We start from the raw sequence: 70,723 nt of genomic DNA, 5'->3' as shown, positions 1-70,723 counted from the left end.
CAACAGGGCTTTGCCCACATTGCCTTGGATAACAAGATTACAGATTATGCTTGGTGCTGCTCAAGGATTGGCTTATCTGCACATGGGACTCGAAGTCCAGGTCCATATACATTCTCTTCGTTTTATCTGATTTGACTATAACTTCGACATTGTTTGGACATAGGGTTCCTCTTTGTCAACTTTTTGGTTTCGACTATGTTAATTTAATCGATCAGGGATTTGGACTGTGTTTTGATGTTCCAATTATTTGATGTTAAGCGATATTTTTTGTTTCTTCTTCTTTTCTACTTACAAGCTGTTGTCTCTGCTTCCGAAACTTAAAAAAGGGTATGTGCCACTCCTGTGATTGCCACAAGTTTGGTAGAGTTATAGAAAATATGAAACTAGTCCTTGTAAATTAAAACCAATAAATGTGCTGTTAGATTCAAGTTGTTTTAGAGGAAATGAAAATGACCATCGCTATAAAAATGTGTCGAAAACATGTAGTGTGGACTATTGCTGTTAAATGAAAACCAAGAAAATTTACTGCTAGATTTGAGTCGTTTCAGGGGAAACAAAAAAGTGTCACCACTAGAAAGTGTGCAGATGTTTTCTATTCTTTGATGATGGTGGTGTTACAGTGTTACAGAGGTAAGTTCAGCTTCACTTGTAAGCTTGAAGAAATAAAAATCCTCGTCTTCTGATTTTACTTGTGGCAATCCAAATGCTGCAGAATTTGTGTGTAGATTCATAGGATACACTTGCTGACCGGTCACACGGTGATTTTGTACTTTTTAGAAGATAAGTTCTTATTCATATATGTATTGAACCATGCTGTATTGCATTATATGGACAGGTAATATTTCGAGATTTCAAATCCTCAAATGTGCTATTGGATGAAGAATTTAGGCCAAAGCTCTCAGACTTCGGGCTTGCTAGAGAAGGACCAACGGATGACCGTAGTCATGTATCAACCTCGGTAAGTAGAGTAGTCATAGACAATTTATTCGTGTGTGCTTCCCTTTTTGTGTAAAATGAGGGGCTAGAGTCCCAAAACTGACCCTCTTAATTCTGGGCCATGCTATACCAGCTACATATATAGTGGCATATTTATAGGTTGCATTAGCAGCTTATCCTGTCACTCGTATGACATATAAGGTCAAAAACATCGCTAGTTCCACCCAAGTTAGCCGTCTCAGTACATTTCATAGTATAGTCCCATTTTTTTTCAAGACATGACACAAGTTATTTGCACCTTAGTTTCATTTGAATTTTGGTCTTGAACTTACTGATGGAATTCTCTTGTGCCTCGTTTGGAACATCAGACAGGATTGGGACGGAGTTATTTCTAGTCTCATGGGGACCGACCCCTGTAGAGGGGACTTGTTGTCTATGATTATATTCGACAGGCATTCAATTTGGTAGTCTAGTCCCATTATTATTAAGTTCACACATGCGACGTGACTGTGTCCGTCCATTTTAAATGAATTCCCCCTCTACAGTCCCATTGTCCACACGCTGTCTTGGTTTCCCCTTCAAAGGTTGGCCACTATCTTCTTTGAAGTGCGCTGTGTGCTCGGAAGAAACATTGGGATTCGCTGTTGAAATTTAATTGTCTGTATCTGTTCAAGATTTATCACTTACGCATATTGTATTTGATATTGTATCCATCAGGTGGTGGGGACTTACGGATACGCAGCCCCAGAATATATTGAAACGGGCCATCTCTCAACTAGTAGTGACTTGTGGAGTTTTGGTGTGGTGCTGTACGAGATCCTAACAGGCAGGCGTGTCTTAGACAAGAACCGCCCTACAGCAGAACAGAAGCTTCTTTACTGGGTTAGACAGTTCCCTGCTGACAGTAAAAGGTTCAGCATGATAATAGATCCCCTACTGAGAGACCAGTACTCTCTTACTGCAGCTCGGAATGTTGCCAAGTTGGCCGATAGCTGTCTGAACAAGAACGCAAAGGAACGGCCAACAATGAGTCAGGTGGTAGAGGTGTTGGAGCAAGCTCTACAAGATTCGCAAGGGAGCACCAGTTCTTCAAAGACAAGTTCTGAGGCATCTACGTCCAAATCGGCGAAGCGGAGACCCAAGTAGGATTGATATAAAGAGAGTGCACTATATATAAATACTAGTGGTGTGTCGTGACTAAGTTCTCTATAAATATTCTCTACAGATTCAAATGGTTGCATATTATAACATTCTTTTTCAGGGACTTCCAGGTACAAGTCTCAAATTCATCATCCTTAGGTATCGAATGCGGAAACTATGTAAATCTCTTAGGTCCTGATGCACATTATTGCTATAAGAGAACAAACGTTATTTTTTTTTCCTATTGTAATAATTTGGATGGAGGAAGGCAATTAAACAAGGACAGACACAGTAGATTGGTCTGTAATTCCGTTCAATCTCCATTCCGATACCTAGCCCTTTTTCTTTCCTCGGTTTTGTTTCTTCAGAAAAAAGTGTGCGGAAGTCATTTCTGATTATAAAATGCATGTCAAACCAAGAAGTAAAACACAAGCATCTTTCAAGTCTCCTCATCATATTTTCTTGTACGCTGCTGCTGCTGCTGCTGCTGTTGTGGCATAAATCCAATCTCCTGTATCAGTTGGGAATTTGAAAAGAATCCCGGCCCTAGACTGGTTACTAATAGTTTAAAACATTTATCTGAACTGAACCGAAAAAACCGCCAAGATGAAACCTTAATTAAACACTAGTTACTAATAAAAATGCCAAAAATAAAATGATTAGCCCAATGACCACGAAATTTACAGCGTATACGTACACGCATACAAGATGAAATATCCAAATTTCAACTCATTTGAAAAACAAATGTGTCAGTCATATCATGTCATACTTTAGTCAGAATAGGTAAAGGGTTTGGAAAAACTTTTGTGCATATATGTGTCAACGGATAAATTCACCATAAAATAATTCTTTAATGTATGCTTTTTATTTTTGGTGTGTAAAGAAAGTTTAGGAAATGTAATTTATCATATAGCTTTTGTGTCGGACAACCAGGGAGCATAACAAATAAATATTATGGCGATGATTAAATTGGAGATAAATAGCCATTAAAAATAACATGTACATTGAGCAATTGTGATTATCCTTTATGTGTGCACGACTCCATGTTATTATTGGTGAGAGAAAATAGCACTCAACAAACACCGTAAAATGTGTGCTTAATGATTAATCCTGAACTTATAGTAACTGTAAGTGTGCATGATATTTAAACAAGTCACCAAAGATGATCATATGTCTCCCCTAATTAACCTGATGAGGCCGTACCTTCCCTTGAGTCAATTTATGCAATGGTACATATTCATGATATCAACACAACACTAGCAAACATGCTTATATATGATATCCAACAACACAAAATAATGTGTACTAAAACATGTTATTTGCCTCCGAAAACATATAGACATGGGTTGAATCATATGAGACAGAAAAACATGTATATGTATACTTAACCCAAAACTTATTCATGTCGTTACCTGAAGATGAGACAAAGGCCGATCCTGAGAATTTGGGAGTCCTAGGTGAGCCTTCAAAGTGAAGCCCCAAAATTCTTTGATCCTTGATTCTTTGTGCATTGATATGTATAAAAAAAATCGCTAAATACATAAAAAATTTACTTCTACATCAAATATCATTAAAAATTAATATTAAAAGAAGATAGATATACAAGCATTTTGCAGTTAAAACTATAAGATTGAGAGTGAAGTATAAAACTTGATGAACAAGGGAGTAAAGAACAATAAATAAATTCAACAACGCCAATTGTTTCTCTTGTGTTTTTTTCTAAAATCAGCATCACACTAACGAATCGAATATTAAAATAATAAATTATTGAAAAGCAAATTCAAAGTTTTGATTACCTTAAAATACAATCTTCAAGACCATATGATAGTTGATTTAAACATTTGATAGAAATTGAGAGATTGGGAAGTTGAAAGAAAAAAAGATTGCAAAGGGACTTGAGTTTTATAACTTTATATGCATTTGGACAAATGAATTGGGAGTAAATTTGAAAAAAAAAGAAGAAAAAACTAGTGACCAACAAATAAATTATGATATTTCTTACTTTTTATGTATTTATGTGTTGTTTTTGGGCCCCCTCCGAGGTGGGGGTTCTAAACGGACGCCTACATGAACTACCCTGAGGGCCGATCCTACAAGTGAATTATTGCATATAGTAGTGCCAAAATATTTAGTTTCAAATGGCTAAAATATGGATTAAATAGTGAATGAACAACTGCAAGATACATGGTTGAATCTTTGCCTGATACATGTGTTTGGGTTAAAAACTTAAACTTTGGGCTCAGAAGGGAGTTGGCCCAACAAAGAGGAGGAAAGCCCGAAGTCCAGCCCAAGTCCAGAAGGCAGAAAAGGGCTTTCCCGATTAGATGCAGATCATTTGCACCACTTGCTCACCTACCCAAGGGCCAAGTGGTATAGACCTGCCAGCTAATCAGCCCAAAGTACTTTACAGTGGCAGTACAAGTAAATAGATGATGAGTCACTATCCTTCAGATTGCATTCGGGCAAGATTGCTGCTACAGGGGGTCAAGCCAAAGTGTCTATAAAAGAAGAAAGAAAAATTGAAGTTAAAGACACTCAAACAACCAAACAAATACAAGCACAAACTCTGCTCAAAACCAGATTTGCCTTCAAAACGAAGTTGTAGTCAGCCCAAGCCTTCATCCTTTTCGGAATAAACCTTTGTAATAGCTCTGCTACTTGGTCAAGAACCTGCTGTAGTATCGATTTCTTTTTGTAAACTCATCTCCCTACCCCTTTTTCTAAAAAGTTCTCAACCCCCTGATAAACCACAAAGATAGGAAGTTGCAAGACGATCAGCCTTACCCGACAAGGTTAAACCTTGCCCGACCCTCTTTGTTTTCATCTTTTTATTCATTAGCCTAGCAATATGTTGTATACTACAAGTTGTATTCAAGTTATTTCTAGTAATATGGCTATTAAAATACTCTATCAGCGCTTGAATCCGATTTGAATATGTCTTCATAGTTCAAACCAGATCTAAGTTCTAAACCCTCGGACATGTAAGATTTGATTATCCAAAAGTCCTTGGCCTCAAGGCATAAAAAAGAACCTTATGTGGACTTAATCCATCCACGACAAGCTTTGATAAACAAGAAGTCCGAAGTTACTTGGGGCGCAAGTAATCAACCTATCACCTAGTTTTATTTCCATTATATTACGATCACCATAGAACGTTGAGTATAGAATGAATTTTGATGGGAAGCCTCAAGGCCTATATCTAAGGCCCCACAAAGGCACCTATTTGGATTCATTCTGTCTTTCGGGCTAGGGCGACGAGTATAGAATGAATTCTGATGGGAAGCCTCAAGGCCTATCTAAGGCCCTACAAAGGCACCTATTTGAGTTCATTCTGTCATTCGGGCTCAGGTAATTTGAAGTATAATGGTTATAAGATTTATATAACCAAGGAAACGAACCATATGTATATATTCAAATACTAAGTTAGTTATTAACGGGAAGCCTCAAGGCCTACACCTAAGGCCCTACAAAGGCACCTGTCATAACTAAAATAGTCTCTTGGATATATATACAATTAACATTCAACATCTGTTTTACATCTGCCATATTGAAGATGGCAGTGGCACGCCTGAGCACTTAAAAGTTAATCTTGATTGTGAGCCTCAAGGCCTACACTTAAGGCCCCACAAAGGCACCTTTCAAAGTTAACTCTGTCCTTCTCTTTCAGCCTTGCCCGACAAGCCCGTCAGTGAAGCAGAAGCCTGATAGAAAGTATTAACCAGCACCAATCTCTCGGGGAACTGTGTGCTCGTCGGCCAGGAAACGTCCCCAACGGAAATTCCCGCCACGAACAATATGTGCATACACAATTTTCAGGATCAAATAATTACAGACATGATATATAAACCATTTGATGCAACATTCGAAAACAGACTTATAACAAGCGATTGCAGATACGTTATAACAAACATGAATATAATCGCGATATAACAAAAAATCATTAACCATAACATTTATAAACGATTTGTAATAACATCTATATGGTTATATCAGAGCAGTCGAAAACAACAGCAACAACAAATTATAATTCCAGGATTCGATATTTAAGCTTTAGTTCTGCATGCATATTTTAAACTGGAAGAACTATTAGATAAACATGTAGAGTTCAGCAGTGTTTCTTATTGGTCTTGATAGCACAAAACTATGCTCTGATACCAATGGTAAACTTTATCAGTTCATGCTAATCAAAACACATAACCTTACTTACCTGGAGAAGACAACATGATGAATTATTGGATGATCAAACACAAGGGCGGAATAGTTTGAAGTGCTTCTTATACAAGGAACTAATGGGTATTTGATAGGAGCATATTTATGTGACTTAGTTAGCTTGTTTTCTTGCATTTTCATAGTTAGTTTCTGTTTATTATAGTGATTTAAGTTATTTTCATGTGTTTGTAGGTCCAAATGAGCCTAAGATTGTGGTGTGTTAGCAGCATGCATAAGGATCTCAAACTTATATAGGCCTCACGTCCCTCAAATCCTACCCACTAACGGATTCTAGCAACCATAATAAGCCTATAACTACAATACTAAAGCCCACATAATTGTATTCCACGCAAGAACCCAGATCCAGAGCCTCTTCTCCGGCTTCAACTTTCAGCCGTTGCACCTTACTCTTGCTCGGGGTAGGTAGTAACCCGCTACTTCCTCTTTTTTTCCAGTCTCTTTCTTCCCCCCTCCTTCCCTCCTTCCCTCCTTCCCTCATTTGCCTGTTTCATCTTTTTCCTCCCCTTTCACTTCCTCTGCTCCATCCCCCTCACTGCATCCATCTTTCATCTCCTTTTTTCCAGTCTTCTTCTTTCGTTTTATTCCTGGTTCTCTATGAGTTTATCTCAGTTTTCCCTGAGCTAGGTCTCAACTATCCCCTAAACTTGTCTTAGATCTGGGCTTCATGCCCCTTATCAGGCATCTTTTGCCTACTGTTACTGCTTTCTGTCTTTTAACTTTCTATCATCCGTCCTTCTTAGCTGTGATACTCCATCCCTATCCCACCATGTACTCGGATAGGCGGCCTCCGATCAGGAATAGGATACCAAATCTACTACCCTCATTCACTTCCCTTCCCCCAACTGGCATGCCAATGTTGGATCCCCATCGAGGCCAAGTGTTGGGTATTTTACATACCCCCTTAGCCTCACTCTCTACCCATATGATATTTTATTTGTATATATTTGCAGGGGTTAGTGAAAGGGATTTGGATCTGGTGTCTACTTTCTCGGTTCGTAGTTTGGCTACCTCCAAGGATGTGACCGCGGCAATGATGTGGTCTTTGCTACTGGAGATTAGGGTTTTTTATTGTCTATTTTATGCTCCCTTTAAGCCTAAGTTTGTGTGGTTGTATTTTGAGTTGCTACTCTCATTTTGCTTGGGCCTTTTACTTTTCCTGTAGTTGTTTATCCCCTTTTTTTAGACGTTGTACTAGTTTTATCATAATAAAAATTGACTATGTGATAAATAAAATAAAATAAAATAAAATTTAGGAAAGATTTGAAAAATTCTCTCCATGTTGTAGGCATGATTTAATGAACGATTGTGGAGGCCATAGAGAGAGAGAAAGGTGCGGCAATAGTAGAGAGAAAAGAGAGATGTGTAATTGTGGGTGTGTTCTATTCCACCCTATTGTGCCTTTATTTATAGTAAAAGGGAAGATTAATTCCTTACCCTTTTAGGATTACAACTCTAATAGGATATTAACTACCAAAGGGAATATAAAAGATATCCCTAGATATGTTGGGATTACACAATCACATTCATATTCCAATAGGACTGCAACACTCCTCCTTGAGTGTGTAAATACTGAAACAGATGGTGCATCAGGTCTTCAGCGATGAAGTAAGTACAATTGATGAAGTCGTCAGCACAATGAGCGAATGCGAGTCTCAGATCAACAAAAGAATGCATAAAAAGGAAAACTCACAAAACCTTGCTGTGGTAAAACCCAAGGTGGGACAAAACCCATAGACTAAGGAGAAAAGTGAAAAGTTGCATTAAGTCAAAACTACATGTTTTTTGGAAGCAAGTAGAAGAGCTCACAAAGGTATGATCAGCCAAGATGGGTGCCTCGTTAAAACCTAGTTAGGTAGCAAAAACCTAGTGAGAAAAATACTCCTAATCGTAGGGAAAAAGAGTACATTAAGATCAAGTGAGTATACTTCTAGATACTCCCCCTGAGTTTGACATAACTTACAAATGAGAACTACAAGCATTGCATAGGATAGTTAGGCATACCAATTCATTGGACAAGCTTCTGGAAGGTTCACTTTGGAAGTGACGTCGTGTAGAGGTCGGCAAGGTTGTCTAGGATCGGCTTGCATGAGTTCAATCTCCTGATGCTTTGCAGATGTAGATGTAGACCCAATATGTCTTGGTGTTGACTTCATTGATGTATCATGGCTTGGTCGGGTGGATACATGTGGCATAATCTTCATGGATCGTCGTCGGGACTCAACGATGGATGAAAACACAACAAGTATTTCGAATATGCTCAACAAGAACTCCTAACCATGTCTCACTTGTGGCGTAGTGAAGTGAGGTGAGTCTTGGAACGATTCGAAGATTTCATAACTAAGGTCATATCGTGGACCTCCAAGATATTGCAATATCCTTAACGATAAAGACATAACCATTTAGGGATTTTTCCTTGTGCGGGTTTGATAAGTAATCAGCGTCAGCGTAACAAACAAGGCAAGCATCATTTCGAGGATCAGAGGATTGGATCCGCTCGACATGCATTAGGATTTTCCCTCGTAATACCTTCAAGGTACGTCTTTAATACCAATTTAGTGGTTGTGTGTAGGCACGATGCTGCATCTTTACCAAGATCAACAGCGAAGGAGATGTCCTGTCTAAATACAATGAGCTAAGTACAACGAAGCGCAAAGTTGAACTTTAGATATGGAATTTCAGATTCCATAACCTCTTCAAGGGTCTTATTTTCATATAACGTATGGACGATCATAGGTATACTCAAAAGTAACACCTTCGGGGTGTAGTTCAAGTGGTAGACCATAATACCGTCAGAACAACGTTTGAACTTCAGGTCAAGGCATAAACGAGTTTTCCTAAGATCATTCATCTCAAATTCCATATTCAGGTGCGAGGCAGTTTTCTCAAGCTTTTCCAGAGTCTTAGTGAGATTTGTGTTAACGACATAAACTGTAACTCTAGCAATTTGGAATAAGACTTCATAGTTTAACACGCAAGGGCATAATTCATCCCTGACTGATCAAATAATCACTTAGACGGGTATACCACATCCGTCGGATTGTAAGTGAAAGCCTCAAACAAGTTAAGAGGGTGTTCTGTGGTTTTGGAACTATTTGAACCAGTCCATGTAATTCTTCGGGAACTTACATGTAAATCTTCATATTTATATCCCTATGGAGAAAACACTAACCACATTTCATTATGCTGCTATCAATCACATGACTTTTAAGAGAAACCTTGCACCGTAAGGCATGCATTATATCGCACTATTTCATTCATCTCATAACGTTTCACTTCCCACTTGTAACACAACACGGTTACCTTGGGCAGTGTAGGAATGACAGGTCCAATACACACTTTGGTAAGGAATTTGACCTGGATTGTAACTTTAGTTGTCCAATCAATTCTACGTTGTCACTTAATCAACGGAACACTGTTCAATATCGTCACTTTTCATTTATGTCGGTAGCTATCATATAAGTGAAAACATCATCGATGGTAATCTCATTTCAATTCCATTTAGCTCATCAAAACTAGTATACTGGACTAAGAATTTTAAGTCTCGGGAGTAATCCGGATTAATCTCATGAGATGGAAATGATTTGAGACAGCGATCGAGTTTAGATTCATTGTTGTGCTGTATCTTTCACTTCCAGGGAAGTGAATCCTACGAACCAAGTGATCTATTATGCTCCAGGCCAAGACAGATTGATTGGCTATCCGCCAGTGTACTGGACCGTCCAACAAGGGTGTCCAAACCGTCCAACAAGGGCGGCACAACTTCCAATGATGTTGACTCGACGTCCGTTAAGTACGTCTATCTAGGCATGTTTACAGCTGGTATATGATCTTGCCACTTTAGCTAGATCAGAGGAATGTGTCTGGAGCAACATTCTGAAATCTAGAATTCATCGCACTTGCTTATCATACTTATGCGGTATGAGGATCGAGCTGAGACATAGTGGGCAACGTCCACGTAAATTTGCGCCATTCTATAGGAACGTTGACGTTCTTATCTCCCCCTAACGGTGGGAAGACTGTCTCATTAAAGTGACAACTCGTAAATGAGCGGTAAAGATATCACATGCAAGGGCTCGAAGAAAGCTAGTGTGAAGGAGAATCATAATCGACAAAGATTCACATCCTTCTTTGAGGACCTATGTTGGTACGTTGCGGCGATGCAACTTAGCACATGGAATGCACACCCAAATGTGTAAATATGAAAATTGTCAGGTTCGTACCCAGTAACTAACTGTAACGTCATATAGGTTGGGAGACAATAAGCCTCAAGGCGGACTAACATAACTGCGTACAAGTTTGCATAGCCCTAGGCAGAAACCGAAAACTTGGTACGTTTACCAAAATCCGGGTGATCATTTAAATTGCGCTCTATGATCACTAGGTGAGGCTATTTAGGGTAAACATGGGAATTCGACGTTCAATTATAAACCCAAAATACATGCAATACTTTATAAAAAAACCGTCAATGTAAACTTTTCGGCATTATCCAGTCTCTTGGACTTTAAGGGATAAGTAGGATGGTGAGCTCTTAATCGGCCAGGAGGTTTAGCAGCAATGTGTGTAGACAAACATGTGACCAGTTTGTCGATTCATCAACCAAAACCATAAGTATTTATATGGTCCGCATTTTGATTGGATTAGTCCACATATATATTCCCTTGAATCCACTGTGAAAAGAGAGTCGTTTCGTATCTTTGCAAGGAATGATATAGAAAATCAATTTCCCTAATGAGCAGGCTTGGCAAAGTGTGCTTGTTAGCATAAGATCCTTACTTCGGGTAAGGAGATGTGCCGTAGCATCATTGTTCGACCTAAGTGTCCTAAATGGTCGTGCCAAAGCAAGTAAACTGCTCAATCACCCATCTCCAGGCTGGCCACATGCGGCGTGTGCCTCAATTGGGAGACATCTCATTCGCCCCAAATTAAAGCTTCAGGCTCATTTTTGGAGGTGGTGCAAAGATATTTCACTCTATTTTCATTAGTGGTTTCATTTATGATCATTGTTCTCTCGAATATCCTTAAAAACTCAACGACAGGGAGAATTTAAGGTCCCTTAAATGGAAATTTAGTACCATTCATACAACGAGGTGCGTTCCAAATGCTCTTAATTAGGTTGGATAGACCTAAAGTCGTTGTTAGATATGTGATTTAGGTGTAAAGTTAGTGTGCGTAGTATGCATTCATACAAACAACTAACTTTCCCACATTCCTACCTAATCACGTGTTTAATTAAATTGGTCACATGTATTAAGAAACATGATTCAAACTCATATTCGAGGACAATATCAATAAGATTATCCATAAGTAAAACATACACCAAACTTGAATCCAAGAACATGGAAAAGTGTCCACAAAGTAAATGGTTTACTAAAGGGATTCGGCCAACAAGGTCATCCATGTCAAAATTCTGCTCTTCTAACGATGTTTGGTGGAGCAAAATCAATCTCACATATTGACTATGAGAATAGTACTCCTCAACAACATTGGTAGGGACATGTGCATAACCAATGATCTATTCCATCAAGACGGAAATAGATTCTGCAGGGTTGAGGTTCAGGAATATTAACCCTTATTCTTGAAGTTTTAGGTCTTAGGTGCCAAGGATCACGCTTTGGGCATAATGCCACACCTTGGTAGACCTTGATTCTACCATATATTTGTGGTAGTAATCAGATCCGAGAATTTGGTAAACTTCCGCTTTCTACATTGCTACTTCAAAGGCGAGTTAGAAACATGGAAGGACAAGAAAAGTATTCTCCAGTCATAACTCGATTGGATTTATAAACTTCATAATTGTACTCATTCATGGACGTAATCATGGTGTGCTTCATGCAATGTTTTTCATAATTAGACGGTCTGTAGAAGCGAGCCAAAGAGCCATGGAATCCTTGTTAGGGAGGTAATTTCGTTTGTAATGTTTCGGGCATAAGTCTAGATCATGGCGGAGGCTTATTGAGCTCTTCCATGCCATTGTTGGCGTCAATGGTTTCTCAGCTTCTTGATAGTCAAGTGAAGATTCACGTCTTGTACCCCATATAAAGTGGTTTCTCTTAGAAACGTCCAAATTAGGAAAATCGAATTTGTGACGGTTTGACAATTCACTAAATTAGAGGGAACATGATTGTGATTGGTGCTATGAGAATGAATCATCCATAAGCATCAAAGTTAGAACATTCGAGTTCTAAGACATGGTTTTCATGAAAAACGTTGGGTTTTCATGGGTGTATTGTTTTATGAAAACTTCGGGTTTCAAAGACACTAAATTTCAAACTACAGGTTCAATTTAGTTTATAAACGTTTAGTTCATAAAAGAGAGGTTCCTGCAAGAACACAGAATATAATATGCTGATTTAAGTGTAGTGGATTTGGGTTGCTTCATGAACTCAAGTGTAAGAGCTTCGTTACTATGAAAGTATGTCAACGGTTCAAAGTATAAAAATAAATTATTGAATCGTTAATGTCCAAAAGTGACATTCAGGTCAATAGTTTTGGATTCATTATCAGATTAATGGACTGCATGTCACTTTTAATTAATTCAATAGATCAGGACCATTCAAGGTCGATCGTAGAAGCAAAATAATGACTTCGGGTCATATTCACTTTAGATGGCTTCAGGCCTAATAATTAAAAAATTTAACCTAGTGCGGCTTCAACCAAAAACGTCCAAAAAATATTCGGGTATGGTTAAGAAGTGGGGATGTCAAAATGTGGCATCGGGTTGAGAAAAAAAATGATGCAACCTAGCACGTGTGGGCTGGCTGCAACACATAGCCTTGCAACGAAAATTGAAAGCCATTGGGCTTGGGGACACGGCTGCCAAGCAGTCCAGTCTACTGCAAGGTAAGCTGCAGCATTTGGGCCGAATGTATGGGGGAAAAAAAGAGCAGCGCATAGGCTTTTGGAGGCGGGCCTAAAGCACAGGAAGGCCGAGTTGACAAGCTCAGCAATGCTGGCTTGGTGGGCCAAGTGGGTGTGACAAGTTCAGCAGCTCAGGCTTGTGAGAAAAGGGGCCATCGATGTTATTATACGTCTTGGAGGGGTTGCTGGCCCATGCAAATGTCAAACCCAAGCGCATGCCTGGTTCTCACGCACATGCAGCAAGCCTAAAGGCTGCTGCCTCACGGGTCCAATGCCCAAGCCTTAAGATGCAGGCTCGGTTAGGTTGGCGTGGCTACAGGCCGCGACTAAAATAAAATTTCCTAAAATTTAATTGTTTTTGTCTCTTCGAAATTCCTAGGGTTTGAAAAACCCTAATTACTTCTAATTTCTTTCAATTCTTTGACTCACAAATTCCACATAGAATAAATTGTGTAATGCATGAAACAAATATATATATATATATATATTGATAAATATATAAACAAATACAATATATATATATAGATATATATATAGATATCTATAGATATCTATATATAGATATATATATAGATATATATATATATATATAGATATCTATATATATCTATATATAGATATCTATATATATCTATATATATCGTAAGGAAAATATAAACATAGAGGGGTTCATGCATCATGTGGAATGTTTTCATGCTTCAAGGTCGTTTCAAATATCTTCCTTTATTTTAAGCGTACCTGATTGGCAGAAAACTACAAAAGCCTTTAAATTTGTAGAAGATCCTTCTCATAAAGCCAGAATTGCATCTCCAATGCGTCGTATCACGTTCAACATAGAAAAATTAAATTGAATCAATAGCATGTAGATCAATTCAAAATAATAAATTAATCACAAAAAGAATGATTAAAACGTAATACTTCTCTAATTGAAGAATAAACTCTATTTAGCGCAACGTCAATAGCTTGCTGATAACGTGTTGTAGGCATAATTTACTGAACGATTATGGAGGCCATAGAGAGAGAAAGGTGCGGCAATAGTAGAGAGAAGAGACAGATGTGTAATTGTGGGTGTGTTCTATTCTATCCCGTTGTGCCTTTATTTATAGTAAAAATGAAGGTTAATTCCTTACCCTTTTAGGATTACAACTCTAATAAGATATTAACTACTAAAAGGAATATAAAAGATATCCCTAGATATATTAGGATATACACAATTACATTCATATTCCAATAGGACTGCAACACTCCAATCATACTCACTATCATATCATGTTATTACTATTGCACATTGGCTAGGAGCTCATAAATTTGGAGAGTAATAAAGGAGCTCACAAGGCTACTAGCATTAATTACTATTTTTAATAGATTTTTCAAATAAAAGAATTATATTTCAATCCATTCACATTTAGTATGACTCATTAAATTCTTAGCGATCTCTTATATTAGGTTTCCAGTATCTTTTGCTAAAATTAACTAAAATAGAAATAAAATATAAGTTACTTTAATCCATCGTGCTTACTTTGAATCTTTTCATACTTAGTAAAAAATCTCCAATGTTATCATAATCTAACCACGTAAGATGCAAGTGTAGAAGTTCAATACCTTATAAATTCGAGGGTCGAAGTTATGTGATATTTTTATTTTCAATATTTAAATTGAAGGTTTTAAAAGATGTTAGGCTAGGCGGACGGCGATTTAGGGCCTAACGTTTAGGTAGATTTTAGTAAATATATTATATTTCATTTAAATAAGTGTCTGCTTATACTTAAAATATTTATAATTTCATCATAAACTACAAAATAGAATGACCTATTTATTATGAAGTATTTGAACACATGAAAACATGGGGACAAACATATAATATGTGTTCATTTAAGTATGCAACAAGTTTCTTACAATTTATTAAAAAAATAAAATACAAAATGAAAGTTATCTATTTTCTATCTAAGTGAGTAGCGATTTAGGCGGGTCTGGGCAGGCTAGACGAGTGCCTAGGTGATCTAGGCGAGCGCCTCAACAGGTCTAAACGTTATTTCTTAATTTTCAAACGTCTAAACATTAATCAGAACGGTAGCTAGCCGTCTAATGCCTAGACGAAACCTAAACACTGTTAAGTGATTTTTTTTTAAATAGTGTTTAAACTTCTAATTCATGATAATGAAAAAAAAATCATTTAAAACAATTATGTCATTTTATTTGGGAGGCAGATTCTCTGCAGTCCCAATTCCCGTGCCCTCTTGTTTGTGTGGTCACGATTAAACCACGTTAATATTTTATATTATTATTATTTTTATCTTATTATCTTTAAAAAAAAAAAATATAAAATATTAACGTGACTTAACCGTGACCACACAAAATAGAAGAGCACGGAAGGATACGAGAAGTGGAAGGGCAAAAAGCTGCCTCCTTATATTTGTGAGAATGAAATGGACAAAATTGTGTAAAAGTCACGCAGTCGTTGCAGTAGGTAGCCACTTGGCGAGACATACTCGTGACTCGTGAGAGGCCCTCTCTCACCACTCTTTCAAGTTTCAACATCTGAATTTTTTACTTTTCTGTTTTCTTGGTTAATTGTCTTCCCCTGGACAAGTTTCCCAGGAATGTAAAACTTTTCCCGAGAAAATATCCATTGTTTCCATCGACGCCAAAACCAAACAACATCAAGAAAACTCCTTTTGGGTTTTGAACCTTCATCATGGGTGGTGACTCTCCATTATCAGGTAATTACTTTTCCCCTCATATATTATCTTCTAATTCTGATGTTTTGGTTATCAGCTGTGGATTTTAGTCATGGCATATGAAAGATTGATTGCACTGTGGCCTGGTTTTTCTATTTGTATGTTTTTCATGGGAGTCCTATCAATTTGTTGAGAATTTATCAAAAGAATTTGAAGTGTCTTTGAAGATTAGAAAAATCCTTGTGATTAGGAATGCTAATCTTAAAATTAGTAGTTATGGGTAAGGAGAAAAGAGAAGAAGGCAGTAAATTTCACAAGAAAAATCTTGGTTTGGATAATCTTCATGTACAATTAAAAGGGACATGCCTATTTGTAAAGCCAACAATATGGTTTGATGAAACATTTAATCATCTGTCAATATTCGAGCAAACTCTGAAACAGTATTTTTGTCGCCGGGACGCCCGAAGGGCCGGCCGTATGTATCTCGGAGGAAAGCAAGAATGTGGATGGCTTGTATGTCAATGATCAAGTGAACCCCCACATGTAAAATGACTGAAAGCGTTTGTGCTGAAATATTTTTGAAATCAATTTTTAGTAAAAATCTAAGTGGATCCTGAAATGTGCTTTTGGAACCCAAAATCAATTTACCAAAAGCGTTTTCAATAATTTAAAAGTACTTTCAAATGAGCCTTTACTTAGGGCCCCGTTTGATAATTATTTCGTTTTTAGTTTTGTTTTCATTTTTTCCTTGGTAGAAATAGAGGGAATGTATATGGCGGAATGAGGAATAAAGAAGGGCGGAGGGGAGAAAGTAGAAAACAAAAACTAGAAACTTGAAAAGCTACTAAATATTGTTTCCAGTTTTTAGTTTTCACTTTGTGTACTCTTCCATCTACATTTCTTCCACATCCTTCCCGCTGTCATTCCTCCACCTTCCTTTATCCGTCTTTTCTTCTTTGTATTTCTCCTCTATTCCTAACAAAAACGAGAAAACTAAAAACGAAATGGTTACGGATTTTGTTTATATGATGTGTGTTCCCGTATGTAGTTATCTCTCTCCAAGAAAAGCTCTTGGACTTAAATTTTTGACAGACCTTCGTTTGTAGTCTTGTCTGTGCTTAGTAGGGAAATGCTCCTCAATGCTTCTTGTTTCTTGGTTGCAGAAACAAGATCAGTAGAAAATCAATTCAACCGTGAAGATGTAAACGAAACGCGTTCAAAGGAAGCGAAGGGAAAGAGACTCTGGAAGAAAGTTAAATATCAGCTTATTGAATACCATTCATTGCCTTATTTTTTAAGGGACAATGAGTTCATTTTGGGTCATTACCGATCAGAATGGCCATTGAAGCAGGTGTTTCTAAGCATCTTCTCCATTCATAATGAGACTCTTAACGTCTGGACGTAAGTACTCTAGTGCCTAATACTTATTACCGCAATACAATCCGGTTATTTGTTTTTTGAAGCTGTGCCTCTCAAGTAAAGAATGTTGATTGCTGCTGAGAAATGCTTTTAAGACCATTGCTCTTAATAGTTATTCACATTTTTTGTAGGCATTTGATCGGGTTCTTCCTTTTCCTTTTCCTAACCATATACACAGCAACAAAAGCTCCAGACCTCATGGATCTGTCTTCCCTGCAACGTTTGTCTGACATGATTAGAAGAGCTGATTTGCACAGAATTCATCCAGAACTGTTGAATTGCCTCCCTTCGCTATCTTTGCCGTCTATGGATTTTCTCTCCTCAGTTTCAGGGAATATAAGGGAACTTCTCGCCAATTGCTTGCCTGACCGGTTCTCCCATGGCAATCAAACAGAGAATTCTGTTCTGGTATTGTCCTGCTCCTTGATTAAAAAATGCAACTCCAATGCAAAGATGTCTTTGAGTGCTTTTCAAATTCTGTTCGACGTTTTTTTTATTCCCTTTACATGCATGAATTTTTTACCCAGCTACTGATGCACATAACTTTCTGATATTGTCTCTCTATAAAATCTGTTCTATATACCGACGGTAACATACTTTTTAATTGGAAGTCCTTTTGTTTCCCAGACTTATGCCTTTGTTATTTGTTTAACAATTGCAGGATGGAGTAACGGATGACGTGATGAACATCGTGGCCCCCCTTATGTATCGGCCCATAACAAGGTGGCCCTTCTTTGTGTTCCTAGGTGGAGCCATGTTCTGCTTGCTAGCCAGCAGCACATGCCATCTCCTTAGTTGCCATTCAGCGCGCCTTTCCTACATAGTGCACAGATGTGACTATGCAGGCATCGCTGCACTCATCGTGACCTCATTTTACCCTCCTGTCTACTACTCCTTCATGTGCAACCCCTTCCTTTGCAACCTCTACTTAGGTTTCATCACAATACTAGGTATCACCACCATGGTTTTCTCCCTCCTCCCATTTTTCCAAGGAGCCAAGTTTCGTAGCCATCGTGCTTCTCTCTTCTTTGGGATGGGCGTGTCAGGTGTCGTGCCTTTAGTTCATAAGCTCATAGTGTTCAGGAATCAGCCAGAGGCCATCCAGACAACCGGCTATGAGGTGTTAATGGGGGTTCTTTATGGACTAGGGGCATTGATTTATGCTACAAGGATACCCGAGCGGTGGAGACCAGGGAAGTTTGATATTGCTGGGAACAGTCACCAGCTTTTCCATATCTTGGTTGTGGCAGCAGCTTACATACACTACCGTGCCGGTCTACTGTACCTAAGATGGAGGGACTTGAAGGGTTGTTAGCTTGTATTGAGACTATAGGAGGACCAACATTGGATAATATTATACAGGGTATTTCTAGCCCTTCTGCGTTGGATTTGGATGTGTAGTTAACTTTTGCCTCTGGCCATCTGAAAATTTGTACATATTCCTTTTTACTTGATGAAAAACTTCCAGCAAATGTAATCATAAGTTTGGTAAAAGAAGAAATACCTTTCGTAAACCCGGCAATCATTTTCGAAGGGAAATGATTCGTGCACGCAACTTTGTAAGCGTTTCTGAATGGAAATAAGTAAGGGTGTGCAGAGAGGGGAAGTGGGTGTGCGGAAATGACTTCCCTTTTCGATGTGTAGTCAAGTATTGTTTGGATATGTTGTTCGATTTTAAAGGGTTTCATTGATCTCTCTTTCAAATAGCCCTAAATTTTGATTGACCCCGTTGTAATGTTGAAAACTTTTTGCGATCTCAACCAAGTTCTTCGAATGGATTGCCCCTGGTGGTTACGGGGCTTTCCTCTCAAACTTAATGTGTTCTGGGTTTATTTTCTCCTCCCTCATGAATTTCGTGTAAATTATCATATCGTTGTAAAAAAAAAAATAACAAGTTCTTCGAAATGAAAACGTGGCACCTTCTTAAACATTATTAACACTACTACTTCTGACAACAATAATTAAAGTAGGGATGGGCTAGATTCAGTTTGACACCAAATATATTACCAAACCAACTAGCATTTAATAGTTCAGTTTAGTTGTCCAACACCGCAATTGAAACCAAAACAAACCAAATCATTGTTAATCAGTTTGGTTTGGTTGGTTCAAGCCTATTCTCCATACATCAATAAAAAAATGTCTAACATTTCAATAGTTTTAATTTTCTAAATAACTTTACACCTCACAAATTCCAATTCGATCAAAAGGTTTAATTTTTTTGGAACATAAATTTTCATCAAGTGAACTAGAACTAAGTTCAATTAAATAAAGTCTTGTATTAGCAATCCATTTATTAGTTACAATCAGACATAAGCCTTTAAGCACAAATAACCTTTCGCCTATAAACCTAAAGTACACATAAGCTTAAATCTCCTAATTGTTAATAGTCTCTACAACTTTTAATATATTGTAAAATTGAGGGTATGTGTGCAGTGAAATTAATGAAACAAGACACAATATTTACGAGGTTCCTCTATAGTCAGTGTGACTGGAGTACGTCCTCGGGGCAGCAGTGGTGCTTTCATTCATTATTTGGAATAATAGGAGTACAAAGATAACTCTCTCTATTCTCTCCTCAATTCTTCCATAATTTCCTCTCTTGTTGATGTATTCTCCTCCTTCCCCTCTTAATTATATTTTATAGGCAAAATCATTTACCTACTACACCCACTAATGTTTTGGTGTCTTCCACACTAATAAACAATGGACATCCATATTTACAACACTCTTGTAATGACCCGTCCCGGATTTTACGAATCAGAAGGGCAATTTTGTAATTTCACTTTGGTTGGGAGATAGTTTGAAATGGTTGCTTTTTGGATCTTGTTTGGTGTGCCATGTGGGGCCCACTTTCCTTTTTGGTCCCCCAGCCCACTCTTTCTTCTCCTCTCCTCCTCCTCGTGTCTCTCTCTGAAAACCATACAACTCTCAGACCCTTTTTTTTCTCTCTCTCTCTCTCTCCCTCGCTGCAACCTCTATCTCCCTCCGAGCTTGACTCGCACACACACAACCACATTGACGAAACTCCCCACCTAACCACCACCACCATCTGAACATTGTGACCTCAAAACTGCAGGCTAGAAGCAGTGTACCCTAACAATGATCGAGGCACTGTTCACAGTCTCCCTTGACGAGTTACGACAGATGGTAAGGTCCTAAACCCTTTTTCATCATCCTTCCCTCATCTTAGGTTGAAGACTAACTCCCTTGTACATGTTTTGGACATTGAAACTATGAAGAAACTACTCGAGGACACTTTCCCAGTTTTTCGGCAACCTGTGCCTTCCAGTCCATTTTTCGGCCAACTTATGCCATTGCACGACTCCAAAATGGTACGAATCTCTTCTTCTCATCCTAAGCTTCATTTTGGCTTTTGAATAATTGCAAATGATGTAGAAATGAGCTCGAACGGAGCTCGGGAAGTGTTGCCTAGTTTCCAGCCAAACCCACGACCTGAAACAGGGTCGACACGACCAGTTACCCTTAAACCAGGATCCAAAACCCAAGTTGCTACTAGGCTCAACTGTCCAAACTGGACCATGTTACCCGGCCCAACCCAAGCCTTCGGCCCACTAAACCAAGCCCAGACCCAAACCCAGAACCTTTGGCCCAACCTAGACACCAAGCCCAGACCCAAAACCTAAATTAGACATGACCCGATCGGTTCCCAAGTTCCATATCAGCGCGTGGGCCCCTATCTTGGCCGACGCGTGGAGCATACGCGCCTTCGCATGAGGTATTGTGTTCCACCGCCGTCAACGACGGCGCCGACGACTTTTTCAACCAGTTTTCCTGTGACTTAACTCAGCGCGTGGGAGTTCCCAAGGTTTCTTCTTAGGTTTTTCGACTTCCTGAATTCGTATAGGATGTCCGTTTTCCCAAATTCAATCGTTTTAGTATAGTTTTATTAATTGGTCCCTTTATGTGCTTAGGTGCATTTGTTTGTGGTGTTTCCGTCCTTGCACAGCTCCTCGATGACAGAGTATCTGTGGGTGGACCCTTTCCAAAATGCATGTTTTTACTATTAGAAATGCATACATGAAAAGCATGATTTTATGACTATGTTTTATGAAATGTTTATGAGTAAATCAGATATATGCTTTATCGAATTTATGTTTACTGAGATATCTATGAATATGGATTTATGATATGATTGCTTGAGCTATTAAGCTCTGATGAGATATATTTTGGAAATATTATGTTCATGATTTTCTGTACTTACTTAGTAGTTATTCATACGATGTGCCTACGGGCGAATGATACTTATATATGGCTTCAGTTGGGAGATGTAGTGTCTACGAGCGGAAGATATTTATATATGGCTTCAGCCGAGAGATGTAGTGCCTACGGGCGAAAGATTTTTATATATGCCTTCGGCAGGGAGATGTAGTGCCTACGAGTGAGATATTTATTTATAGCTTCGGCCGGGAGATGTAGTGCCTACGGGCGGAAGATCTTTATATATGGCATTGGCGGGGAGATGTAGTGCCTACAGCCGGAAGATATTTATATATGGCTTCGGTAGGGAGATGTAGTGCCTACGGGCGATTGTGATACCACTACTAAGCACACTATATGATATATGTTTTACGAAGGTTTTTTTAGGGTTTTCGGAAAACCTATTACTTATTATGATATATGAGTTTTCTAAAATGGGGGTTTGTACGTTGATCAATAATTGTTTTAGTATTACTTATTTATAAACTTGGTCCGTTCATATTTTGTTTTGCGCCCCCTCAGGACTTTGAATCGAGGCGTACAATCTCGGCGTCAAGGCATTCCTGCATCAGTAGCTTCGAGTTCTCTCGGTGTATGACCCATTCCTTATATTATTCCTTCTTCAATATTCTGGTTTAGTTGTATGCTCCGAACACGTTCCACAATTGCATATTCATTACAGTTAAATTTTCGAGTTTTATTTATGTTCATTCTTTCTTCATAGTTCTCATGCATGTTAGTATGGCTTTATCACTTTCGGGTGTCGACCAGCACGTGCCTACCCTGGTGTTTGGAGGATATCAGGGTCGAGCGTGTCAATTTGGTATCAGAGCATGGTTTGTTCAGAGCATACTTAGGATCTTCTGTTAATGTAGTAATGTGTCAGCCTTGACATCATTTGGATGTCATGGTTTCTTGATTTTGGTGCGTTTTGGCACAGTTGTGCAAACATTTTCTATCTGAAATGTCACTTTATGTTCGAAGTACAAGAATTTATGTCGGGATTGTGCCTTACCAGTGACGAAATGGATTGATGGATGACTTTCATCAGTGGACTGATACTCTACGACATGCGTTCCTTAAGAATGGTAGGCAGAGTCGGATCTACATAAGAGTGTTGGGAAATGAAAAATTTTAGTGGTATGAGGTTTGATCAAGACCAGTTAGAGATCTAATACGGTGATGTTACTTTGTGACATGCGTTCTTTAGGAATGGTGGGCATAGTCATATCTATGGGGAAATTGCTCGAAACACCTGAAGTTTGTGTTGAAGAAAGCGAATAAGCGCTAGTTGTTTGCGAAGTTTAGCAAGTGTTAGTTTGGTTGGACCGAATCATTGTCTCGAACTTGTTGTTGCCACTGAGGGAAATTAATGTGAACCCTCAGAAGATTTCTTGGTGATCTTCATATTGTTGACCTTCTTGCTTACTCCAACAACAAGGTAAAGATCAATAAGCATCGACAGTCAGTTGTACACCAAATTCTTCAAACTTTGACTTTGTTTAGATTAAATACTTTTCTTGGAAGACTTTTTTATAGCAGACGTTATTCTCATCAATTTCCAAAAGGGTTGCGATCGTAGAAATTGAAAATTCGTACAAGGTGTTGTGAAATACAAAATATCTTTGGTCTTGTCAATTTTTATCGGCAGTTCTTAACAATTCTTTGTGCTTAGCCTTATTCCTTTTGGCTAGGTAGCAAGTCAATCTTGTTGGAGATGTTGAAGGTGAATGAAGTTTCTAACAACTGAAGTATTGTCTCACTTGATCATTGTTCTTGTACTTTTCGATGACATCGATAAATTTCAAATTCTAAGGTGATGCGTTATCAAATGTTTAGCTACACACTGATGAAGCATGATCGTGTGACACGTGTGCCTCTTGACGATTGGAACTGCATGAGGTGAACCATTCTATCTACAACCATGAGCCAACGGTTACTATTATACCCCACCCCTAAGATTATTGTAATTTCACATTTTCCCCTAAAGATTTATTGAAGTTACAAATTGGTCCCCTATCCTCTACCCAATCAAAATCCTATTTCTAGATTCTCTCCCTTTTTTTACTTGCCACGTGGCAGCCCATTAACTCGCCATATCTCTTTCTCTCCTTCCCCCCCCCCCCGAGTTAACTCTCACACTCTCTCGCACTTTCCCTTCCCGATCTACCTACACACACACCCATCCCCACACACAAAACTTCACGACACCACTACCAACTTAAGAGGACCACCCATCTCTCTCCCTCGTCTCTATGAAGCACGGCGAAGCCCAGAAACCTAGCGAGTTTTCCCGGCAAACCTTGTGGCATTCAAGGCGTTTTCCAGCCCCTTCTGTCCACCCCACGACTAATTGAAGGTACCAAATATCTCCCTATCGTCTCTAGCTTCATTTTGGTGGGTAGATCGTGGCCACTCTCCCTTCCCGATCTACCCACACACACACTCATCCTCACACCCAAAACTTCATGACACCACTACCAACTTGAGAGGACCACCCCCCTCTCTCCCTTGTCTCTATGAAGCACGGCGAAGCCCAGAAACCTCGCGAGTTTTCCCGGTGAACCTCGTGGCATTCAAGGCGTTTTCCAGCCTCTTCTGTCCACCCCATGACTAATCGAAGGTACAAAATATCTCCATATTATCTCTAGCTTCATTTTGGTGCGTAGATCGTGGCCTAGGGGTAAGTGTTGGCAGCGACCGGAGCTCGGAAGACTACGACCTTCTTCCTCGGCGAGGAAAAGGCCTTCAAGCCCAAAACCATATAACTAAGGCATTTGGGCCTAAACAAAAGCCCAATTCTTTGGAAACCCAAACCCAACCCCTATGTCACTAAGGCATCTGGGCCATTTAGAACTCAGGCCTTCGGCCCGTTAACCTTATAACCCTTTTTATTTATTAAAATCCCAAAACCCTTTTGCTTTAGGCTGGGCTTTCAAGCCTAGGCTCATTGACCCAAAACTCATGCTTTGGTGTCTTCCACACTAACAAACAATGGACATCCATATTTACAACACTCTTGTAACGACCCATCTTGGATTTTACGAATCAGAAAGGTAATTTTGTAATTTTACTTTGGTTGGGAGATATTTTGAAATGGTTGATTTTTGGATCTTGTTTGGTGTGCCATGTGGGGCCCACTTTCCTTTTTGGTCCCCCGACCACTCTCTATTCTCATCTCATTCTCCATGTGTCTCTCTCTGAAAACCATACAACTCTTGGACCTCTTTTTCTCTCTTTCTCCCTCTTTGTAACCTTTATCTTTCTCCGAGCTTGACTCATACACACACTACCACAGTGATGAAACTCCCCACCTGACCACCACCACCATCTGAATTATGACCTCGAAACCACAGGCTAGAAGCTGTGTAGCCCAACAATGACCAAGGCACTGTTCACCGTCTTCCCCGTCGAGTCATGACGGAGAGTAAGGTCCTAAACCCATTTTTATCGTCCCTATCTCGTCTTGGGTTGAAGACTAACTCCCTTGTACATTTTTTGGATGTCGAAACTACGAAGAAACTACTCGGGGACACTTTCCCAGTTTTTCGGAAAGAACCCATGCCTTCCAGGCCATTTTTCGGCTAACTCTAGCCACCACACGGCTCCAAAATGGTACGAATCTCTTCTTGTCATCCTAAGCTTCATTTTGGCTTTTGAATAATTGCAAATGATGTAGAAATGAGCTCGAACGAAGCTAAAAAAATGTTGCCCAATTTGAAACCAAACCCATGGCCTGAACCTGGTCTACCCGACCCATTACCCTTAAACCTAGATCCAAAATCCAAGTTGCTACCCGACTCGACTATCCAAATTGGCCCAAACCTTGGGCTATGCTACCCGACCCAACCCAAACCTTCAGCCCACTAAACCAAGCCTAGACCCGAAACCCAAATTCGACCCGACTCGACCAGTTCCCAAGTTCCAAGTCAGCGCGTGGGTTCACGCGTAGGGGGTGCCTGTCTTGGCCGGCACATAGAGCACAAGCGTATTCACCGAAGATATTATGTTCCACCGTCTTCCACGACATCATCAACAACTTTTACGGCCAACTTTCAGGCGACTCAACTTGGCACGTGCTTTGGTGAGTGGCCTTTCGGGTTGCCGCCATGTGTGGGAGTACCTGAGGTCCCTCTTTAGGTTTTTTGACGTCCTGAATCCATTTATGACGTCGTTTTCCCAAATTCAATCATCTTAGTATAGTTTTATTAATTGGTCCCTTTATGTGCTTATGTGCATTTGTTTGTGGCGTTTCCGTCCTCGCTAGTTGCACGGCTCCTTGACGACGGAGTATCTGTGAGTGGACCCATTCCAAAATGCATGTTTTTACTATTAGAAATGCATACATGAAAAGCATGATTTTATGACTACATTTTATGAAACGTTTATGAGTAAATCGGATGTATGCTTTATCGAATTTATGTTTACTAAGATATCTATGAATATGGATTTATGATATGATTGTTTGAGCTATTGAGCTTCGATGAGATATATTTTAAATTGAAGATCGAATTCATTCATTGTATTCATATAGGGTCAAGGAGTGTAGCTGTAAAAAATAATCAAAATCGGAGTTAAAATAACCATTAAATCGTGTTTTTTCGTAGATAACTGTCGAAAAGTTTTGTCCCGTTACTTGATCTTTGAATGTTTGTTTTTTTCTATTTTTGGCATATGCGATCTTGAAGCATATACAAACAAGTTTGACGGTTGGATCGTTGAAACTAGTTTAGTAGAATGCGTATCCCATCAAAACAATAGATTCACTAACACTTAGAGTTTATTTATACTTTCATCAAGTATAACATAAGATTTTGCGGTATCCACTATTGTAAATTTTTTAAATTGAAAATCGAATTCATTCATTGTATTCATATAGGGTCAAGGAATGTAGCTGTAAAAAATCATCAAAATCGGAGTTAAAATAACCGTTAAATCGTGATTTTTCGTTTATAACCGTCGAAAAATTTTGTCCGTTACTTGATCTCTAAATGTTTGTTTTTTGCAATTTTTGGCATATGCGATCTTAAAGTATATATAAACATATTTGAAGGTTGGATCGTTGAAATTAGTTTCGTAGAATGCGTATCCCATCAAAATAATAGATTCACTAATACTTAAGAGTTTATTCATACTATCATTAAGTATAACATAAGATTTTGTGGTATCCACTATTGTAAATATTTTAAATTGAAGATCGAGTTCACTCATTGTATTCATATAGGGTCAAGGAGTGTAGTTGTAAAAAATCATCAAAATCAGAGTTAAAATAACCATTAAATCGTGATTTTTCGTTTATAACTGTCGAAAAGTTTTGTCCCGTTACTTGATCTCTGAATGTTTGTTTTTTGAAATTTTTGGCATATGCGATCTTAAAGTATATATAAACATATTTGAAGGTTGGATCGTTAAAATTAGTTTCATAGAATGCGTATCCCATCAAAACAATAAATTCACTAACACTTAAGAGTTTATTCATACTTTCATTAAGTATAACATAAGATTTTGTGGTATCCACTAGTGTAAATATTTTAAATTGAAGATTCATTCATTGTATTCATTTAGGGTCAAGGAGTATAGCTGTAAAAAATCATCAAAATCGGAGTTAAAATAACCGTTAAATTGTGATTTTTCGTTGATAACTGTCGAAAAGTTTTATCTCGTTACTTCATCTCTAAATGTTTGTTTTTTGCGATTTTTGGCATATGAGATCTTGAAGCACATACAAACAAGTTTGACGGTTGGATCGTTGAAATTAGTTTCGTAGAATGCGTATCCCATCAAAACGATAGATTCACTAACACTAGAGTTTATTTATACTTTTATTAAGTATAACATAAGATTTTGTGGTATCCACTAGTGTAAATTTTTTAAATTGAAGATCGAATTCATTCATTGTATTCATATAGGGTCAAAGAGTGTAGCTGTTAAAAATCAACAAAATCAAAGTTAAAATAACCGTTAAAACGTAATTTTTCATTTATAACCGTCGAAAAGCTTTGTCCCGTTACTTAATCTTTAAATGTTTGTTTTTTCCAATTTTTGGCATATGTGATCTCAAAGTATATGCAAACATGTTTGACTGTTGGATCGTTGAAATTAGTTTCGTAGAATGCGTATCCCATCAAACAATAGATTCACTAACACTTAAGAGTTAATTCACACTTTCATTAAGTATAACATAAGATTTTGTGGTATCCACTAGTGTAAATATTTTAAATTGAAGATCGAGTTCATTCATTGTATTCATATAGGGTCAAGGAGTGTAGCTGTAAAAAATCATCAAAATCGGAGTTAAAATAACCGTTAAATCGTGATTTTTCGTTGATAACCGTCGAAAAGTTTTGTCCCGTTACTTGATCTCTAAATGTTTGTTTTTTGCAATTTTTTGCTAATGCGATCTCGAAGCATATACAAACAAGTTTGGCGGTTGGATCGTTGAAATTAGTTTCGTAGAATTCATATACCATCAAGTTCAATGGTGTGCATATATATTTATTAAGTAGATTTAAATTTATTTATTTTGTACGTATAATACTTAAGAAATTGAATGGTATGTATATTTAAGCAAATCCAATGGTCGCCAATTTTTAATATTTAATTTAATATATATATATATAATTATTATAGTTTTTAGGGGCATAAAATTGTTAAATTAATGTATATAATTATTATAGCATTTTTTTAGGGTTATATAAAATTATAAAACTAATATTTTGCTTATCGTGTATCGTGATACCCACGTGTATACTCGAACCAACCCGTTATCTTAAGAGGTGCTTATCGGGTTACCCGATAACAACCCGATTCGTTATCGTGTCGACCCAAACACTTGTTAATTTCGTGTCGTGTCGTGTCGGGTTATCGGGTCGTGGCAGGAATTGTCAGGCCTAATGATGATCAAGGAAATTCATGTCTGATCTTTTTACATGATGGAACTTTGGGTCCAATCATTTTATATGATAAGGATCAAGAAACTGCAGGTTCTGATCTGACAAGGAACTTCGAGTCCTGTATATACTCATCATAAAAAAGAAGTACAATAAATAAATTAAAGCAATATGCGGTAATTCCAGCCATAATAAATAAATTGCTTTTAAGTAAATAAAGCTTATGACAAGGACTTTAATTCAATACTATTCACATACATCAAAGCTTAAAGTAAAGGGCAATAATTACACCCACCGTAAATTAATTGCTTTTAAGTAAATGGAACTTGTGAAAGGGCTTTAAACTATCAACATTCACATAAATAAAGCAATAATAGAAAAGGGTGATGATTAAGTTTCCATCATTTTTTTTTTCTTTTTCTTTGTATGCCACTTCCTTTTGTTTCATCCCTTTTATTTTATTTTTTTTATTTTCACAACTCTAAGTCCTTTTAGTTACTCAAGGAGTAATGATAGCAATAAGTCTCAATTTGTGTTCCTACTCCGGTAAGTTTCGAAAGAGTCGAAACGGTTCCCATAAGTTTTGGAGTCAAGAGGAGTGCCTGCAACTTATGAGAAGATCAAACTGTTAGATTTAGCTCAAATTTTAGTACGATATGGATAAGAGGATACCGAACAACTTTCGTGAAGAAATAGTTTTGACTGAGCTACTAAAAACAGAGTTTTGGTACTCATAAGATGGTTGTTTAGTTTTCTGCAGAATTGGAAACTAGGTTGGTGCTTCAAACATTTGCGATGATTGCACCATTGGAATTTTCTGAAAATTTGATATGTTATAGATACTGGGTGGACGAACAACTTTCAAGAAGAAAGTATTTCAATCTGAGGTCAGCAAGTTGGAGTTTAAAGGCTGTTTACATGGCTGTCAGATTTTCTACGAATTTTGAGTTTGTACTCTTTTGCTTCTACAAAGGATGATATACAATCATACAACAAGATATATAGTTGCTTCAAGAAAATCAATAGTACAAAGATTTGAAGATGAAATGAAAGATTTTTTTATCTGTGAGATTCCAGTTGACAGAGGTGAGAGGTAGGTAATGCTTCACTGGATTTGTGGCGTTGTGCTTTCCACTGACACGAGAGCTTCTCGTGTTGATAACATGTTGTAAAATTGACGGTATATGTGTAGTGGAATAAATGAAACAAGACACAATATTTACGAGGTTCCTCTACAATCAGTGTGACTGGAGTACGTCATCAGGGCAGCAATGGTGCTTTCATTCATTATCTGGAATAATAGGAGTACAAAGATAACTCTCTCTATTCTCTTCTCTCTTCTTCCATAATTTCTTCTCTTGTTGATGAATTCTCCTCCTTCCCCTCTCATTCATTTTATAGGCAAAATCCTTTACCTACTACACCCATTAATGCTTTGGTGTCTTCCATACTCATGCTTTGGTGCCTTCCACCCTAACAAACAATGGACATCCATATTTACAACATAATATATGTACGCTTAGACATCTAAATAACCCATTATATGTGTAAAATAAGTAAAAATTATAATTAAAAGATATACAATCGATTCAGTTTAGTTTTGGTCAATTTCAAAAGTGAAACAAAACAAACCAACATAAAATCGGTTCAGTTTTTAAATTGTGTAACTTGTTTCTCGTCAAAATGAAACTAAACCGACCAAAACGGTTCAGATTGGCTAGTTTGGACGGTTCAGTTGGTTTATGCCCACTACTAAATTTAAGTGTGTGTGAGTTTCACATGATCCATGCACAATTTTTCCCATAACTCATTACTTTGTGAGAGAACAGGATATTTGAAAATATTTTGTGGAACAATGTTACACCGTCACGTATAGAATCTCTTTGCCTAATATTAATTATAGTTTTAGGTAACTCCAGTCATTGACATCTTCATGATGATTATAGCCAAACGATTGGACATTTACCATTTCTTGTTCATGTTTTTTCCCTTGAACATTTTTTTTTCATGTGTAAGTAAAAAGTTTTATGTAATTGAGAAGTTTTAAGTTTAGACATCGATGCATTCAATTATTCCACCCTTCAATGTAAATATATATAGTTTTACAAAAAAAAAAAAAAAAAAAAAAAAAAAGTTTGAACGAAAGGACATACTGGGCTGGAATGTCCTATGTTATGGGCTAAATATTTTGTAGCCCAAAAACCAAAAGAGCCCACTTTATTTGGTTTCGATATCTCCTTCCATTTGGATACTGCGTTCTCCAGTTAACCACCGTTCGAAACTCATCAATGGAGGTGCCAACCACAGCTTCCAGCTTCGCGCTCCACACATGTTAGCAACGGCCACCACTCCCCGAGCCCTGAACACTACCCGCCCCATCTGATGTCGTCTCATTCCCCTCCCAGAGCCTCCCTTTCCACCAGCTTCCTCTCTCCCTTCGCCGGCAACAGCCTCTCCTCCGACTTCTCCGGCCACAAGCTCCGCCCTTCCTCCCTCCCTCAATCCGGCGTCGTCTCGTGGCTCCAAACCCAAACGCGGCGTCGTCACCATGGTACTCCCCCGAATTACTTTCATGCATTTTACTCTCACCTTGTGAGTTTTTTACTGATTCTTTCGATTTAGTAGTAAAATTTAGCTCAATTCAAATTTAACTGGATGGAATTTGAGATTTTGGGTCATGTTGGTTTCAATTATTATGTAATGAAGTTTGAAATTTCGAATTGAATTGAAATTTGTGTGTTTAGGTTATCCATTTCGAATTGAATTGAGATTTTGGGTCACGTCGGCACATGTGGTGCGTCTAGTACAATCTTGAAGAAGAGGAAACACCAGCAGGATCACATTTGAAGGTACGAATGTTTGTGATAGTGGTTTAGATAATGAAGGAAATGATTAGTCACTAATCTCGTATTACAGAATTTAAACACACGTCCAAGTGCTTACGAACTCAGTACAGAGAAATGGTGTGCTTGGAACAAGGCAAATGGAGGGCAAAGGATGACGATTCACCTACCCCCCATTTGGGATTTGGACAGGAAGCCTACTCTAATTGAAACGATCTCTAATTTGAGTGTGTTATTTTTGTGCGTCTATATAACATTACTCTGTTCTCTCGGGTAATATTCTTCCCCCGCATAAGTTTCTCAGGAAAGTAAAACTTTTTCCGAGAAAATATTAATGGTTTTCGTTAGTTACTGTTTGTGTTTATTTTTAAATAAAAATTTAAAAAATGACTGTACAATATATGATGAACCTGATTGATTGATCTTCAAAATCCGGATAGTACCTGTTCCCTCTCTCACCACACTCCAACATCTGGAATTTATACTTTTATGTTATCTCGGGTAATTGTCTTCCCCTGGACAAGTTTCCCAGGAATATAAAAGTAAAAGTAAAACTTTTCCCAAGAAAATTTCCATTGTTTCCATCGAAGCTAAAACCAAACAACATCAAGAAAACTCCTTTTGGGTTTGAATCTTGATCATGGGTGGTGATTCTCCATTATCAGGTAATTACTTTTCCTCTCATATATTATCTTCTAATTCTAATGTTTTGGTTATCAGCTGTGCATTTTAGTCATGGCATATGAAAGATTGATCGTACTGTGGCCTGGTTTTTCTATTTGTATGTTTTTCATGGGAATCCTATCAATTTGTTGAGAATTTGTCAAAAGAATTTGTAATGTCTTTGGAGATTAGAAACATCCTTTTGATTAGGAATGCTAATCTTAATATTAGTAGTTATGGGTGAGGAGAAAAAGAGAAGAAGGCAGTAAATTTCACAAGAAAAATCTTGGTTTGGATAATCTTTGTGTTAAATTAAAAGGGACGTGCCTATTTGTAAGGGCAACAATATGGTTTGATGAAACATTTAATCATCTGTCAATATTTGAGCAAACTCTGAAACAGTATTTGTATCGCCAGGATGCCCGAAGGGCTGGCCGTATGTATCTCAGAGGAAAGCAAGAATGTGGATGGCTTGTATGTCAGTGATCAAGTGAACCCCACTTGTAATGACTGAAAGCGTTTTTGGTGAAATATTATTGAAATCAATAAAAGGTCATACCCAGTGCACAAGGCTCCCGCTTTACGCAGGGTCTGGGAGAGGTGAATGTCGGCTAGCCTTACCCCCATTTTATGGAGAGGCTGCTCCCAAGTGGATCTTGAAAAAGCTTTTAAGTGTTTCCTGCATGAAGCACATACTGGTGCTTATTTTGAAAAGCACTTAAGTGCTTTGGGAACCCAAAATCAATTTACCAAAAGCGCTTTCAATCATTTAAAAGTACTTCCAAACGAGCCTTTACTTAGGGCTCGTTTGATAATTATTTCGTTTTTAGTTTTGTTTTCATTTTTTCCTTGGTAGAAATAGAGGGAATGTATATGGAGGAATGAGAAATAAAGAAGGCGGGGGGAGAAAGTAGAAAACAAAAACTAGAAACTTGAAAAGCTACTAAATATTGTTCCGGTTTTTAGTTTTTACTTTGTGTACTCTTCCATGTACATTTCTCCCACACCCTTCCCGCCATCATTCCTCCACCTTCCTTCATCCGTCTTTTCTCCTTTGTATTTCTCCTCTATTCCTAACAAAAACGAGAAAACTAAAAACGAAATGGTTACGGATTTTGTTTACATGATGCGTGTTCCCATGTATAGTTATCTCTCTCCAAGAAAAGCACTTGGACTTAATTTTTGACAGACCTTCGTTTGTAGTCTTGTCTGTGCTTAGTAGGAAAATGCTTCTCAATGCTTCTTGGTTGCAGAAACTAGATCAGAAGAAAATCAATTCGACCGTGAAGATGTAAACGAAACGTGTTCAAAGGAAGCAAAGGGAAAGAGACTCAGGAAGAAAGTTAAATATCAGCTTATTGAATACCATTCATTGCCTGATTTTTTAAGGGACAATGAGTTCATTTTGGGTCATTACCGATCGGAATGGCCATTGAAGCAGGTGTTTCTAAGCATCTTTTCCATTCATAATCAGACTCTTAATGTCTGGACGTAAGTACTCTAGTGCCTAATACTTATTACCGCAATACAATGCAATGGTTATTTGTTTTTTGAAGCTGTGCCTCTCAAGTGAATAACATTGCTGAGAAATGCTTTTAAGACCATTGCTCTAAATAGTTATTCACATTTTTTGTAGGCATTTGATCGGGTTCTTCCTTTTCCTTTTCCTAACCATATACACAGCAACAAAAGCTCCAGACCTCATGGATCTGTCTTCCCTGCAACGTTTGTCTGACATGATTAGAAGAGCCGATTTGCACAGAATTCATCCAGAACTGTTGAATTGCCTCCCTTCGCTATCTTTGCCGTCTATGGATTTTCCCCCCTCAGCTTCAGGGAATATAAGGGAACTTCTCGCCAATTGCTTGCCTGACCGGTTCTCCCATGGCAATCAAACAGAGAATTCTGTTCTGGTATTGTCCTGCTCTTTGATTAAAAAATGCAACTCCAATGCAAAGATGTCTTTGAGTGCTTTTCAAATTTTATTTGACTTTTTTTTTTATTCCCTTTACATGCATGAATTTTTTACCCAGCTACTGATGCAAACTTTCTAATAAAGTCTCTATAAAATCCGGTCTATATACCAATGGCAACATACTTTTTAATTGGAAGTCCTTTTGTTTCCCAGCCTTATGCCTTTGTTATTTGTTTAACAATTGCAGGATGGAGTAATGGATGACGTGATGAACATGGTGGCCCCCCTTATGTATCGGCCCATAACAAGGCGGCCCTTCTTTGTGTTTCTAGGTGGAGTCATGTTCTGCTTGCTAGCCAGCAGCACCTGCCATCCCGTTGCTTGCCATTCAGCGCGCCTTTCCTCCATAATGCAAAGATGTGACTATGCAGGCATCACTGTACTCATCATGACCTCATTTTACCCTACTGTCTACTACTCCTTCATGTGCAACCCCTTCCTTTGCAACCTCTACTTAGGTTTCATCACAGTACTAGGTATCACTACCATGGTTTTCTCCCAACTCCCATTTTTCCAAGGACCCAAGTTTCGTAGCCATCGTGCTTCTCTCTTCTTTGGGATGGGCGTGTCAAGTGTTGTGCCTATAGTTCATAAGCTCATATTGTTCAGGAATCAGCCAGAGGCCACCCAGACTGCCGGCTATGAGGTGTTAATGGGGGTTGTTAATGGACTAGGGGCATTGATTTATGCTACAAGGATACCCGAGCGGTGGAGACCGGGGAAGTTTGATATTCCTGGGAGCAGTCACCAGCTTTTCCATATCTTGGTTGTGGCAGCAGCTTACATACACTACCGTGCCGGTCTACTGTACCTAAGATGGAGGGACTTGAAGGGTTGTTAGCTTGTATTGAGACTATAGGAGGACCAACATTGGATAATATTATACAGAGGGTATTTCTAGCCCTTCTGTGTTGGATTTGGATGTGTAGTTAACTTTTGCCTCTGGCCATCTGAAAATTTGTACATATTCCTTTTTACTTGATGAAAAACTTCCAGCAAATGTAATCATAAGTTTGGTAAGGCATATTTGGAAGGCCAGGTGTGCTTTTGTGTTTAATAAGGTGCGTATCAACCCTGTAAATGTTGTTCTGGCCATTTCTAATTCTGTGGGGTCTTTCCTGGCTGTTTCCTGTGTCTCTGAAGTTGATCGGTTTCCGGAGAGTGTTGGCCAGGTTCCTGGCAGTGCTCCGTTGTGGTGTCCTCCCCCCCTTTTTACGAAAATAAATGTTGATGCCAGCTGGTTCAAGACGTCTTGCTCGGGTTTTGTGGGAGTGGTTTTACGCGACGCTGAGGCTCATTTCATTGCGGCTGCTCGTTACCACATTCGGGCCCCCTGTGCTGCAGCTGCCGAAGCTATGGCTTTGCTACGGGGCTGTGAACTGGGTGCATCTTTGGGTCTATCTGAGGTTATTCTGGAATCTGACTCTTCCAAGGCGATTTCTTGCCTTTCAAATTCTATAGAGAATGGCAGTTGGGAGGCTATTCCTACTTTAGCAAGAGTAAAGCTCTTTGGGGAAACCTTCCAGAACTGTCGCTGGTCTTGGGTTCCAAGATCAGCCAATTCGGCGGCAGATGCTCTTACGTCGTGTGGTTGTGCGGAGCTGTGTGATGTTGTTTAGGTCGATAGGCCTCCATCTTCGCTTGTTTTCGTGTTAAATAATGATGGTCTTCCGTGTCCACATTAGCTGTTGGTGGTAGTGTGGGGAGCGACGCTTCAGCTTAGTTGTTGTGTCTCTGTTTGTAACTCCTTACGCTGCCTTCCTTCTTGAGCTTGTTGGCTGTTTGCCTCTTCGTAGGCTCTCTTGTTTTCTTCGTTGGCCTTTGTGCCCTGGAATGAATCTTTCCTAGCTTTCAAAAAAAAAAAAAATAGTTTTTTTTTTTTTTTTTTTTTAGTGAACATGCCTTTCGTAATGTTTGATCTGAAGAAACTAGAACCCCGCAATCATTTTCGAAGGGAAATGATTCGTGCACACAACTTTGTAGTCGTTTTCGAATGGAAATAAGTATGGGTGTGCAGGCAGAGAGGGAAATACGTGTGCGGAATTGACTTCCCTTTTCAATATGTTGAAAATATTTTGCAATCTCAACCAACCCAAGTTCTACGAAGCAAATGGTGGATTGCTTCTGGTGGTTAGGGCCTTCAACACAATGTGTTTCGGGTTCAAATTCACTCATGAATTTCGTGTAAATTATTCTATTGTTTGTCAAAATAACAAGTTCTTTGAAATGAAAACGTGGTGTTTATTGTTAATATTAATACTTCAACAACAACAACAACAACAACAATTAAAGCAGGGGTGGGCACGATTCGGTTTAACATAAAAAAATATCACTAAACCAAATAGCATTTAATAGTTTAGTTTGGTTTGGTTTTGTCCAACATCACAATAGAAACCAAACCATTGTTAATCGTTTTGGTTTGGTCGATTTAAGTCTATTCCCTACAAATAAAATAAAAATGTCCACCATTTAAAGAGTTTTAATTTTCTAAACATCTATAGACCTCACACATTCCAATTCGATCAAAAAATTAAGTTTTTGTAACATAAATTTTCATCAAGTGAGCTAGGACTAAGTCTCAATTAAATAAAGTGTTATGTTAGCAAACGATTTATTAGTTACAAACACACATAAGCTTAAACTACAAATAACCTATCACCTATAAGCTTAAAGCTCCTAATTGTCAATAGTCTCTAAAACTTATAATATGTTGAACACTTTTAATGTACGTATGGTTAGACGTCCAAATAACCTATGATTTGTTGATATGTATAAAATAAGTAAAATTATAATTAAAAAAAATATATGATCACTTCGGTTTAGTTTTGGTCAATTTCAAGAGTGAAATAAAGCAACACAAAATCAGTTCGGTTTTTAAATTGTTTGAATTTTTTCTTGGTCAAAATGATACTAAACTGACGAAAGCAGTTTGGATCGGTCGATTTGGATTGTTCGGTTGATTTAATGCCCACCACTAAATTTCAATGTACGTGGGTTTCACACGATCGAGCACAATTTTTCCCTTAACTCACTACTTCATGAGCGAACAAGATCTTTGAAAATAATTTGTGAAATAATGTTACACCGTCATGTAACGAGTTTCCTTAGCCAAATATTAATCATAGTTTTAGGTAAATCCGGCTATTGACAGGTTCATGGTGATTATAGCCAAATAGTTGGAATTTCACCACTTCTCGTACTTGTTTTCTTTTTACGTTCAACTTTATTTATTTTTCACTAATAAATGAAATTTTTCATGTAAATGAGAGATCTTAAATTCGAATATCGTGGATATTCCACCTCTCGGTGTAAATATAAAGTTGAGCGAAAGGTCATATTGGGCTCGGATGTCCTATGTTATGGGCTAAACATTTTATAGCCCAAAAACCAAAAGAGCCCACTTTATTTGGTTTCGATATCTCCTTTCATTTGAATACTGAGTTCACCAGTTAACCAAAGCTCGAAACTCATCAATGGAGATGGCCACCACAGCTTCTAGCTTCGCGCTCCACACGCGCATGTTAGCAACGCCCACCACTCCCCGAGCCCTGAACACTACCCGCCCCCATCTGACGTCGTCTCATTCCCTTCCCAGAGCCTCCCTGTCCACCAGCTTCCTCTCTCCCTTCGCCGGCAACAGCCTCTCCTCCGACTTCTCCGGCCACAAGCTCCGCCCTTCCTCCCTCAATCCAGCGTCGTCTCATGGCTCCAAACCCAAACGCGGCGTCGTCACCATGGTACTCCCCCTAATTACTTTCATGCATTTTACTCTCACCTTGTGTTTTTTTTACCGTTTATTTCGATTTAGTAGTAAAATTTCAGCTCAATTCAAATTTAACTGGATGTAATTTGAGATTGTGGGTCATGTTGGTTTCAATTATTGTGTAATGAAGTTTGAAATTTCGAAATCGAATTGAAATTTGTGTGTTTAGGTTATTCCATTTCAAAGAGGAAGTGCATGGGAGCAGCCGCCTCCGGACCTGGCATCATATCTATACAAAAACCGAATAGTGTACTTGGGCATGTCACTTGTTCCTTCGGTGACGGAGTTGATACTTGCCGAGTTTCTCTACCTTCAGTACGAAGACGACACGAAGCCCATTTACTTGTACATTAATTCCACAGGAACAACCAAGGTCAGCAGTCGAGACTCTTTCGTTTATTTTCAGCTAGCTTTAGTTCTAATGCCTGCTTGTTTCACACATTGGCATCTTCGAAGCACACCCGAAGTCAATAATGAACACCCACGCTTTAATTGTTAACACTTGATACTAGGGATAGGTAGAAGACGAGTGGTTCAATGTTTGTTGATAGTGAAAAGGTAGATTTGGGGAGGGTAGTGTGACAAAATGACTTCACCTCCGTTGTCACTTTTGTAGGGATGTCCATGTTTTTCTCTTATTATCGGTCAGCTCATCAGTTGGTAGTAATTGGAGAGTGTATTATAAAGACAGGAAATAACTTGTGTTGGAGTTTGGTAGTAGTAATGATAGATTTCACGTCAGCGGTTGCTTAGATGTTGGTGCTGGAGTTAGTTGTTAAAATTTTAATGGGATTGTTGCAAACTTCCGATGTATTAAAATGGTAGTTCTGATATGATCATAGGTGATGCCAACTTATGGTGGTTGCAAAGGAGAAGGTTTGTGATGGGATTATGGTGGTTGTGAGATTGTAATGTCTTCATTGGTGGCAGCAATATTATCATCCAATAATTTTTAGAAAGAACTGGAGTTAAATACTGTATAATTTGTAACTACACTTTTATTCTTCTCTTATCCTTTATAATTTTGGGTTGCTTTTGCATGACTTATTTCATAGTTGTAACTGTAAGTGTAATTCAAGTTCTTTTACGGTAACTATGCTGTTTAATCAATTTGGCAGTAGTTGGCTTAGGAGATAGATAATTCTTGCTTTCTTGAGCTATAAGCCCTTTTTCTTCCGCTAGATACTTTGACCGAAACAAGGGCGCTTGCTTCTTAATTATTTAGCAATTCTCATATTACGCTTCTTGCCACATTTACTTGAACACTGAAGATTGTTCAAAAATGGCGCCTTGTTTGTTTTTCTTCTTTTATTCCATATAATAGTTGTTCATTTTATATGATTCTTATCTTGTATTCTTCAGGGTGGGGAGAAGTTGGGTTATGAAACAGAGGCTTTTGCAATATATGATGTCATGAGGTTATCCATCTTTATGTTATTCTGTTATGTCATGCATTTAATTATCTTATCATGTTGATCAGTTCTAGTTTGTATTCACTGAGTTTAAGAGGTGATCTGAATTTTTTCCCTAAAGGTTGAACTTAATTTCTCTTCACTGCAGGTATGTCAAGCCACCTATATTTACTCTTTGTGTTGGTAATGCTTGGGGAGAAGCTGCCTTACTTTTGGCTGCTGGTGCAAAGGGAAACCGTTCTGCTTTACCCTCATCAACAATCATGATGAAGCAGGTTTGATCTTTATCACTAATTTGTTGAGCTTCATGATGGTGTATTATCTAATGTGTTTCTTAATTTTTGTTGGAAGGCTGGGATTTGTATTTTTTTATCTGGTTAAGTGGAACTTATACATGTATTAAATTCTTACCTGAACTTTTCTCTTCTTTGTTTATCTATCTGTAGCCGATTGCGAGGTTTCAAGGTCAAGCAACAGATATTGAACTTGCAAGAAAGGAAGTGAGGAATGTTAAAGACGAGTTGGTAAGATTAGTGGTCACAAACATATTTCTTGCCATCCTTCACTCTGTTCACATTGACTAGTTTGAATGCTGGTTAGATGTTTATGGTTATTCAAAAGTTTCAAAGAATGGGAGAGATTTTTCAATTAGCTCATTTCATTTCTATTCTTCCATTTTTCTCTTTTGTGTAGTAGGTGGATATGTTTTCTATCTTGGATGTGGATTGATTTTTGGAGTATTTATAATAAACCAGGAATTAAATTAACTCTCTGTACAAGTTCAAAAATATAGCTCAGGAATGTAAACAAAAAGAAGAAAAAAAAAAGACTCAATTAATTTCAGCATCTACTTCACAGTCCTGGTCTATGTTCAATGGACATGGGTTCCAGGGATGATTTCCAAAAATTTGGACTTGAATACGGCCAAAAACACGGTAATTAAAATAATAATAATCATAAATTAACAATAATATAGTTTAAATATAATAAAAGACAATAGACTTAAAATTACATAGAATAGAAGGTAATCTCCTCTTCTCATTCATTTCAAGGAGCTTTCTCAGGCTTTCTCCTCTAGTTCTGCAACAAAGTAAAAGCGCTAGGTCCCTGTATGGTTTTCAAACAGAGAGAGAGAATAGGGAGATGGTTGAACCTTTAACTGTTTAACATATCGTTTAAATACTATAATTTGACATTATAGTTTTACACATTTCGATTTGACCTATGTAGTTTTGAAATAATTACAAGCTGACAACTGTGTCCTAACCGTATCCCAGCTGTATCCAAAAGAAAATGGTCAATAAAATCGAAGGACACTCCACAATATCCAAAATATGTATTTTTCCATGTCCTATGCAAGTCGTGTCCATTTCAGTGTTAGACACTGCTGCACACACCTGAAAGTAGAAATTGACATGGAGGAATGAAACAAAGAGATGAAACAAATCTATCAATCAAAAGACGAAAGAACTAACACAATCTTGTACATGGAGAGGAACCCCCTTTTTCCCTTCAAAATGAACTTTATAAAATATTATTCTTGGAGCATGATGTAATATGTGCTGTGAGTACAGAAATGACTAATTGTGGTACGTTTGGTGAGTATAGAAGTGACTAATTGTATAGAACTTTGCATTGGAGCGTAGAAATTGACATGCATAATTTCATACCAACAAAAGAAGTGCCTTAGTTGACCTATCAACTCAGTGTTTTATTGTCTGATTTATGTTTTAGGTTAAACTCTTCGCAAAGCATGTGGGAAAGTCAACTGAGCAAATTGAAGCAGACATTAGGCGTCCAAAATATTTTAGTCCAAGTGAGGCAGTTGACTATGGCATCATTGACAAGGTATTTCAAATAGAAGGAGTTAATACATTTTTGTCTAACTCATACCAAACATATGTCACCCATTTCAAATTAATTTCCAGGTACTGTACAATGAAAGGAGTACCGAAGACAGGGGAGTTGTCTCAGACCTTAAAAAAGCACAACTTATTCCATAGGAAGACTTGGAATTCTTATCAGAAGGAATATTAAGGTACAGGGCAATAACAAGATACTTTCAGATTGTATGTTATGGGATGATTCATTTCTGTTGCTCATTACATGAAATTTACCGTATACTAATGTTGGAGTGTATCAATGTTTAAGTGTGTACTGTAGTCAGCAATTGTCCCAAGCTTTCTGGACTGATTTACGCTGCTTGTGATTACTTGTCATCTCCTGGACGATGATTAGTTGGGTTGTGATTGGCTCATTTGGAACAACTAGGTTTGACTTTTTACGTGTAAAGTTCTGGTTATTTGATAAAGCACTCCCTTTTCCCTCATCCACACCAACCCCTTGTGAGTTTGGAAAACTCCATGTTCTTGGGTAGTACCATGGAACATCATGCCATAACATCGACATTGTACTTCTTTTTAGCTTATTTGGTCGCCTCATATGCTATGGTACGATGGCCACAATAATCTAAAAAGCCTAGTATGGAAGAGTAACTAGGGTTTTTGGATCTTTACTTTCTGTTGACTAGGAAATCTCTCTCTGGATGGATGAAGTGGAAGAGTGCATCTGGCGTGTTGTGTGACCGTCGTATGCCACTGAAGCTCAAGGGAAAATTTTATAGGACGGCAATAAGGTCGGCTATGTTGTATGGCACGGAATGTTGGGCGGTGAACCATCAACACGTACATAAAATGGGTGTAACGAAGATGAGGATGCTTCGTTGGATGTGTGGGCACACGAGAAAGGATAAGATTAGGAATGAGGATATCCGAGATAAAGTAGGAGTAGCCGAAATTGAAGGAAAGATGAGAGAAAATTGGTTACGGTGGTTTAGATATGTGCAATGAAGGCCTATTGACGCTCCAATTAGAAGATGTGACTACAGGACAGAGGTCCAAGGCCGAAGGGGTAGAGGAAGACCTAGGAAAACTTTGGAAAAGACTTAGAGTACTTAGATCTAACAGAAGACATGACACAAAACCAAGCGCTATGGTGTTCTAGGATTCATATAGCCGACCCCACTTAGTGGGAAAAGGCTTTGTTGTTATTGTTGTTTGGTATCATTTATATGCCTTTTCAAAATTTCACTACTCACAATCTCTCCCAGTTTTAATTCTCAACCATTCCATTGCTCTAGTATGAGGACAAGTTGGTTCTGGATTTGCAAAGTAATTGCTTGTTCTTTTCATGGCCATACCACCTTTACCACTATTTCTCCTTATGATTCAGTAAGGAGACACTTGGCAGAGGTGCTGTCCTTTTTTTCGTTTGTTGATTGGTAAATTTGGGAGTGAAGATGACTAATGAGGTTTTGGTGGATGGTATGTTTTATTGTTTGTAATTTTGGTTGTCTCCAACAAACATCACCCTTTCTTCTTTCCCTTTCAACCCAATTTACAAGTGTAAGAGAGAGGTGAGAAAGTAGAAGATTTGGTGATATTAACCGTACACATACTCAGTGGACTGTGTCCACCGATTCTCTTCCATTATTTGCTCTAAGTGGTTCCCCCATTTATGCAAGTGATGTCATTTTTTTAGCCCATTTTATGGTGTGTCACTTTCTTTGAGTTGGAACTCCCTCCTAGAACCATGGTATAATCATTGAGAACAAATTAGTTAATACGTGTTTGGAAAGTTTGCATCATTGTAGTTGAAACAAGTGTGTTATTACTGGGTTCGTGAAGTCTGTCTTCTTGCCCGTAGTTGTGTAATTTTTTATTACAAGTGCTGGATCAACAAGCTTAGATCAGAGAATATGCTTTGCCTAAAGTGCTAATTAAAAAAGTGCTTTTGCTGAGGTCAAAACAGCAGAAAGTGTGTCTATGCTGCAAATGCTAAATACTTTAATCAAAGACTAGTTAATATCAATGCACTATGTTGATCCAAATTAGGTAAGTTTTGTACATGTTCTAAATTGATGTTGAAAGAATGGTAATGGAGTTAAACTTCAAATTTGTGACGATTGTGATATCTCATTGCGCGTTGTGCATTCAAACTTGTGATTTCAGGTTGACGTTTATGCGGTGATTGTCGTGGAGAATGCTCGGGCAAGAGTTGCACCATGCACGGGAAAAACTGGGCATCCAGCTTCCAAGTGGTAACACAAATATTTTCCAGCAAAGCAATGCATAATACATAGCCTAAACTTATATCAAGCACAAAGAACCATCTGTGTAAAACAGTTGAAACGAAAGCAAGTGTATTTCTTTTGACTGTTAATCATCTGCGTTTGCTGATTTTTTGTTAATTTGTAATTAATCATCTGCGTCCCACGTCGGCACACTGTTGCGTCTAGTACAATCTTGAAGAAGAGGGAACACCAGCAGGATCACATTTGAAGGTACGAATGTTTGTGATAGTGGTTAAGATAATGAAGGAAATGATTGGTCGCTAATCTCGTATTACAGAATTTAAACAGACGTCCAAGTGCTTACGAACTCAGCACAGAGAAATGGTATGCTTGCAACAAGGCAGATGGAGGGCAAAGGATGACGATTCACCTACCCCCCATTTGGGATTTGGACAGGAAGCCTACTCTAATTGGACCTCATTAGCCATTGCTTCCCCTCACCTCACCTCGACTCGAAACTTATCCTAGTTTTGGTCATTACGTCACTCTCCCTCTCCGATTGACGTAACGCGGAGAAGGGTAGACCTGTTTAAGAGAGACGATTCTCGCCGGATCCTCTTTGTGAGGATTCTAGGGATCCTCAAATCAAATCCGTTCATCGTACATCATACGATTAGTTTTTGTTAGGTAGTATTTATATTCAATTTTAAATAAAAAAAATTTACAATGATTTCAAACCGTACGATGTGCAATGAACGGATATGATTGGAGAATCTGACGAGGATCATATTGACTGTTTTAAAAGTTAAACATGTCAAAGTTCTCCCTTCATTAACTTTTTCAAATAAATTTCTCTTGTTTTGGTTGGTTGAAGCCAAACGTGTCAAAATCTTAAACCCAATTAACTAGGGAAATTATAAGTGCTCATCCTCTAATCTTAAACTTTGACACGGCATTAGAGGTTAATGCCTTGGTTTTTAGTCACTCCGAGTGAGTCTGAATCTGATAGGCCTACTCAGTCACTCGGCATGTCAGTGCGTTACAACCAAACACGACGATGGCTTTGATGGGTTTCAATCAGTCCACTTGTTTATATCCCATAGCTCTCGGTATTTGACTCAAAACACCAATTAAATATCTCACGGATAATCTACCAGTTCCCAATTGAAAGTCATTTCCACCCATTTAAGTCATGTGACATATTTTAAAACGAAATACCACCGGTTTCTCGGCCATAACCTTAATATTGCATATAAGTAGCGAATCTAATTGTAAGACATGTATAAGACACGAATTTTAACATAACTGTAAAAACAACAAGTGCAAATGACTAAACTAACAACTAAAAGACCCATAACAAGTAAATCTAGCATAAACCGCATCCAAGCCCGCATCCAACCCTAATTCATAACTATCCACACGAATTGAATTCGCGCTACCATTGAACTCTCCACATCTAGCAATGATCTGAGAATCTATAGAACAAAGGAAGGGTACGAAGAACAGTCAATCTCCAATGATCCAATTGCTCATATTAGCGGAAAAGAATCGTGTAATAGCAACTAGGAGTCATCACCCGACAATGTTGGCAAAAAATAAATGGGCAAGTCACATTGAAGTCTTTCAAATAGGCCATAGAAATAAAACTGGAGAAAACAGAAAATTTTGGAGCAGGCATTCTTGGAAGGATTGGAACGAGGGAAGAGCAAAAAATAGGTGATTTGTATTGAAAACAAAGCAGAGCTCATACTACGTCGCCCCAATAGACTCGTTAATTGTTACTACAAAAACTAGAAACGGTCCTCATCCCCTCTCTGGAGGCTTTGGTTTTTATCTCTAGGAAAACTTCACCGTCATCGATCGTAAATTCTGTCTCTCTCATAATGCGATTAATTACAGCCCTATAGTATGATCAATCATGCTCTTAAGTGTCTCAATTGTTATTAGTAATAATTTGTACACAAGGTACATAAGTATTGGTTTTCGTCCAACCTACACAACTAGGGAGGAATAGACACAGAATGGTCCCAAATGTAATGATAGTTTAAGAACACCCTAACTTAATTAAACCTGCACATTCAAGGAACGAGAGAAAATGTTCAGCTCGGCTATTTGTGAATTATATAATATTCCCTCCACTAACACATAGTAATATGTTTTCATACATCCCATTTAAAATTGATAGTCTTTTTGATGAATTTAATAATGATAAGACGAGAGTTTACATTTGACAACTATCCCACTATTAGAAACAGTAATTTTTTTCCAAAATTATTGAGACTACGTGAGACGAGACTGGACTCAGACTTAACCTATCCAGTCCCGCCCACCAAACGGATCAACATCGGAGGCCCAACGTGAAAGTACACGTTATCAATCTAATCCAAAACTCCAGAGCTCTCCTATTTCTTTTGCACCCTGTAGTTCCAAAGTGGAAGAAAAGGTATGTACCACCTCAGCATGCACCCTCCCCCCTGCCTCGACTATAAATATTGGGACTAAGATACCTTTGCTCTCACAACCCTCCTAAACTCATTTGCTTAATACTTTGCGATAATTAACTTCCTTGCATTGTCTAGGAAAAAATTTGTCACACAGAGACATGGAGTTTTTCCTTAAGGACATAACTTGGTTTCTTTGTATCATGTTACTGTTGCCTGCACTATGTACCTCTCAAGACGCATTTGTTTCCTCTAGAGCAACCTACTATGGTAGCCCAGACTGCTACGGGACCCCAAGTATGTGTAGCTTTCTTACTAATCGATGTTTATGTTCATAATATATTTGTGCGTGTGCATGACAGTTATGTTGCTAGACTGTTAATCAAAAGCATTGTTCAAGTAGAACTGTTTTTTGAACATGTGATTTTGATTGATAGCGTGCGAAAATAACATATGAGCTTATCATGCAAAAGAAAACTATTAAATGTATAGTAGTGTAACATTCTCTACCAGACTTGCAACATGTTGACCATGTAAGTATATTTGCATTCTAGATAACTTCAACATTATAAAAGTTTAGATTTACAGTCTGGTAACATAATCACGTTAAGTCATCAGATAGTGTGACAAAAGAATATTTCCATGCACATAAGTATATTTGATTATGATATATGCATATTCACAGTGGTATATTACTGATGCAGCTGGAGCTTGTGGGTTTGGAGAATATGGAAGAAAGATCAACGACGGTCAAGTAACCGCAGTTTCTGGGCTGTGGAGGAACGGAACTGGCTGTGGTGCATGCTACCAGGTACATCCACTTCCTCAAAGTTCTCAATAATTTAGTATGTGACGAAAAGAACAGTAATACTCATGTTGATTAGCACTAAGCATATACAAGTAATCATGCCGGGCTGGCTTTTTTAAATTAATCATATCGATAATTAACATAATTAAGTATACTGTAGTTAATAGTGAGTGTGGTTTCATCAGGTGAGGTGCAAGGTCCTTCAGCATTGCAGCAGTGATGGGGTAACTGCGGCGGTGACTGACTACGGCGAAGGCGACAGAACTGACTTTATCTTCAGCGCAAGAGCTTATGCAAAGTTGGCAACCAATCCAGCTTCGTCTGAGGTATTATTTGCTTCCGGTGTCGTTGAAATCGAATACAGAAGGATCCCTTGCAAGTTCTCTGGTAACAACATTGTGTTCAAAGTCCATGAACACAGTAAATATCCTCAATACCTTGCCATAGTCATTCAGGATGTTGCTGGGGTAAATGACATAACAGCTGTTGAGGTTTGGCAGGTAAAAATTCAACTGCAACTAAATATTTCAAATACTACTTACCATGTTATTGATATTTCGTAAATGTGATTCGTGTAACATTACTGGTCTGATTAAAAATATTTTTACTTTTGTTGGGGCAGGAGGATTGCCAGCAATGGAGGCCAATGAGGAGAGCATATGGAGCAGTGTGGGACCTTCCAACCCCACCAATGGGGTCCCTTAGCTTGAGGTTCCAAGTGTGTGGCAGTGCAGAGGTGAAATGGGTGCAGGCAAACAAAGTCATCCCTGCTGATTGGAAGGCTGGGGCTGCCTATCAGTCGGACATTCAGCTCAATTAGGAGGACACTAATTTAATTACATGTTGATTAATATTATTGCTTTTTATGTTTAGTTACTTGGCTTGGATTTGGTATAAAATAATTAGAAGTATTAATTATTGTATGATGCTGGTTAGGAACCAGTGCACTTGGCTTTGATTTGCCAAGGATTAGTGGGGTTCTGTACCTTCAGTTGGTGAGGTTATATAATATGAATGAATAAAGTTCTACCTTGTTGGATACTTTAAGCTTGCTTTATAAACAAAGTTTGTTATTGTATTATACCAAAAACTTTTGGAGTGCTCTCTCCGAGTATCTGGTACTCCGGGTGTTTTAACCGTTGAATTTTAATTTTTATATTTTCAAACAAAGATCTAACGGTTAAAACGCTCAGAATATGAAATAATCTAAAGTATTTTAAAAGACAACAAATAAAGATCAGCTATTTATATATATAATAAAAATAAGGCAAAACCAGAAATGCATAGATTGAAAAATAAAATAAAAAAACCAGATTCGTAAAGCAAAACATAGACGTACTCCTTTGAATGTAGAACTTCATTCGGATTGCTTAACCAGCTAGCAGCTAAACCGACTACCTTTGTTTTGACCTTGCTTAAGCCATCTCCTGTGGTTCAGGGCTAAACGTGGCCCGTGTCATTTTTAGCCTTTAATGAACCATGTAGCAAGATCTCAGATAAGATTTTGCTCTGCGCGGCACCTTGTCATGATTGAATCTTTAGCATTTCTCAAATATGGTTTTTCAAGTGACATCTGACAGTTCGTGAGCAACTTTCGAGATTTCTGAATAGATTTTTCTTGACGTGATATCTTTTATTATGATTGAATCTTAATCATTTTATTAATATGATTTTCGAGTGAAACGTGTCAGCTCGTAAGAAACTCTCTAGATTTTTTATTAAGTTTGTCTCGACGTGACACCTTTTATCTTTAGCTTCACGTGTGAATAAATGATGTGCATTGAGTTCCATATCTCACTACTTCATATTCTTCCATTGCAATTTCTCTCACTACTTCATACAACTCTGATTTCAGTTCCAACTTGGATTATAAAAGAATATGAAGAAGACGATGCTTAGCTGCGCATAACGAGTGGAATGTCCAGCCATAAGAGATGACCTTATATCCATTTTCTCAAAGACATGCCATTTCAGTCTACTCAAGTGATCAATGACGGAGTTAGCATGGGGTAATTGGTTGTCCTTGATCCGAACAACTTCAAAAGCTCCATATATGTTTGTTTTGTATATTGTATTTGACACCTATAAACACTTAAGGCAAATTAAATTACAACCTCCTCCTCCTCCTCCTATTTTCTTCTATCATATTTGTATTCCTTTTCTCTCTTGTATGAAATACTTTAGTCGAAAGCCTTAGCATCCTTCAACATCACTCTGCAATATCATGTATCTACTCTCGACAAGTCTACAAATAATAGTAGTTGTCGACATAAGTTAGCATAAACCTTCGGTATATGTTGACAAGAATTCTTAAATACCTACTAGGTGCTCGACGAAATGATCCAATGAAGCTTTTTTCGTTGTTATTATGACCCCATTATTTGAAAATCCTGACTACGCAACGATTAGGCTTATAATTAGAATTTTTAATTTATTCTTAGTACAAATGATATTTTTACACTAGGGTGAGGGAATAACTGGTCTCAAATTCATTATCTACAAGATTCGAGCTAAGACCTTTCATTCACAAAAAAAAAAAAATACTACATGACCGTAGTACTAGTGACATTTAAAAATTATCATTTATGAAATTAGGGACTAAATTTTGAATCTAAATGATTAACAACTGCAATGGAAGGTATAATTCGTAATCAAAACCTATTAATATTAGGAAAGATAAATTTCCCGATACGAAAATCTAGTTCGCACCCTTAGCTATGTTAAAAGGAAAAAGGGAAAATGAAGGGAAAAAGCATCGAATTGAATATTAGCAAGAGAAATTTCATGATATTACTCATAGTTTTCAAGAATGACACACATGACACAGGCTCATCGTCACAGTAGTGTCCCAAGTAAATAAATTGAAGAATGTGAGTTTTTGTCCATGTTTTTATTTCATTGACACAAGACCACGTGGCTATAAACCCGTATCATGTAAATTCTTGTTTTCTTCTCCTACACACCCCTTTTATTTCTAACAATCAAATTAAATAAACCAAACAAAATAAGCTGTCTAAATTAAACATGGATGTGTAAGGAGAGAAAGGACGAGTGATTAATAAATACTGTCATTGCAAAAGCTATAATTTTTATTTTTTCCCCCATGTTTATGCCTTTGATTACCAATGCATTGCTGCCCAACATGCAGGACAAAAATTTATATAGACTACAAAATTGAAACAATCTCTAATTTGAGTGTTATTTTTGTGCTTCTAAATAACGCTACTCTGTTTTAATCACACAAGAGGAGAACAAAGCTAACAATACCAACATGAAGAAAAGAAAATTTCATTAAATGACCTCTAAAATCTAAATGAAGAGAAGACATTATCTATCTACAAGCTGAGAGAAAAATCCGCAAAACATACAGAAAAAAATAAATTGCTCATCATACAAGAGTAACAATCTTGCGAAGAAATAAACAACGTAATCATTCCAAGGACTTTAGGAGCCTAAACAGTGCCGCTGCTTCCCTAATCCGCGAGAACTCTATGCAAAAAGCTTGGACTTCGATGAAAAGATCCTTAACTGCAAAGACGGCCATCAACAAAAGTAAGCAACATAACGTTGAGATTAAAAACTGTTACTTCAACTGTTCATACAACAAATGTACTTAGCATCCCATTGATTGACTGTTTCTACATCAAGCATGCGTGTTCAGTCAAAATCAAATGACCAATATAACAATGAATTGCAAGTAGAGAGTGACACTGACCATTGATAATGTCGTTTCGGATAAGGCTCTGAAGAAACACGCAAACAAGTCTCACAAGTCTGTTCTGCATGTATTTATCCTGAGAGTAAAATATCCAAAACTGCTTAAGGAACATACAAAATAAGAGTTTGGTACCAACAAACAAAAACCATCATCTAATACCTTCTGACAGCGAGTGAGGGAGGAAGAAAGACTTATAATCAAAACAGACAGCTCATTTTGAGCTCGTGAAGCATGCACAATGCTACACACACATTGACAACTTCATAGCTTTACTTTATGGGAGGGTTTGGGAAAACCAAATAAAACCACGACGACTTTAACAAGTAATAGTTTACACTACAGTAAAAGCCAGCCTAATTGAAGAATAAAAGAGAATGCACATGTCCCCTTGCACCTTCAACTAAGGAACCCTAACCAACCTATATTACTCAGTTCAATCAGCAAACACTAGCATGTTGTTTTGCATCACTTTCCTAAAAATGCAGGGCCCTAAAAGAACCTTAAATAGATAATCCCTCATTTGAACATCTTGAACGGAGAATAGGGGGAAGCAGGATTTTAAAGAAAGAGCGACAAATTTCCCCTGTTCAAGCAGGCTCACTACATAGCTTCTAAACCTCATCATAAAATAAACGTAATAGCTCCTAAACATTATTAGGATGAAATTGCAGACGGGGAAGTTACACTCAGGTAAGATAACAAATGTATTTGAAGCAATGCACTAGGTAAGAAATGTATTGCATGATCAAACAGAAAAACATAGATGCATGAACACTTAAACAAGACGGAAAACAAATCTTATTATCACTCAAACTTAGTCTCCTCATTCGCATCCTTCAACATCAGAACGCCTCAACCCATCCTAAGCATCATCCTTGTGTTTATACTCTATTCCTTCCATTGACAAACCTTTATCCAATTAGATGACATTTGCTGACATGGCATGGTTGGCATTGAAGAATGCATCACGCACACAAATCTTCTTCCTAACCCTAAACCCTAAGGCCACTGCACTGACACCAAAAGAAGCCACTGACCTAATAACCTACCACCATGCACATCCTTAACGAATCTAGCCAGCCTATTCAAAATTTCTCCTAAAAAAAATCTACCCCTTTTACTTATCTCCCAATTAGTATTATAGCATGGAACCATTAAAGGAAAAAACAATCTGAAACTCATTACAATTCAACTGTTTGCATCAAGACTTGAACTGTGCCTTTGAATCTTAGAATACTTATAACCACAGTCCAGAGGCAAGGTGTGAGCAAGTACCTTGATGTTCTCACAAGATGATATACAATTTGTAATGTACATGTGTATGAACCCGGAAGGAAGTTCAACTGCTGTAGTAAGCCTGTTCACCACTTCCATTGAGTGCAGACTCATGTCCATATTGACAAGCACTGTAAAGTATCTGTGGCCACAAACAAAATTTTTACAAAGCATAAAAACCTTGAAAATGAGGAAGTTAACAGGCTTAAAGTTTACAAAAGAAAATAGGAACAGGTATAAAAAATAATCTCGTATTCTCTGTAGAATTAGACACGCAAGGTAATCATAGAAACTGAAGACATACCCTGCAATTTCAGGGGATTTTATCAGCTTGGTGAGGACTTCAACTGCAATAACGGGATTATTTTCCACCAATTCCTGAAAACAATAATTGAGGAATTATACAGGTATTAGATTAAATCATACTAATGTTGTTGACTGAGATTTATGTGACAACACTTACCGGTAGCTTTCTTGGTGTCAGCCCACAGTGATATACAAGTTTTGGGTCATTTGCCAGCTCCAACAAGACTTGCTGGACAAGGAAAGGCAAAGCATTAGGTCATCTCTTCCTTCAAAATGACTGACGTAAGATATAAAATCAAATAATATGAACTCCTCAGTTAAATGAAGCCATCAAGAACCCTCTATCGTTAATAATTTATTTTATCAAGTATATTATTTGCGGGATGGAGAATGAGACCATAGGGCAACCACTTTAGTAGACATGTCCAAGTGCCACTACAAACTGGACTATATCCCGGCCACATAAATTTCCCCAGATAACACTAAATTTAGAAACAACGCTAAATTCAAAGATGCTTCAAGGTATCATTTCTAATTGACTCCAAAACTCCAAAATCCTAACACTAATTCAGCTCTAGTTGATCTATACATATAAACCTTGGGGTCCAAACAGGAAGGGCCTACTTTCAAGTTTCAGCGTTTTGTTCTGAGGCCAGGCATCACTACGACTTCTAGCCTCACCAAAATCCTATAAAAAAAAATCATTCCACATGGCTGGATTGGGCAACCAATATTCTAACCCTCCCCACTTAATAAGTTTGGGATTTGGGATGCCCAATCTCAGTATTGCTTAAGAGTCTTGTTGTACGTAAATCTTTTTCAGGTCCCCCAGAATCATCCCTCTCCCATTCTGATAATAAAGCCAATGCAAAATTGCATCAGTGGACAAGAATGAAGCCGAAAGGATAGTCTCTCCCATAATGAAAAAACCACCTCCTCCTCCATTGAAAACTTTAAATTTCTTCCCAACCAATTCCATAAAAGAATAGCTATGACACAATAATTCCATAGAGCTTTTGCCCTTTTTCCACCAACACAGTACTTCTCAACAAATAATGAAACACATGCCCAATTCAACCTCGCCTTGATAAAAAGGTTATTCCCCATTGAAAATAAGGTACCTCAGCATTCCAAACCAACTAGGATGGGCTTGGAATGGGCAAAGATGGTTCATCGGTATTATTCCCCCCCCCCCCCCCCCTCTTTCTTTCTCTCTTTGCTTTCTAGTGCAAAGTACTGCCCCATTCTCATTATATTATACTATTTGATTCATGCATATACCACAACCATGAAATGACCAACCCAACAATGGTTCATACACTAAATCCTAGGACCCACATTAATAAAATGCTAGACGCCTAGCATATGACTTGACTAAATGATATGAAAAGATTCATTCAATCAACATTAGGACTGATACATAGAAGTATAAATGCATTTTTAATATCATATTGCTTAAGATACATCAAATATATGAAGGGTATAAAGTATATACATGTCGGCACCTCTTGTTGTGCAGGCGCAAGTGGTCCCTTTAAAGCTTTTGCAATCAAGTACCTGACAGCTGCCCCTCTGCTAGTATCAATACACATTCCATCATCCCATAAAAGTTCATGATTGTCCACAGGGTTAAGCCACACTAGCTGAAACATGTTTGACAAGTGAAATCAAGTAAACAAGTAAGCCCTATAAATAATCAATAAATATACCCCTATGTCTTACTTCATCATTCTGAACTGGGAGCCTAGGTGGAATAGGCCTGTTCCAGTGAGGACCTAACCCTTCCAGCGCTAAATTGGATAGCAAGCCAAGCACCGTCTCGTCTCTATCTCCGGATCCAATTTTAGGTTTTGCTCCAGTTTGTATATCAAACCTAGACCATGATTTTTAATGTCATATGGAGAAAGAGCAAAGAAGACACAAAAAAACTATCTATTGTTCAGGGTCATACTCTAATGAGTTAACATCACAACCACGAGGAACATCAGGGTCTGCAACCACATTTCTGACGGAAGCATCCTTGAATGGAGAAATAAATCGTTCTGGATGGACTTTATCAGCATACTGCTGCTGCAACTGTTCATGTTGCGGAAATGCCTGACAGTGAGGACAATTGAAAAATATCTATTATAACCATAGACTAAGAATGTTTCTCAACACTGTTAAACAAAATCCCTGAATGCAGTGTGGATCCTGTGTAGACTTGAAAGATTACCAACTACGAGTGTATTTAATAGTAAAATATACATAGGTCACATAACTTACATGTACTGAAGGATCAAAACTTTTGATGTACTCTGCAGCAGACTGTTTAAGAATCTGAAACAGACAATTCTCCTTCAGATATACATAATCTTGAAGAAAAGCATTCAAGATAAGATGATGAGGCAGTAACTAAACAAAGTAATAAAGCCGCTGGTTACAGTTCACTTTGGTGTAGTAAAAATGGTTTCTAATACTAAAATTTAATTTAAATGTACTTCGAATTTATCAAAGCCAACAACTAATAAAACAACCAATCCCACATATAAAAGCAAAACTTGAGCAGATAATAAACAAGACTTCAAAGTGTCCTGATGGGGTTTTCCTTTCCTGATGGAATTATTGAGAAAATGAAAAGTTGGTATGAATGCTTAGTAGGATATAGGATATAGGATATAGGAAATTCAGGTTCTCTATCTAACAAAATTTGTAATTTTGAGAGAAGAATCCACGAGAGAAAATAATCTTACAACAATAACCTACATAGGACCAGCACAAGATGAGCTTTTTTTATCAAAATTTGATGAGCCAACAGCTGCAAGATAAAACTTCAATTTCAGACATCCAAATTTTGATTTGCTTTACAAGAGATAGCCATATTTATAAGCTTCAAATAGAACTCAGTGACTCCAAAAAATACTAGAAAGCTTCCTTAAAATAATAAAAGACTCATTAAAATTAGGACTTAAAAAACTTAAAAAGGTTTTTCTAAGATCCAAATGCATTGACTCTTAATACATACACAATAGATTCACACCCTGACGTCTTTATCTTTTTTTATTGAACAACGTATGCCATCTGCAATATCTTCTGACCAAAAAGGCCTTATGCTTTGACCCAGGCCAACAGGCATAGTCTTAGTCAGATTCACTGTAAATTTGCAATGCTAATTTAGCAACATTCCTAGGGGGGCAAAGAAAAAAAAAAAAACTCAAAAATTCATGTTGGTTTGCAGTTTTGTGTCACAGGTACAAACAGAAAAGCAAAAGTTTGTAGAGTTATATCAACAACATAATTCAGCTTAACGAATCAAAAGAGTAAAAAATAATGGAGTACCTCTTTGCCATCACTAGAGCCATCAGAGCCAAACAGCTGTAATAGCAGCAGAACAAGTGCCCTCTCATACTTTTCGGCTTCGACATCACATGCAGCCTGCAACCCAAGCATAAAAAGCTCACATTAACAAATGATGAAGTTTCTTTAATAAGAAACAGATTATGATGTTATTGTACTATAGTATCAAGAAAGCAACTTTAGTGCCAAATAAGCTGTTAAGCACAGATTCAACCTCCTGTCATTTCAAAGAATGGTCTGTCGCTTAACTATTGCTTCAAATTGGTAACAGAATCATAACAAGTAGAAGAACTATAAAGAAAAATATTGATAAATTATTTGAAACCACAAGCTCATCAAGGTTTTCATACTTCCATGTTTACATTCTCTATGTTTACTGTGATCTAGTAATTTCTTCATATAGAAATCTGTAACTGATCGTAGGCGTTATCAGCCCCAAATTGAACTAAATGGCCATGTAGGTGACCAGATCAAACCTAAAAATCTAGAAATTATGGCCTTCAAACCATTTTATTCAGCTCTTGCCAGTGTCTTAGTTGAGTTGAGTCCCTTCTTTTACATATATCATAAGAGTATTTCTTTTTTGTTGAGTGATTTAATTTATAAGAATACAATAAACCCAACAACTCAAGTGATTCAAGTATCAAAAAGGTGAAAGATCAGCATTAGATCTATTACACATATTAAAAAACCGATGTACACATTGGGGAAAACCAAAGGGAAACAACAATCAGTTTAGTTCCTAATTTAAAATTTGACTGAATCTTAAACGATGAGGCAAATAGCATACACGAAGGTAAATTCTGGACATGTTTCATATCTTAGTTGTGATAAAGATCAACATTGCGATGGGGTTGATATCATGGTAAATGATTCAAAAGAGCCCTTTCGAACAAAAAGTGAGGTTCCTTACAACTTTACGTATCTTGGTTGCAACAGGTTGCAACATGCATAGCATATAGATACAAGAAACTGATGTCAATCAGATACCAATCATCCTTTGTGAACAACAAAGCAACCAAGACTAAACCAAGACTAATGAATTACCAATTCTTGAATGAAAAAAGCGCAATGCTTACGTTTATAAGTAAATTAATGAACGGATTTGCAGAAGGTTTCTGGGATGAATAGGCCTGCTGAAGAATAGCGAAGGCAATCAAACGCTGAGTGGAGCTCAGCATCTTCTTGTCCTGGGAATCGCACCAAACTTGTTAGAATCCCACATCACAAAAATTATGCCACACAAAAGCCAACATCTTTAACACATAAAACCATAAACACAAATTCAGTTGATATCCAATTGATGTCTCCACTCTTGGGTATCCATAATCATACATGCAAATTATTAAAAAAAAAAACCAATAATTGATACCCAAATCCAATTGCACATAAACCCTAACACAGCCCTGATGGTAAGGGATTTAGGGTTTTTCCTCTAATTTTGTAAAGAAATGAAATTGGGCACCTCTCAATGTTTGTCCTAAAGCAGGCACCAAAGAAAGAGAGAGAGAGACCTGTAAAAGAATGGAGAGAGAGAAGCAGGGAGTGAATTGGCGGCCATGAGAGAATGTGGAGTTGAACTCAGAGACGATCTCTTCGATCGGGCGCTGCTCTGCTCTCAGCAGTCCAAACACCACCTTCGATTCTTCAAACCCCAGCTTCATCTCCTAGCTTTTCACCAACACCCTCGCAGACACACTCGAAAGGAAGACGAAGAAAACTCTTTTTTCCTATTTCTTTTTTATTTTATTTTTATTTTTCAAGTAGGAGGAGGAAGGAAGAAAGAAAATCTTTTATTCTCAATCTGCGCACTGAATCTGTTCAATCTGGGGCCTGTAAACGGGTCGAATATGGTTCGGATTGTCCTATATTCAATCTGTTAAATTATGATATGGATTGGAATCCGATCATCCGACCCGATTTATTTTCCTTGTATACTTATATTCTCCTCAAATTCAAATCGAAACCATATCGAAAGGGAAAAATATCAATTATTTGGTTCAGTACGATTCTGTTTAAATTTATTATTAAACTCATACAATTTAGTTTACGTCGATTTCAATTTGGTTTCAGTTGGTTTACGGTTTCAAATACTAAATCAGAACAAAAATACTAGTTTCTTGGTTTCACAGGTTTGTGTTCCTACCAGAATTATGGGTACGTAATATGGAACCCAATCACCAGTATCCAAACATTGCATTTATGCTTTCCTGGCTACGAAACACTTAATACAACCATTTCCATTACAATCGAATAATAAAGCATTTGAAGCAACGGTGAGAATAGCTCTATCCCAAAATTGAGATTCCCGAAATTTTGGTTTGGGATCGGTCTTGAAATTGGGAATATCGAAAATTTCGGTTTGGGAATCAGGACTAAGGTTTTGGTTCGGTATCTCATACCGAACCACCCCTAGTTATATCCTCCTCTGAAACCTTCGACTCTTCCCTCTCGTGACTTTAGGAGTGGGCATAATGCAGTTCGGCTCGGTTCCACCTCAAATCCAAATCGGAATGGAAAAATATCAATTGTTTGGTTTGGTACGATTTCGTTTAAATTTATTATTAAACCCATACGATTTGGTTTACGTCGATTTCAGTTCAGCTTACGTTGGTTTACGATTCCGAATACTAAATCAGAACAAAAATACTAGTTTCTTGGTTTCACAAGTTTGTGTTCCTACCAGAATTATGGGAACGTAATATGGAACCCAATCACCAGTATCCAAACATTGCATTTATGCTTCCCTGGCTACGAAACGCTTAGTACAACCATTTCCAGTACAATCGAATAATAAAGCATTTGAAGCAAAACAGTGAGAATAGCTCTATCCCAAATACGCTATCAGAAATCGATAATCCCACACTAGTGATAGCATCAGCAACAAGGGACTAATTAATTGGATTTTCGGGATACTGAGAGTATACGTCTCCAGTAGGACTAATTCTTGGGGGTGAGGCCACCGTATGCGGCAGCGAACTCACAAAGAGAGAGTCCTACCATCTAACTATTGACAGCCAACGTCGGCGTCACCAGCTTCAATCCAAAGCACAATAACCAGCTTTATTGAACTCAAGACTCAAGACCTGTAAGTGTGATTACTAGGTCCACGAAGCCAACCACAAGCTATTCGAATCCGCCTCCGAAGGCCCATCCTTCTCGACTTCTCTCTCGCCCTTTCGTTTTTAGGATCAAAATTGTTTGAAATGTAAGTCTTGCACCATGGCATGAGCCCTTGGCCCTTGAAAAAATACTGTTGTCAATGCAAGCTCCTCGTCTGCAGATGTTTCAATATTCACCCAGCAACTTACCAACACTTTAACCTGCAAGTTAATCATGCATGCTCTGTTAGAAATCAGAGTGCACCACATTAACTAGTAAAAAATGAAACAAAAATGCACATTGAGTATTTGCAAACTCTCATATACCAGATTATAACCATCTTAGGCTGGTTTGGTATTGCTGTGCTTTGAAAAAAAGCTGCTGTAAGAATAAGCAGCTGTGCTGTGAGAATAAGCGGCTGTGAAATAAATCAGCAAAGTGTTTGGTAAACTTTTTTGTAAAAGTGCTTTTGGAAAAAAAAGCAGTCTAATAGTGGGTCTTTTCATTAAAGAAGCACTGTAGCTCCGTGTGCTTTGAAAAACAGCCAGTTTTCCAAAGCTGCAAATAGCAGCTTCAGCTTTTTCCTTTGATTTCAGCTTATTCTCACAGCAGCTTCCAAAATAAGTCTTTTTTTTTTCAGTTTACCAAACACCTAAAACCCTCACAGCTTTTTTTTATGGGTGCTTTTTTTTTAAGCACCTCACTCCCAAACTAGGTCTTAAACAATAGAACAAAAGCTGCTTTGTCACATAACAATTTAACAAAAAATATAACTTTCCCATGCGGTTTACAGAATCGATCCCTTTTTTTCTTTGCACTTGTCAGCACCAAATGTCCTTGGTTTCGAACTACTATACTTTACTACTGATTTACTTCAGGTCACGGTGACCCTATTATTTTGAAGACGAATCCTCCATTTTGTTTTTCTTATTGTACAAGCGACAGGAATGCAACATATGCAACCTTGGACTGATGATACAACTATGTCGTTCAGTAGGAACTGAATCCTAAATTCAACCATTTGTACCGCCATGCTACAAAGGCGATGGTGAAATGTATTTGGCTTGCCACTAGATAAGGCACATAAGATTGTACTATGTTCAGAGATGATGCAGAATTATCAATAAGTGCAATAATAATGTATGATCACATGATACAAATGGCTAGTTCTTTAGGTAAAATAAAGAAAGAAAAACAAACTATTAATTTAGTTGTATGTTCAGTTTGAAGGGCAAAACCCACAGGCCGCACAAATGCACACACGAAACACGTACACACAGAATTACATTTAGATGCGTGTGTGAGTAGCTGCATACAAAATGGAAGGCAGGAATCAACGAAGAATATAAAAATAAACATGGGATTAAGAAATCACCTCTTTTGAGTAACCATAAACACATACACATGAAATTACATTTGCATACATGTGCGAGTAGATGTATACAAAAGAAGAGGGAAGGAATCTAAGAAGAATGTAAAAACACGTGAGCAAGAAATCACCTCTTTTGAGTAACCCAGAATTCTCCTCTCAAGTCTGCCTCAGTACAGCCTGCCAGTACAGTCCAGCGAACCACAATAGCAATTCTTCTTCTTTATATTGCCATTGGAATCATAAACCGAATCTATCGTATAATTGTAATGGTAAGTCAACTCTTGCATCGGGGGAATGTCTTCAGCGGCAAAGAACATAATGTGAGGAATTCTATTGTCATTGTGATCGTAGAGAACATCTTGGGCATAAAGATTAGGGGAACAACTATGGTTAATAAATCTTCCCACATTTCCATAGTTTGCTGCATCAATGGTGAATTTACCATCGTCCACAACTTCAAAAGAACTTGACAGCGCATCGGGCACAAGGGTTGAAAGTTCATCCCAAAGATTATTGTCATTGTAGTTATTCCCAATATCAAACAGATACTCATCATAACCAATTCTTTCTTCAGCTTTGTCCTCTTCAAGGAGCTCTCCCATATACTCACATATAAAACTTCCTGAAGGAATGTAATTTAGTGATCTCAATCCCCAACCCCTTGATTCTGTTTTAAAAATTTGAAGCTGAAATTTGATACCTTGTTGACTAACTCTATTGTAACAAGACGGAGGGCACTTGCAAGAAGGACCACACTCATACACAAGGGGCTTTACTTCAACAATAGCACCGTCGAAGTTATACGGGATCTCACCTCCGTTCTGAACTGCACAAGAACATTTCTCAGAATCTGAGCATTCAACAATACAGCTGCAACCCTTGAGAGGAATTGGACGGCACCAATCAGGATATAGCATACTAGTTACATATACAAATGTTGGAGGTTTCTCATCATCTATGGTATTCACAGCAGAAACAGGAATTAACTCTTTCCCTAGTGAAATATCATCAATGCAGAGACCTTCCTGAACTTGAATTATTTTGGACTTCTTCACTTCTTTCCGAGCAAGGTCTTGGTCTCGAATTTTGTCCAGTTGAAACTTGAAAACAAGCTTACCATGAGACCCCAATTCCTGCCAACGTTTCTTTACCAAATATAGTCCATCATATACATACGTCTTACTCTTTCCATCTGAGGATTCAGAGCCACGAATCACTCTAACAGGGTTCCTTTCATGCAGACTATTATCCAAAGCAAGGTTTCCCCGTTCAAGCTTCTGATCTTCAGGTTCCTTATTAGTCTTCATCACATTTCCTCCTTGGCCTGTATAAATCAAGGAATTTGAATCATTCAAATCATCAGCATAGCCACCAGATGCAATGATACTAGTTGCAAGGATCTTGCCACAATGATTCACATAATCTATACCACCCTGAGTCAGCCGATGAAGGCCAACAATAGTAAGTTCCACTCGGTTATGAAACTCATCACCAACTTCAACTCCTGGGACAGCTCCAATGTGTTTGCCCATATTTACATATTTTCCCTTATCCCTGAGGATCTTTAAAGCTGAATAATCAATTTTTTGGCGAGAAATTCCTCCTTCATTTGACTTACCTTCTTCCTCCTGCAAGAGCTTCCTACAAAGAGCCTGGAACAGATGCAATGTCTCCTTCACCGTGTGTCGGTTGACAATTGCGTTGTTCTCATTATTTTTACTAGTTGCACTACTAGGACTAAACAGATGAGGGGATACATCTGAATAACATGATCTTGGAGTCACATGAAGATCCTCTGGGTCATGCTCGAGAGAATACTCCTCATCCCAGAACAGACTTGTACCTTGATAAGCACTCTTTCGTGCTTTACGAAAAATCTTCTTTACAGACTTTCTTCCAATGTCTGAGTCAACTTTTGTTGACACAGTACTAGATCCTTCCAGTTGGCATTTCAAATCAAGTTTGTTTTGTTCGCTTTCACTTGTACCACCTTTTGCTTTGTGCTTGGAGACCCTTTTTCCCTTCCTCCACGGACAATTAGATGCAGCCATCAAACCCAGCACAACCACTGTATCTGAAGTAAGTTCCGAACTTTCGAAATCTTCTTTGTGCAATTGGTTATTATAATAAGATACTTCCAAACATGTTTCACCCAGAGTCTCCTTCGCTTGGTATACCACCATCTCCTTCCCAACTTTCTCCTCTGAATGTCCAACACCCCCCATGCCTTGGCATCCATTGCTTTCTTGAGAAGGTTTACTTTCACTTGCACCATCTTCTGGTTTACGCATGGAGACCTCTTTTCCCTTCCTCCATGGGCAGTTTGACGCAGCCATCAAACCCAGCACAACCACCCTATCCATAGTACGTTCTGAAATTCCAAGAACTTCTTTGTGCAATTGGTTATGATAATAAGATACATCTATACATTTTTCACCTGGACTTCTGTTCGCTTGGTATACCACCATCTCCTTCCCCACTATCTCCTCTGAATGTCCAACACCCCCTATGCCTTGGCATCCATTGCTTTCTTGAGAAGGTTTACTTTCACTTGCACCATCTTCTGGTTTACGCATGGAGACCTCTTTTCCCTTCCTCCATGGACAGTTTGACGCAGCCATCAAACCCAGCACAACCACCCTATCCATAGTACGTTCTGAAATTCCAAGAACTTCTTTGTGCAATTGGTTATGATAATAAGATACATCTATACATTTTTTACTCGGACTTTTCTTCGCTTGGTATACCACCATCTCCGTCCCCACTATCTCCTCTGAAAGTCCAATATCCCCCATGCCTTGGCATCCATTGCCTTGTTGAGAGGGTTTTCTTTCACTCACACTGCCTTCTGATTTACGCTTGAAAACCCCTTTTCCCTTCCTCCATGGACAATTTGATGCAGCCATCAAACCCAGCACAATCTCACTATTCGATGTAGGTTCCAAACTTACAAAATCTTCTTCGTGCAATTGGTTATTATAATAAGATACTTCCAGACATTTTTCACTCGTACTTTTCTCTGCTTGGTATACCTCCATCTTGTCCTCCACTTTCTCCTCTGAATGCTGAACATCCTTTGTGCGTAGACATCCGTTACGTTTTTGAGAAGGTTCAATGCATGTTTTTCTTGTACCTTCCAAAACCACGTTTATCTTCGAATTTACTTTATATTCATCTTCTCTCTCCATTTCTTGTACAACATGCCCATTGCAATTTGGTTGAACCTCGGATCCACTTATTTCTAATAGATTCTCTACATATTCACTCTTGTGAAACTCTTCATCATGGATATCCTCACATGTTTGCTTCACATCGGTCTTCACTGTGTTCAATGATGATGGTTCACCATCTATAAGCGATTTTTCTTGACCAAATTTCCTCACTTCCAGGGACGCATTTCTTCCACACAGAGGAGGTAAGTCACGATCGGCTGATATTTTTCTTCGAGGAGGATATTTTTTAACTGCAGTCTTCTCCAGAAGATTGCATTTAGAAATAGAGATGGATCTGTCAGGTGGTGAACAAATATTTCTATCAGGCAAAACGGCAACTATCTCCTCCTCTGGAGCAGCTGCACCAAGCTGATGTTGGATCTTCAACGAATCATATATTTCATGCTCTAAGGCTGTTAAAGATTCAACTGTCTCACCAGTACTAACATCGTTACCACTAATCAAAACAGTATCATCTACCTGACCAGTTGAGGGCATCAGATTTTCAGCACCACGTCCGTCACCATATTTACCCCCACTAACCAAACTTTCTGTCAGAGCAGTCAATAAAGTACCCACAGAAGCGGCCTCCTTATCAGGTCCCAAATTGCTTAACTGACCAAATCGTCCACACCCCGGGGGAAAATCACGAACAGCGGAGATTTTGCGCCTCTTTAACTTAGGTGACTGCGTACGGATAGAGCACTCCCCATTAGCCATGGGCATACGTACTAATCTTCCCTCAGAATGACTATCATTAACTGAAGCAATTCTTCTAGATGATTCCAAATATTGCAGTGTCTCTACGATCCCCATTCCAACTCCGAAACCACTCTAATGAAATGCCCAAAAACCTAAAGCCACAATAATCAAGAAAAACAGAATCGGTCCCAATGGTCCAATAAAGAAAGTAATTATCTACAAAATCTCAAGTAGACACAATTATCACTCAAATATAACTTGCCTCACTAGTGTAAAATATGCACTCAGTATAATGCATTACACCATGTGATGTAGATAAAGTAACCAGAATTTAGAATATAAAGTTCTAGTACACTAGAATATAATAAATTTTAGAAATAAGTAAGATTATTTGAGCGTGCAATGTTGCATTCAACTCAAGAAATGCATGTAGTGTGATGTATAAATGGTGTAAATTGTTTGAAACACAACACCAATGATTTTTTTTACTCCACAAATAGCTAGTTATATGTAGAGATAGTTTAGGTGGGAACCAAAATATAAAAGAGTCTCAGTACCAAAATAAAAGAGTAGAACAACAACAAAGCCTTTTCCCACTAAGTCGGGTTGGTTGTATGAATCCTAGAACGCCATTGCAAACGGTTCTGTGCCATGTCTTCCGTTAGATCCAAGTACTCCAAGTGTTTTCTTAGAGTCTCTGCCAAAGTCTTCCTAGGTCTTCTTCTACCCCTTCGGCCCTGAACCTCTGTCTCGTAATCGCATCTAATGGTTTTCCTAAAAATGGCCGCCACTAGTATTACCATCTAATGGTTTTCCTCATCTCACCTTTGATGTTTTCCATCCCAATAAAACAACTAAAAAACAACAATGGGGTATATACTCGAAATATTAATTCATTGGAATATTAGAAAAATATGGTGGAGTTTAAAAATCTAAAAGTTGTTTGGAACTGCTTCTATATAAAACATCATTTTCATAATACAAGCAAAATAACTACTCAAACTGCGCTAAGGCGAGCGAAATGGTTTGAGAGGAAGACCTTATCCACCACCACATCAATCCACCATTTGCCTTCTATATAAAACATATTATATCATACCCGTCTTTGTTATAAGTGCTTTAACAAGAAATAACTTAAAGTTTTATTAAAAGTTTTTATGGCAATGATTTTATGCTTTTGCATAAAACCCAGGTCTAACCAGTTTGGACTACTCGACCGAACATAAAAAGTAACTTATAATAAATTTTGGTTTTGTGGTTTTTAGTTTCTTTTATGTGCTTTTCCTTGTACATTTCTCCTACATCTCTCTCACCGATCACAATTCTTCCTCTACTCTTCTAAACCCTAGTACAAAAGTGAAAAACAACAACAACAACAACAAAGCCTTATCCCGCCACGTGAGGTCAGCTGTATGAATCTAGATGTGCTCGGTTTTGCGCCAAGTCAACCATAACTACACCATATCAACTTAAGAATCCCATTTTCTTCACAAAAAAACTAACCCCAGAAAACAAGGACGGCAAAATAAGATACAATAGAGCCTCTCCAAACAACAAAACATTCATACATTCGATAATCTAGGTCACTTTCCAGCAGTTTTTCAGGTTCCAATACCGAAATAGAAACCGAAATTGAAAGAACCAAATCTAATTTTCAGCCCAACAAACAAATGCAGTTGCAGTTGAAACAACCAAGAAATGCATGTAGTTTAATATAGAGATAATTTAGGTGGGAACCCAAAATATAGAAATGCATGTAGTTTACTCCAGAAATAGCTAGTTACACATAGAGATAATTTAGGTGGGAACCCAAAATATAGAAGTCTCAGTACCAAAATAAAAGAGTACTCTGCTTAAATTCTCCCTTGTAGATTTAAAAACAGAACGAATCTAATAGATTCCATCTTTATACTCAAAATAACATGGTCCGTTCCCTGAAATTGTAAAAGACAGATAGATAGAATGCTATTGAACCAATCTGGCAGCAACTAAAAGTTAAAGAATCAAAATCAATGTAATTAAAGAAATGTAGTGGTTATAGAAAAACTGACCGCAAAAGATAGTAAAGAGGTGAGAATTACCTATCAGCAAAAGTGAAGAGCCGATTTAAGGACAAGGGAACTGTGAAACCAGACCGATAGACAAGCTATGTACAATTAACCAAATAAGCTCTTAATCAGCGGTAGATGGATTATGACCTGTGCAGATGTAATGCCCGAGATATAAAGTTTGGTCTCTGTGATACAAACAAAGACTAAAAGAATCCACAACTATTGGAGCGGTAGATGAGTTTGACGGATTGAAGGTGCTTAGTGAGAATTCTGATTCGATGACAGATTAAAGATGTTTGGTTGGACGAAATTTGAACACTTTTGGAGTAACAAGATTAAAGATGAAAAGAATGACAAGCAGTTTTCAGGGAAGAACAGATGATGGGTCTAATCAGTGTAGTTTTTAAACCCCCTAGCTGATCTTGTTTTTCAATACTCTGGTGTTATGCAAACAGTTAGGATGTTGATATGTGAATATGCTGAATAATAAACGAATGCAAAAATATTGTGAGGTTTGGCTAACTTTGCCTACGTCCTCCTGTGATCTCTTGGGAGAATCACTAGACTATGGACAAAAAAAGAATTGAGTAGAAGAACTTGTTCAAACCCCTCTGCTAATCCCCAAAACTTTGCTCTAGGCCTCTCTACCACTCTTGGCTCCCTATCCTTGTGTGTCCTTGCTGTTTTATATGATGTTCTTGTTAATAAAAGGACTCCCGACAAGCCTATTTATAGTGCATATGTCGTGGGTTATATGCCTTACCAGAATAGGATTCCAAAATCCTAATAGAATAAGAAAAGATAATTTAATTCCTAATCCTAAACTGATATGGACTTGGATTACTGAGAAAAAACTGATTTTCTAATTCTAATGGGAAATCCTGTGCGCACCTCTCCTTACCCAAAACCAATAATCTTTATAGGTGATTACGAGTAACATAAACAAATAGAAAATAAAAAAAACTTCAGAACCAAAATAATAAGTTACATGGGAAGAATGTGTAGACTCGGTAGAGAAATTCCTGAATAAAATTCTCAATTCTACAAATTTAAGCATGAAAAATGTGTTCGCCCCGTCAAAGACATCAACAATAAATAGGGTTTCACAGTTGTTGGTCTAGCCATGTAAACAGTTGGGGGAACTTGCAATGTAATTAGGACGAGAAGGACCTTTTCCATGAATTTCGGAGTACCAATAAGGTTCATAGACATCTATAAGCAATTCTTTTATTTGCAATTTGGAGTTGGTGGTGGTTCCCAATCTATTGATGAAAGCAGGTGGTGATTACATGTGATGGTTGCTTCCCATAGATTCTTTCTTATATGTCTACCTTTTAGCTTATTGCACACATTGTAAATGAAAGGCTTGGGGGTTAGGGTGTCGATATGAAACAGCTTCATCACATCCCACAATAAAGAATTCAAGAACGAATTCCTATATAAACTACTGCTTCTTGGGTTGGCCAGTGATTTAATGCTTCTGCATAAAACAGAAAATTCTATTCTGTTTGGACTGCTTGACCATTTGATCCAAAAAATAAAAATGCAATCAGAAAAAGATTTTACACTAATCAAATACGAAACATAAAAAGTAACCCAATAGCCTGTAAATAAAAAGCTACAGATCAGCATCATAGATCATATGAGATTCGTATGCTTTTTTATTCTCAGATCCCAAATAACAACTTAAAAATCCAATCTTGTTACCTGGCAAAAAATAATCTTAGAAAGGACAATATAAAAACTAGTATATAATAAGGACCCATTTGATGAGCTATAGAAGAGTGGAGGAAGGACGGTGAGAGACAGTTTTTGGTTTCTCTAGTACAAAAAAGAAAACCACAAACTAGAAACAAAATGGTCATCAAATAGGCCTTCAATTTAAGCACACAACGAAATATCAACTTAAGAATCCCATTTTCTGTCATAATAACTAACCCCAGAAAACATGGAAAGCAGAATAAGATATAATGGAACCTCTCCAAACAACCTAACATTCATACATAGGATAATCTAGTAACGGTTTCCAGTACTTTCTCAGGTATAGAAACAGAAATGGAAATTCAAAGAACTGAATCCAATTAACAGCTCAGTAAGCAAATGCAGTTGCAGTTAAAACAAGCAAATGAAAACATAATCATAAATCAGACCATATTTACCTGAGTATCTTCAAGTATGAACAGTTTAAAAGCGTCTGATTGAAATGGAAAATTCATATATTTATCAACAGGAATACGGGAGGACCAACAAACAAGTGATGCCTTTCTTTTTGTACTTCTAAGTGTCCGCCGCTCTTAATAGTTGAAAAATGAAACCAAGATGGTATGATTTGTAAATTGATTGTGTTTCGAGGTCGAAATGGAGATTTGGAAATGTGTACACTGCAATAATGTTTGGACAACAGATTAGAGAGAGGTAATGGCAAATGCAAAGCAAATGGTTTTGTACTTTGCAGTCCATCCATGAACCACATTAAAAAAAAGGAAGGATTTTCAAGTAAAGAGGGAAGTGAACAAGGTGTCACTCACACCAGGCCTGCTCGATAGTCATGTTCTTTTTTCTTTTTCTATGGGAATTTCTTTTCTATCTATTATTATGGAGGAGTAAAATGGCCACCACTAGTATTACCGTCTAATGGTTTTCCTCATCTCACCTTTCATGTTTTCCATCCCAATAAAATAACTAAAAAACAACAATGGGGTATATTCAAAATATAATACATTGGAATATTTTTTTAAATACGGTGGAGTTTAAAAATCTAACTGTCATTTGGAACTGCTTCTATATAAAACATCATTTTCAAAGTACAAGCAATATAACTACTCTAAACTACACTTTGGTGAGCGAAATGGTACGAGAGGGAGACCCTATCCACCACCACATCAATCCACCATTTGCCTTCTATATAAAACATATTATATCATACCCGTCTTGTTATAAGTGCTTTAACTAGAAACACCTTAAAGTTTTATCAAAAGTTTAAGGTTGGCAATGATTTTATGTTCTTGCATAAAACCCAGGTCTAACCAATTTGGACTGCTCGACCGAACATAAAAAGTAACTTACAATAGATTTTTGGTTTTGTGGTTTTTAGTTTTCATTTGTGTGCCTTTCCTTGTACATTTCTCCTACATCTCTCTCACCAATCACAATTCTTCCTCCACTCTTCTAAACCCTAGTACAAAAGTGAAAACCACCAACAACAACAAAGCCTTATCCCACCAAGTGAGATCGGCTGTATGAATCCTAGATATGCTTGGCTTTGTGCCAAGTCAACCATATCTACACCATATCAACTTAAAAATCCCATTTTCTTCATAAAAAAAAACTGACCCCAGAAAACATGGAAAGTAGAATAAGATACAATACAGCCTCTCCAAACAACCTAACATTCCTACATTCGATAATCTAGTAACATTTTCCAGTACATTTTCGGGATCCAATACTGAACTTCATAGAACCGAATCTAATTTACAGCCCAACAAACAAATGGAGTTACAGTTGCAATTGAAACAAGCAGTGGAAAACATAATCATAATCCAGATAAAATTACCTGAATACATTCGACCATGAACACTTTCGGAGCGTCCCACTCGAATGGAAAACTCATATGTCGACGGAAAATACGGGAGGATCAACAAGTAACCGATTCGTTTCTTCTTATCCTGAGTGATCCGCCCGCTCTCAAAACTTGAACCGACGATGGCATGACTCGTAAATTGATAGCTGTTCGAGGTCGAGATTTGCAAGCAAGAATTCTTGGACTCCTTTCGTGTAACGTAATCAGAATAGAAGGAATTAAGATGAGCGGATTCTTGTTGAAACTGTTTACTTAAATATTTAGGAATCGGAATAGAAATGAAACTAAGTTGTTTACTAATTTAGCTGAATCGGAATATAAATTAGTATGATTACTAAATTACCCTTATTTTTTTGGTTTGTTTGTTATTCTATATTTATGTCTAAAAACATTTTTATTTATTTAATTAAAGTAAGGTTAAAATGTCTATTATTGATATTTTGTGTATAAATTAGATTAAAATCTAATTAAAAGCCAAAATCCTAGCCACATTCATCTTACTACCCCAGAGAAGAAAGAACCTAGAAACCTTTGAAGTTGTCAAGACCTTCCAAACCCGCAGAAGAAAGAACCCAGAAATTCGAAAAAATTCTTTTGCTCATGCCTATTTCCTTCTCAAGTTTTGGTGTTATGGAATCAATTGGTGGGTTTTGGACGAAGTGATTCGACAGTCATATCAGGTAATGGGGGTGAGGCGATTTGACGAATTTGGGTTGCAAATGTTTTGTGGCCTAGGCATGGCATTGGATGTGCAGTAGTGATGAAAAAGGGTGATAGACAGTGGTGGATCCAGGAAATCATATTATGGGGGTCAGTAAGAATAATGTGCGCAGAGCGCAAATTTTTTTATATCAGAAATAGCATGCATATCGCAATTTCATTGAGTCTTGGAAGACCTGAAGTCATTTGAAAATGCATACTACACACATGTTAATGTATGCAAGGGGCAGCACCCAAGGTATTCATGAACATTCATCGGGTTTTGGTAGGTCCGAAGTCGGTTGGAGGGCATGTATGAAGCCAACTCTAATCTTCAAAAGGACAACACTCAAGGTATCCATGGATATTCACCGAAGTTCAGAAGGTCAGCACCTAAGGTATATATAGACGTTCATCGAAGTTCGGGGGGTCAGCTGACCCCCCTTTGCCCCTTAATGGATCTACCAGTGGTGATGGAGAAAGGAGATAGAGAGGGAGAATGGTCGGGACTGAGATTGCTAGTGAAGGAGAGGAAAGGGCAGTATTGGAATAATAAAAACCAAGTGAGGGCATAATTGATAAAAGAAGTCGATTTCGGATTCTCCACCAGTCCAGGAATTGAATTACCTCCCTTATCTAGGGAGTCCAATTCCTCCAAAATGAGGAGTTGGATTCCTTAATGCGTGTAGACCCCACATGTATTTTAATCTCCACGATTATGTAAACAAAAGTGTATTCCGTAATCGGAATCTAATTCCATAAATTGATTCCGATTACGAGTATGTTAACGTGCCCTGAGTCACATTGAATTTTCAATCCACGAACCACATTCAAATGGATTTTCAAGTGAAGATGGAAGGATTTTAAAAAACAAGGAAAGGGAAAAAAGACCCAACAAACAGTAAAATTCCATATGTTTTTTTGGATTTATCAACGCCCTAATTTTATTGGCAGTCCAAAATATTATAGAAATTTTCCTAATACATTTGATATTATTTATACTAAAATCATTCACAATGATTGG

The 70,723-nt window shown here is 37.8% G+C and overlaps 8 protein-coding genes across 12 annotated transcripts in view; 6 read left to right on the top strand and 2 right to left on the bottom strand.

Moving 5' to 3' along the window:
- The window catches only part of LOC126619792 (probable serine/threonine-protein kinase PBL19), a 3,964-nt gene extending 1,571 nt beyond the window's left edge, over positions 1-2,393 (top strand). For both annotated transcript variants that reach the window (XM_050288208.1, XM_050288209.1), the window contains exons 2-4: positions 1-100; positions 836-958; positions 1,654-2,393. The exon at positions 1-100 is cut by the window's left edge and continues 161 nt beyond it. In XM_050288208.1, coding sequence (XP_050144165.1) covers positions 1-100; positions 836-958; positions 1,654-2,082 — 652 coding nt within the window. In that variant the 3' untranslated portion in view covers positions 2,083-2,393. The remainder of the gene's footprint in view (positions 101-835; positions 959-1,653) is intronic.
- A 13,242-nt stretch (positions 2,394-15,635) lies between these two features.
- On the top strand, positions 15,636-18,775 carry LOC126619790 (heptahelical transmembrane protein 4-like). Its single transcript, XM_050288203.1, has 4 exons — positions 15,636-15,884; positions 17,006-17,243; positions 17,393-17,669; positions 17,923-18,775. The coding sequence occupies exons 1-4, from the start codon at positions 15,860-15,862 to the stop codon at positions 18,574-18,576; spliced, it is 1,194 nt and encodes a 397-aa protein (XP_050144160.1). The 5' UTR covers positions 15,636-15,859; the 3' UTR covers positions 18,577-18,775.
- An 11,842-nt stretch (positions 18,776-30,617) lies between these two features.
- LOC126619791 (heptahelical transmembrane protein 4-like) lies at positions 30,618-34,870 on the top strand. 3 transcript variants are annotated; one of them, XM_050288204.1, is made up of 6 exons: positions 30,618-30,920; positions 31,114-31,218; positions 31,286-31,877; positions 33,129-33,366; positions 33,512-33,788; positions 34,038-34,870. In XM_050288204.1, exons 3-6 carry the CDS (start codon positions 31,853-31,855, stop codon positions 34,689-34,691), a joined length of 1,194 nt encoding a protein of 397 aa, XP_050144161.1. In that variant the 5' UTR covers positions 30,618-30,920; positions 31,114-31,218; positions 31,286-31,852; the 3' UTR covers positions 34,692-34,870. The 3 variants fall into 3 exon arrangements, with proteins under 3 accessions (XP_050144161.1, XP_050144162.1, XP_050144163.1); XM_050288205.1 differs by having other exon boundaries at positions 30,618-30,961; XM_050288206.1 differs by lacking the exon at positions 31,286-31,877 and having other exon boundaries at positions 30,619-30,920.
- On the top strand, positions 34,780-36,147 carry LOC126619739 (uncharacterized; the record flags this gene model as incomplete). The annotated part of the gene is made up of 1 exon (XM_050288153.1): positions 34,780-36,147. A coding segment is annotated over one exon (690 nt), but the record flags the coding sequence as incomplete, so codon positions are not given.
- Positions 36,148-37,282: 1,135 nt separating this feature from the next.
- Positions 37,283-43,246, top strand: LOC126619793 (ATP-dependent Clp protease proteolytic subunit-related protein 4, chloroplastic-like). Its single transcript, XM_050288210.1, has 8 exons — positions 37,283-37,587; positions 37,783-37,986; positions 38,976-39,031; positions 39,174-39,300; positions 39,472-39,549; positions 40,760-40,873; positions 40,954-41,063; positions 43,036-43,246. Exons 1-7 carry the CDS (start codon positions 37,324-37,326, stop codon positions 41,026-41,028), a joined length of 918 nt encoding a protein of 305 aa, XP_050144167.1. The 5' UTR covers positions 37,283-37,323; the 3' UTR covers positions 41,029-41,063; positions 43,036-43,246.
- Positions 43,247-45,606: 2,360 nt separating this feature from the next.
- On the top strand, positions 45,607-47,387 carry LOC126619567 (expansin-like B1). Its single transcript, XM_050287974.1, has 4 exons — positions 45,607-45,835; positions 46,243-46,349; positions 46,532-46,846; positions 46,969-47,387. The coding sequence occupies exons 1-4, from the start codon at positions 45,700-45,702 to the stop codon at positions 47,164-47,166; spliced, it is 756 nt and encodes a 251-aa protein (XP_050143931.1). The 5' UTR covers positions 45,607-45,699; the 3' UTR covers positions 47,167-47,387.
- A 2,231-nt stretch (positions 47,388-49,618) lies between these two features.
- LOC126619774 (uncharacterized) lies at positions 49,619-56,790 on the bottom strand. The gene is made up of 12 exons (XM_050288187.1): positions 56,496-56,790; positions 56,061-56,171; positions 54,964-55,059; positions 53,911-53,964; positions 53,597-53,742; positions 53,368-53,518; positions 53,151-53,288; positions 51,803-51,874; positions 51,644-51,717; positions 51,340-51,481; positions 50,062-50,140; positions 49,619-49,874 (listed from the first exon to the last, which is right to left on the bottom strand). The coding sequence occupies exons 1-12, from the start codon at positions 56,643-56,645 to the stop codon at positions 49,777-49,779; spliced, it is 1,311 nt and encodes a 436-aa protein (XP_050144144.1). The 5' UTR covers positions 56,646-56,790; the 3' UTR covers positions 49,619-49,776.
- Positions 56,791-57,586: 796 nt separating this feature from the next.
- LOC126619592 (uncharacterized) lies at positions 57,587-69,221 on the bottom strand. 2 transcript variants are annotated; one of them, XM_050288002.1, is made up of 4 exons: positions 68,974-69,221; positions 67,580-67,801; positions 59,584-63,521; positions 57,587-58,304 (listed from the first exon to the last, which is right to left on the bottom strand). In XM_050288002.1, exon 3 carries the CDS (start codon positions 63,481-63,483, stop codon positions 59,623-59,625), a length of 3,861 nt encoding a protein of 1,286 aa, XP_050143959.1. In that variant the 5' UTR covers positions 63,484-63,521; positions 67,580-67,801; positions 68,974-69,221; the 3' UTR covers positions 57,587-58,304; positions 59,584-59,622. The 2 variants fall into 2 exon arrangements, with proteins under 2 accessions (XP_050143959.1, XP_050143958.1); XM_050288001.1 differs by lacking the exon at positions 67,580-67,801.
- Positions 69,222-70,723: the final 1,502 nt, after the last annotated feature.

The sequence above is a fragment of the Malus sylvestris genome, chromosome 4, assembly GCF_916048215.2.
Source record: "Malus sylvestris chromosome 4, drMalSylv7.2, whole genome shotgun sequence".
NCBI classification, from domain to species: Eukaryota; Viridiplantae; Streptophyta; class Magnoliopsida; order Rosales; family Rosaceae; genus Malus; species Malus sylvestris.
Note: the sequence above shows the minus strand (reverse complement) of the source record. Positions and strands in the feature narration are given on the sequence as shown.

Coding starts and splice junctions, on each gene's coding strand:
- LOC126619790 (XM_050288203.1), top strand. CDS start 15,860: ATGGGTGGTGACTCTCCATTATCAG. Junction 15,885..17,005: donor TGGTGACTCTCCATTATCAG/GTAATTACTTTT, acceptor TCTTGGTTGCAG/AAACAAGATCAGTAGAAAAT. Junction 17,244..17,392: donor GAGACTCTTAACGTCTGGAC/GTAAGTACTCTA, acceptor CATTTTTTGTAG/GCATTTGATCGGGTTCTTCC.
- LOC126619791 (XM_050288204.1), top strand. CDS start 31,853: ATGGGTGGTGATTCTCCATTATCAG. Junction 31,878..33,128: donor TGGTGATTCTCCATTATCAG/GTAATTACTTTT, acceptor TCTTGGTTGCAG/AAACTAGATCAGAAGAAAAT. Junction 33,367..33,511: donor CAGACTCTTAATGTCTGGAC/GTAAGTACTCTA, acceptor CATTTTTTGTAG/GCATTTGATCGGGTTCTTCC.
- LOC126619793 (XM_050288210.1), top strand. CDS start 37,324: ATGGAGATGGCCACCACAGCTTCTAGCTTCGCGCTCCACACGCGCATG. Junction 37,588..37,782: donor AACGCGGCGTCGTCACCATG/GTACTCCCCCTA, acceptor TTGTGTGTTTAG/GTTATTCCATTTCAAAGAGG. Junction 39,301..39,471: donor CAACAATCATGATGAAGCAG/GTTTGATCTTTA, acceptor ATCTATCTGTAG/CCGATTGCGAGGTTTCAAGG.
- LOC126619567 (XM_050287974.1), top strand. CDS start 45,700: ATGGAGTTTTTCCTTAAGGACATAACTTGGTTTCTTTGTATCATGTTA. Junction 46,350..46,531: donor GCTGTGGTGCATGCTACCAG/GTACATCCACTT, acceptor TGGTTTCATCAG/GTGAGGTGCAAGGTCCTTCA. Junction 46,847..46,968: donor CAGCTGTTGAGGTTTGGCAG/GTAAAAATTCAA, acceptor TTGTTGGGGCAG/GAGGATTGCCAGCAATGGAG.
- LOC126619774 (XM_050288187.1), bottom strand. CDS start 56,645: ATGAAGCTGGGGTTTGAAGAATCGAAGGTGGTGTTTGGACTGCTGAGA. Junction 51,718..51,802: donor TGACACCAAGAAAGCTACCG/GTAAGTGTTGTC, acceptor TATTGTTTTCAG/GAATTGGTGGAAAATAATCC. Junction 50,141..51,339: donor CATCTTGTGAGAACATCAAG/GTACTTGCTCAC, acceptor TTTTACTCTCAG/GATAAATACATGCAGAACAG.
- LOC126619592 (XM_050288002.1), bottom strand. CDS start 63,483: ATGGGGATCGTAGAGACACTGCAATATTTGGAATCATCTAGAAGAATT.